Below are 72089 nucleotides of genomic sequence, written 5' to 3'. Positions count from 1 at the left end.
GCTCGTGTCTTCTTCCTCCTGCGCCTCTGTTCCCTCGTGGAACAGAGCGGAGGCAGGGGAGGGAAGCGGCGATGGGACCGACCGGCTCCGGTGGCCTCCGGCCAAACCGAGCGCACCGGCGGGCTCGCGAGGATGCAGCGCTTCCGTTCAGGGGCGAAGGACCGCGCGGGGAGCAGTGGAGGACGCGGGGACGGAGGAGAACCGAGAGGCAGGGGCGGGCGGTGGTGGTGATGGGCAGGTGTCTCCGGCGGTAGGGAGGCGAGGTGGAGGGCTTGGGGAGGCTCGCCGGAGAGTGGTGGACCTCGTGGGGGTGTCAGGAGGGGGAGAGGAGGCTCGGGATGGCCGGATGGAGCGGCGGCCGAGAGGTGAGGCGGCGGCCAAGCTCCGGGAGGCACGGCCACGCGGCTCTCCGGGGATGAACGAGTGGTTGGGGCGGCTGAGTGGAACGAGGGGGGCTCGGTGCCCGTGGTGGGAGGAGGAGAGCAGGCTTGGCATGGCCGGAATCATGCCGAGGCCTGATGAGGACATCAATACCATTGTTACACCCACAGCCCCTGCTGCTATACATACTGGACCAATTACTAGAGCTCGCGCACGCCAATTGAATTATCAGGTACTTTCGTTTCTTGGTAACGATTCTAATGTTCATGAGAATATGATGCTGCCTAAATTGGATACATTTGTCTTGCTTACAAATGAAGGGCCTAGCTTGGACAAGAAAGATGAACCTTGGAACAAGTTCAAGCGTGGAGATGATGGCATGCGCAAGGGGATCCAGAACGAAGTTACAAGTGATGATTTCAGAACTTTGAAGCTGCCATAAGGAGTGCATGAAGCCTTGGACGAAATATACAAGATGCCACTTCATAAATTTCCTCCAGAGGCTATTTTAGGTGCTGCGTCACCTTATTATTGGGCCAGGCCCATGTATTTTCGAAATACTTAAGTATAGGCTGTTTTTAGAGTCCGTATGTGTGGGGAAACAAGAGTTAGGGTTGGTTTCGGACCCCTCCTCCAAGAGCCATTAAATTCCCCTCCTCTTCCTCCATATATACAGCCCTTAGCGCGTCGTTTAGACTTTGGGTTTTGTTTAGATTGAAAGTTCGCCATAGCTGCAACTTCGCGTACTTCATTTGTGTCTAACGACCAGACCAAGACGTCACAGAACCCCACCTTGATCAATAAAGCTTTCATCTTATATTCGCAATATCCAGATTGCAATCTCAGTTTCTTGCTTGTTCTTCGTTTGCTTGCAGGAAACAGACCCTCGTGGTCAGGTTGATCGTGCTCCGGCGTGGCCAATAACCCTTGAAAGTTGGTTTAGCGATTGCTAAGGCGCGACGTCTCGCACGTTCGTAGTCGGATCGTCAAGGTCGACTCCCACAGAAAACGATAGCCACCATCTCATCGAAACATCGGGACACCTTCGCTTCTATCAAGTGGTATCAGATTTCTAGGTTCTGATCAAATTGGACATCGCCAATGCCTTTGACACCGTTCGCTAGGATTACATGTTGGATCTTTTGCAACGCCTCGGCTTTCCTCAAAGATGGCGGGCCCTCCTGACGAGTCTCTTCACCATGGCCTCCTCTAGGGTCTTCCTCAACGGAATCCCTGGGAGGGACATCCTGCATGGACGCGGTTTTCATCAGGGTGATCCCATCTCTCCCCTCCTGTTCGACATCGCCATCGACCCACTTCAGAGACTTCTGGAAAAGGCTACAGAATCCGGCCTGCTGTCTGCTATGCCTGGAGGTATTCAGGGCCCCAGGGTCTCCCTATATGCGGACGACACTGCCATTTTTCTATCCCCCACGACACATGATGTGGAAGGCCTTGCTAGCATTCTACAGAGTTTTAGGGTAGTCTCTGGCCTCGTGACAAATGTGACCAAGAGCTCCATCGCCCCCATCCAATGCGCCAACATTAACTTGGAGGAGATTCTGGCGAACTTCCCGGCGACTACGACCCCCTTCCCCATTAAGTATCTGGGGTTGCCCCTCTCCCTCGGAAGACTTAGGCGTGTGGACCTTCAACCCTACATCGACAAAGCAGTGGCTCGTCTTAGCCCATGGAAAGGAAAGTTCCTGAATCGTGCCGGGTGCACTGCTCTGGTTAAGTCCGTGCTCTCCTCCATGCCAATCTTCTTGCTGACGGCTTTAAAGGCTGACAAAGGCATCCTCAAGGCCTTTGCGAAGATCAGTCGCGGCATGCTCTGGGCCTGTAAGGAGGCGGTTAGTGGAGGGAAATGCAAAGTCAACTGGCAAAAGGTCTGCCACCCCAAGGAGCTCGGTGGTTTGGGGGTTTTGGACCTGGAGAGGTTCTCCCGAGCCCTGAGGCTTCGCTGGTTATGGTATGAGTGGAAGGCTCCTGAGAAGCCATGGGTGGGCTCTGAAACCCCCAACGACGCCTCCGACCTTGACCTCTTCAATGCGGCTACTCGTGTCACCATCGGAAACGGCGCCAAGGCCTCCTTCTGGTCGTCTTCATGGCTCCATGGCGCCCCGCCAAAAGACCTGGCTCCCCTAATTTTCAAGGCTTCCAAGAGGAAGAATCGGACGGTCCAGGACACTCTCGCTGATAACAACTGGATCTCGGACATTGCGGTGGATGCGTTCACTGCCGATCACATGGAACAATACATCCACCTCTGGGAGCTCTTGTCGGATATCCAGCTTCATCCTGACACTGAGGACTCCATTACCTGGTCCTTGACCCCTAATGGGTGCTACTCGGCCAGCTCCGCCTACAAGGTCTAGTTCCTTGCCTCTTTGCCCTGCCAGTTCGGGAACATCGTGTGGAAGACCTGGGCCCCTCCAAAGTGTCGTTTCTTCGCCTGGCTCACTGTCCAGAACCGCTTATGGACCGCTGATCGCTTGGCGAAACGCGGATGGCCGCACCAACCTACTTGCCAGCTCTGTCGTACCTCCCCTGAGACAGCACGGCACATTCTTTTCGAGTGCCGCTTCTCCAGACGTATCTGGATGGCCGCGGCCTCTTGGTTGTCTTGTCCAGACCTCATCAGCAGCATCGGGGAGGGTAGGCCTAAAGTCGTGGACTATTGGCTAGCCATTTTGAAGTCCACCACCTCCTCCCCAATAGGCTTGCGCTCAGCTATCACGCTCATCACTTGGGAGATCTGGAAAGAGAGGAACGATAGAGTTTTCAACAATAAGTCCTCCCTGCCTTCGTTGTCATGCATAAGATTAGGGAAGAGGGGAAGGACTGGATCCTCGCCGGTGCTAAAAATCTGGCGGAACTTGTAGGCTGATCCTCTTCCCCCTGTGTCGGGGGTGGTGTTCGCCCCCTTCCTCTTTTTTTGGCTCTTTCCATACCCCAGTTTGCTTCTCCTATATCGATATAAGGCAAAAGCTTTTTTGCCCGTTTCAAAAAAAAGATTTCCAGGTTGCTCGGTGAGATTTTAAAGTTTTTTGTAGTTTAGATCGGGTCCGTTCTTCATACCTATAGTCCACGAAAAAGCCAAAAAAATTTAGGGTTAGTTCATCCTATCCGAACCAATCTGAGCCCTTGCATAACCTTTTCTGTATTTGCTTTGTTGAATTTGCGATTGCATCGTCGTGTCAAGTTGCTGGTCTTAGCGTCTAGTCCTTTAGAGTTTCGAGTTCTGTTCACAGGTTATCACGTCGCCGCTGCCATATACCACAACCACACCAACTTCATCGTCGCTGCCATATTCACCACCAATCCGAGTCCATATACACCACCACATATCCGCCGCCATCACGCTCCGAGTTCACCTGCAACATATATCCACCACTAGTCCGATTTCCACCAGATTCATCGCCGCCACCAGTCCGAGATTCCACCAGATTCATCTCCGCTACATGTCCTAGTCTGAGTCCAGTAATTGCTGCTTTATTTTCGATTTCCAAATCACGCGATACTCCGGGTCGTGACAGAGTAGGACTCCCCAACTTTCGAGCCATCCGCAGAAGAAAAATAGTTCCAAACTCAAAAAAAAAACTAAGTCTGGAAAATTCTGGCTAGGCAGTTTTTAGGACATTTGTAGACTTTTTCGAAAAAATTGTTGCGGAGCAAAAAAAAGTGCAAAAAAAGTGAAAAAAAAGAAAAAAAATTCAGAGTGTGCTCCTCCCTTGTTTACGTGCAGCGCCGTGATTTTGTTAGTGTTCTAGGCTCGCGTCTCTAGTATGGTCTAGCCTAGGACCAGCACAGTACAGTCGTTGAGCGTTTATTCAACTTTGCATATCTGAATTGATTATTGCTGACCCCTTTTGCTACCATATTATAAGCCTTCCCAGCTCCACATACATCTATGTCGTGCGTTTGACTCTCCCTGGTAATCGCTCTATCCAAGCTTTGAGAGTTTTGACTACAACGGTTGTTGATCACCGCCTGCTGCTTGGTAAGAACTGGTAAGAATTTGAGATTCGCTTGACGGATTTGTGACTGTCCACCCCTTACTAGTAGTCTGTAGGATCATATTCTTGTGTGTTTCTATTGCTGCTAACCATGGCAGGATCATAAGCCAACGAGACTGACTGGGAGAACATGACGAACAAAGAGTTACATGACAAGTTTCAGCAAATGATGAGTGGACAGGTGGAAGATGTGCTAAACAGATTTGAAGAGGCCATGGAGAAGATAGATGGCATTGAGAAGGCGTTCGAAACAAAGCTCGATAACAAGTTTAATGAATTGCTCGCGCGTCTTCCACCGCCCGCTGCACCTGTTGCACCTCTACAACCACAACAACATCGTCTTCCAAATCAAGTGGGACGAGCACAACGCGTTCCCATTGAGCCTGGTCAAACTTCTGGTGCTGCTATACCTACTGTTGGTGCTTCTGTCGCTCCTGCTGCTACTGCAGAGGTGGAGGACCAGTACGAGGATGAGGTTGATCAAAATCAGAACTACGTGCAACCACCAGCACCACCACCACCAGGTCGTCCTCATGCATATCATCGCAATGGTAGGGCTGCACCACCACCTGAGGTACATGACCATCTTCCTAAACTAAAATTGAATATTCCACCACTTGAGGGTAGATATGTTCCTGATATATATCCTACTTGGGAGTTAGAAACTGAACAACGATTTACATGTTTACAATATCCTGAGGAGAGACGTGTTCCTGCTGCTGTTTGTGCTTTCACTAGTTTTGCATGTGTTTGGTGGTCTGAACATTGTAGATTATATCCTATTCCAGCTACTTGGGCTGCTTTGAAAACTGTTATGCGTACTCGTTGGGTTCCACCATATTATCAACGTGAATTACTTCAAAAATTGCAGCACTTAAGACAAGGGAAAAAATTTGTAGAAGAATATTATCAGGAATTACAAACTGGCATGATTAGATGTGGTATTGTTGAGGAGAATGAAGCTATGCTTGCACGTTTTATGGGTGGATTAAATAGAGAGATTCATACCATTCTAGAGTATAAGGAGTATACTAATATCACTCATTTATTCCATCTTGCTTGTAAAGCTGAACGTGAATTGCAGGATCGACAGGCATTGGCGCGCACTAACTTTTCTACAGGTCGATCTTCATCATGGACACCACGTGCATCCTCTACTTCCACTCCACCGGCACCTCCATCAGGTGCCACCTCCAGCTGTGATACAAGAAAGTAGGCACAACAACCACTATCTGCCAAGAGCACACCTTCCGGATCTGCGAAGAGCTCTTCTTCTTCCATGGCATCAACAGGGCACACAAGTGATATTATTTGTCGTCATTGTAAGGGAAGAGGACATTTTGCGAGAGAATGCCAATCTCAGCGTGTGATGATTGTTACTGAGGATGGTGGGTATGAGTCCGCTAGTGACTATGATGAGGAGACTTTGGCTCTTATTACACATGAAGAACACGGAGGAGAGGATTCTGATCATGAGACGCAATGCATGGCTGCTGAAGATGCTGACAGGTATGAATGTTTAGTTGCTCAACGTGTTTTGAGTGTGCAGGTTACACAAGCTGAGCAAAATCAGAGGCATAATTTTTTCCATACAAAGGGAGTTGTGAAGGAACGTTCTGTTCGCGTCATCATAGATGGAGGGAGCTGCAATAACTTGGCTAGCATGGAGATGGTGTAGAAGCTATCTCTCACCACAAGACCACATCCACATCCTTACTACATCCAATGGTTCAACAACAGTGGCAAGGTTAAGGTAACACGTACTGCTCGTGTGCATTTTAGTATCTCTACATATGCTGATTATGTTGATTGTGATGTGATACCTATGCAAGCATGTTCCTTATTACTTGGTAGACCATGGCAATTTGATAAAAAAAATTGTACACCACGGTAGAAACAATCAGTATACTCTTGTTCATAAGGATAAAAATCTTACTTTGCTTCCTATGACTCCTGAATCCATTTTGAAAGATGATATTAATAGAGCTAATAAAGCAAAACAGGAGAAAAAAAAGAGTGAAAATCAGATTGTGGCAAAAGAATTTGAGCAACAAATGAAACCTAATAATAAACCATCTAGTGTTGCTTCTGAAATTAAATTGAAAAGTGCATGTTTACTTGCCACCAAATCTGATATTGATGGTCTAGATTTTAGCAAATCTGTTTGCTATGCTTTTGTGTGCAAAGAGGCATTATTTTCATTCGAGGACGTGCCTTCCTCTTTGCCTCCTGCTGTCACTAACATTTTGCAGGAGTTCACCGACGTCTTTCCAGAAGATGTGCCACCGGGATTACCACCTATTCAAGGGATTGAGCATCAAATTGACTTAATTCCCGGTGCATCATTACCCAACCGTGCACCATACCGTACCAATCCAGAGGAGACGAAGGAGATTATGCGTCAAGTACAAGAACTGCTCGACAAAGGTTATATACGCGAATCCCTTAGTCCTTGTGCTGTTCCTATCATTTTAGTGCCGAAAAAGGATGGTATGTCGCGTATGTGCGTTGATTTTAGAGGCATTAATAATATTACTATTCGTTATCGTCATCCTATTCCTAGGCTAGATGATATGCTTGATGAATTGAGTGGCTCTACAGTATTCTCCAAAGTTGATTTGCATAGTGGATACCATCAAATTCGTATGAAATTGGGAGATGAATGGAAAACAACATTTAAAACTAAGTTTGGATTATATGAGTGGTTAGTCATGCCTTTTGGGTTAACTAATGCACCTAGTACTTTCATGAGGTTAATGAACGTAGTTTTACGTGCTTTCATTGGACGATTTGTGGTAGTTTACTTTGATGACATATTGATTTATAGCAAATCTTTGGAGGAACATTTGGAACATTTACGTGCTGTTTTTATTGCTCTACGTGATGCACGTTTGTTTGGAAACCTTGGAAAGTGCACCTTTTGCACCGACCGAGTATCTTTTCTTGGCTATGTTGTTACTCCACAGGGAATTGAAGTTGATAAAGCCAAGATTGAAGCTATTGAGAGTTGGCCGCAGCCCAAAACGGTCACACAAGTGAGGAGTTTCCTTGGCCTCGCTGGTTTCTATAGGCGTTTTGTGAGAGATTTCAGCACCATTGCTGCACCTCTCAGCGAGCTTACAAAGAAGGATGTGCCTTTTGTTTGGGGTACCGCACAGGAAGAAGCCTTCACGGTATTGAAAGATAAGTTGACACATGCTCCTTTACTCCAACTTCCTGATTTTAATAAGACTTTTGAGCTTGAATGTGATGCTAGTGGAATTGGATTAGGAGGTGTGTTATTACAAGATGGCAAACCTATTGCATACTTTTCTGAAAAATTGAGTGGGCCTAGTCTGAACTATTCTACTTATGATAAAGAATTATATGCTCTTGTTCGGACCTTAGAAACATGGCAACATTATTTATGGCCCAAGGAATTTGTTATACATTCTGATCATGAATCATTGAAACACATTAAAAGTCAAGCAAAACTGAACCGTAGACATGCTAAATGGGTTGAATTCATTGAGACTTTCCCTTATGTCATTAAACACAAGAAGGGTAAAGAAAATGTTATTGCTGATGCATTGTCTCATCGTTATACTATGCTTTCACAACTTGACTTTAAAATATTTGGTTTGAGACCATCAAAGATCAATATATGCATGATGCTGAATTTAAAGATGTATTGCAGAATTGTAAGGAAGGGAGAACTTGGAACAAGTTCGTTCTTAACGATGGATTTGTGTTTCGTGCTAACAAGCTATGCATTCCAGCTAGCTCCGTTCGTCTTTTGTTGTTGCAGGAGGCGCGTGGAGGAGGATTAATGGGACACTTTGGCGTCAAGAAGACAGAGGATATACTTGCTACACATTTCTTTTGGCCAAATATGAGACGGGATGTTGAGCGTTTTGTTGCTCGCTGCACTACATGTCAAAAAGCTAAGTCACGACTCAATCCTCATGGTTTATATATGCCTTTGCCTGTACCTAGTGTTCCTTGGGAGGATATATCTATGGACTTTGTTTTAGGTTTACCTCGAACAAAGAAGGGGAGGGATAGCATATTTGTTGTCGTGGATAGGTTCTCGAAAATGGCACACTTTATACCATGTCATAAAAGCGATGATGTTGTTAATGTTGCTGATTTGTTCTTTCATGAAATTATTCGCTTGCATGGTGTGCCAAATACTATTGTTTCAGATCGTGATATTAAATTTCTTAGCCACTTTTGGAGATGTTTATGCGCTAAGTTGGGGACTAAGCTGCTTTTTAGTACTACTTGTCACCCCCAAACTGATGGACAAACTAAAGTAGTCAATAGAACATTGTCTACTATGCTTAGGGCTGTTTTGGAGAATAACAAGAAAATGTGGGAAGAATGCTTGCCTCATATTGAATTTGCTTATAATCGTTCATTGCATTCTACTACTAAGATGTGCCCTTTTGAAATTGTGTATGGTTTCCTACCTCGTGCACCTATTGATTTGTTGCCTCTTCCATCTTCGGAGAAGGTTAATTTTGATGCTAAAGAACGTGCTGAATTGATTTTAAAAATGCATGAGTCATTGAGCGTATGAATGCTAAATATAAACTTGCTGGAGATAAGGGTAGAAAACATGTTGTGTTTGCACCTGGTGATCTTGTTTGGTTACATTTGCGTAAGGATAGATTTCCTAATTCGTGCAAATCAAAGCTAATGCCACGTGCTGATGGTCCTTTTAAGGTGTTAGAGAAAATAAATGATAATGCATATAAACTTGAGCTGCCTGCAGATTTTGGGGTTAGTCCCACTTTTAACATTGCAGATTTGAAGCCTTATTTGGGTGAGGACGATGAACTTTCATCGAGGACGACTTCATTTCAAGAAGGGGAGGATGATGAGGACATCAATACCATTGTTACACCCACAGCCCCTGCTGCTATACATATTTGACCAATTACTAGAGCTCGTGCACGCCAATCGAATTATCAGGTACTTTCGTTTCTTGGTAACGATTCTAATGTTCATGAGAATATGATGCTGCCTAAATTGGATACATTTGTCTTGCTTACAAATGAAGGGCCTAGCTTGGAGAAGAAAGATGAACCTTGGAACAAGTTCAAGCGTGGAGATGATGGCATGCGCAAGGGGATCCAGAACAGAGTTACAAGTGATGATTTCAGGACTTTGAAGCCACCATAAGGAGTGCATGAAGCCTTGGATGAAATATACAAGATGCCACTTCATAAATTTCGTCCAGAGGCTATTTTAGGTGCTGCGTCACCTTATTATTGGGCCAGGCCCATGTATTTTTGAAATACTTAAGTATAGGCTGTTTTTAGAGTCCGTATGTGTGGGGAAACAAGAGTTAGGGTTGGTTTCGGACCCCTCCTCCAAGGGCCACGAAATCCCCCCCCCCCTCTTCCTCCATATATACAGCCCTTAGGGCGTCGTTTAGACTTTGGGTTTTGTTTAGATTAAAAGTTTTCCATAGCTGCAACTTCGCGTAATTCGTTTGTGTCCAACGACCAGACCAAGACGTCACAAAACCCCACCTTGATCAATAAAGCTTTCATTTTATATTCGCAATATCCAGATTGTAATCTCAGTTTCTTGCTTGTTCTTCATTTGCTCGCAGGAAACAGACCCTCGTGGTCAGGTTGATCGTGCTCCGGCATAGTCAATAACCCTCGGAAGCTGGTTTAGCGATTGCTAAGGCGCGACGTCTCGCACGTTCGTAGTCGGATCGTCAAGATCGACTCCCACAAAAAACGATAGCCACCATCACATCGAAACATCGGGACACCTTCGCCTCTATCAAGGCCGAGGCGGCCATGGTGGACGGTGACGAACTCCAGCGAGATGAGGCGATCCTGGTGACCAAATGAGGCGAGGGAGGGATGGGTGAGCTGCGGGAGGGCTCGGGCATGCCTTATATAGCCGAGGGAGGGATCTGGAGCATCACTAGTGAGCTTGAGCAGTGCTCTAATGGAGGTCAAGGGCAGGGCATGGCACGGGCACTGTTCTAGCGGCGCATTGATGGCAAACCACGACGATGCATCGATGCAGGGCGATGCAGTCGAGCACGGGCGAGCTCCTGGACAAGGTTTGAGGTCGAGACGAGGAGGAAGGAGACGAGCATAGTGGCCTGAACAAGCCAGAGCATGCGTGCAGCCATGATGCAAGCGTGATCACCACGCACTGGCGCAAGCGGCGCTCTTTGGCGTGGCCAACCATGTCCAATAGATTGACCTTGATGCCCTTAGTCAAAATGAGGAAATAAGTCGGTCCAGGGGCAAAGAAGAGATTTGCACTTAGCTCCAAAAGTAAATCAGTAAGAAGGTGTTTGTAACTTGCTGTGGTTAGACCAGCTAGGTAACGTCGTAACTAGTTTGTATGCTGATGATCACACACTAAGGTGATACTGATCACCAAAAATCAGACTAAAAGGAGGCGTTTAGATGAGGGTTGCAGTAGAAAGTGCAATACTGGCCAGAATTGGGGATTTGGATGATCCACTCACATACTTGATCTCTGTGATCTGAAATTTCGCAGAGAGGGGTTATATGATGATATGAAGCTTCTATAAAAGTTTCATGCCATTTAGAAATACCAAAGTTCACTTGCTTCACAAAGCTTCATTCTGGACAGAAACTTGGAAAAATTACCCAGGGCAATTGGATTAACCAATGGAGGTAAAACTTGGTGGAAGGAGTTTATATAGGTAGAAACATGTCCTGGTAAATTTTCAACTCAATTGAAGTAATATAAAATATAGTTGCTTCACAAACTGAAAATCTGACCAGAAGCTAAGATTTGGGGCTGGGCTCACATAGATGAGTTACATGAGCTCATATTTGGTGGAGAGTCATGATAAGATCATAGGAAGGACCTTGCAAAATTGCAACTCATTTGGATATGCCTAGCTTGTACTTCCTTCACAATCACTTCACTCATACATGAACTTTGAAAAATTGCTCAGGAATATTTACTAGGCCAATTGAGTCGAATTTTGGCACAGGTCAATTATTTGGACAGGAAAAGATGTCCAAGAAGTTTGGGTTGAATTGGGCAAAGATAAATAGCACTTGCTTCACAATGTGCCATTTAGGATAGAATAGAAAATGAATTTATTGAGCATGATGGGAAACATGGCCAATGATATATTTTGCCATATTTGAGGAATATATTACCCAAACAATTTATGAGAATTATTTGGGAATTTTAGGAGTAACATAAATATAGGTTGCTTCACAACCTAGGGTTTTAAGGGTTATTCCTTTATCAGAAAAGGAATATTCCCAATAAAAGAATTTTGTGTTAGGTCAAAGGTGGAAATGACATGATCTTGGGATGATGAAGAGGGTGACAAGCCACTATAAAACCTAGGAAGACATGATCTTCCCAAGTTTCAGAACCACGTAGCCACGGAAAAGCAAATCAAAACAGGAAATCCAAGAAAATCAAAGGAAAAAGGAAAGGGCAAAAATCCAGGTTGTTACAAACCTTCCCCCCCTTAAAGAAATCTCGTCCTCGAGATTTGGTTGCTCAGGGTTAAATAATCTTTCTAACTTGAAGAAACCGTTTCCAACTCGGGTTTCTTTTATTTATTCTCTTATAATATTTCCACTGAATTGGTTCTGACTGACTGTCTTGACCTGGGGTGGTTTGCTTCACCGCATCTGACATTCTGACAGGACGTACCTCATATGTTTCTGTTTATACCGACTCAAATTTTCTTTCATATCTATTGGCTGAGCTAGCATCCGAAATATTATTTTTACAGACATACTGGTCCTTCTTGATATTGGTCCTTGCTGGAAATGTTATTCTAGTATCGAGTATCGAGAATATTCCACGGGGTTGGGGAACATATCTTCCCGTGGAACAAAGAATCTCTTCTATCTAGGCATCGGATTCCTCGAATATAGACATGCCTTCTGGTTCCAAAATAGTGATGTGGATCATATCTGTTTTTGCTAACGGATGCTGACATCTTGCATGAGTTTCTGACTTATCTTGACTGGCTTCACAGTATTGAGTATCCAAGTTGTACCAAAGGTTTGACTGTCGCTTTTCATGACTGATAGAAAAATGCACCATCTCCTGATGATAAGATTTGCAGACTTGACTGGCGATGATCTTGGCAAAGAATCCCATCCACACAGACTATTCTTTTAATTGCTTCCCTTATGCAAGAGATAACAATCCTCAAAGTATGTGTTTTCACACTAATTCTTCATTTTTTTCCAGTATCTCCTTGGGAATAACAGTCTGTGCAATGCTCCATCGCGGGTGTTGAGGTCAATATATTGAGATGTTCATGAGTCTGACTAGACAGACTCGGGTATTCAATGCTGACAGTTCTGAGCATACTGTGGACTGAGCTGGTTGCCTCGCTATGAGGTCCTTACCACAATGGAGTATACTTCTTGGGTTTGCCGTGGAATAAGACGGTCTTGGGTATCCACATATTTCACATAATAACCGGCATACCTGTATTGTTGGTCTTGCTCTTTCATTATTACTTTCTTCATCTGGATCCTCAGCTGAAAGAGCGGGGACTTACATATATCCTTGATTATTTTCACGGCCCTGAATATTGTTACGTACAATATCTGGAACTCATACCTTGGTCTGGTGCATGTTTTGAGCCTCGGTATATTTATCCGGCTCACATGTGGTTATAGAGACCTCAATACTGTTGTGGATTATGCCGGATAGTGATAGGGTTAATGACATCATATTGTTGGATGTGCGGGACTGATCTTGATAATCACTGCCAAGATTATTGTCTCAATGTTGTCTTTCCTTCAAGACTTGTTGATTATGGCCTCACCCACTGGTTTTTGTTTCTTGAATAACCGGTGAGGTTGTCGGATGCGTATCGTGAATTCTTCCTTGTGCGAGAGAATGGCATGGACTTGGCAGCATACTGGATGACCTAATATCTGATTTTCAAGGCATACCTTTGTTCTGACTGATTTTTGTTTCAGACCAAATTTTCGCAGATCTGCCATTTGGAAAACACTGTCATATGCTGACAATTCATAATTTAATGTCTTGTATTAGTGATGTATAAAAGAATACTGGGCAGCTTGCGTTGGAAGCCATCGGTATACCGTGCTGAGGAAGACTGGGTGGCTTATGCTCGAAGCCTCCGGTGGATGTCTTATTGAGGAAAAACGGGGTATCGTACCTCATAAGCTTCCCCCTTAAAGACTTTACTAGGGAAGACTCGGTACCTTATGCCAGAAGCTTTTGCAGTATTTTATTGAGAAGGCTGAATATCTTGCATGGGAATCCATTCATACCCTATCAATGCAGACTGGGAACCTTATCTTTATACACTTCGTCAATAAATTGTGGAGAAGGACGGGACTGATTTTCTTGGTGGAAGGACATATATATATTTTTGTCAATCCAGCAGCTGATTATTCATATGGCAAGAATTGTCTAACTGTCCTTACTGAATTCACCGTGCAATTGGACTGACTTCTAGGTGTCATAAGGTTTTAATTTTGACTTATGGCACATTCAGTCATTGTGCATAGCCCATACCTTTGACTTGAAATGCACGATTGATCCAATTTTGTCCTCTTTCTGATTTAATCTTTGTTGCAATAAAGTGTATCTCTGACAGGTACTTGTTGCTGAAAGTCTGATCAAAATACAATTTGTATCCGAACGGATGTCTGCAATACAATGCTGTCGGCTGAAATTCTCATTGCTTTTAACTGAATGCCTTGGTGTATATCTGTACTGCTTACGGCTTCTTCTGATCCGGTGTTGGTCGAGGAATAATTTCCATAAGGGGGTAACACCGAGGATTCAAGGCAAAGAAGCACGAGAAAACGATCTATTGCAACGAAGCACACAGCAAACAAGCTACAAAGCTGCCCCACACAAGCACACATAAGCATGATACCACAGCAGATGCACAAGCACTACACGAAGGATTACATCCTACGCTTGAGCAAATGCTCGCGAACTAACGAGGAAGCTAAGGGAGTAGCGAGTGGAACCACTGACTCTGAAACTCCGGATGGACAAGGCGGAGGAGTTGGAGAAGCTGGCAGAGACTGAGGTATAGCGACACCAAGCAATCTCCTGGCTCGAATGGCGTCTCGGACTAACTCAGAAATAAGACTATATGTAGCAAACAAATGCAACAACCAAATGCAGCAAGCAAGGGTAACAACCAGACACTATACTATCGTTTTCTAACGTTCCAGCGGACTAGGACGCTCTACAGCCAGACCTGCTCTGATACCAAGTCTGTGGCACCCCGGCTCAGAGAAAACCGGAACGCCCCATATTCCAGCCCAGAGTTCAAGGTGAAGTCTTCTGGAATACGGCACTGCTTAGTATAGAACAAACCATCTCTCTAGTACAACACGAATATGAATACATGTGTTCTGATATTACAATGAATAACATCGGCACGGCGACATTACGCCAACCACGGTTGCTCTATACAAGTAGCATAACAACTCGAAGCAGCGGAACAACTACTGACAGTGGAACAACGAACGGTGATGATGGACTCTAATCCGCAGGGACTCTGGCTGGAACGTTTATCCTAGCTCGCGCACATAGGAACAACACCAAACAAGCAAGCAATCCAGGCACGGCCTACAAGCTGGCATGACACGCCAGGTCAGTAAATTGAATGTACTTGCAAGCTCACAATAACCAGAAGCATTCAAGACAAACAACAACATGGCACTTACAGGTTAAGCAGGGATTATCATGAGATCATCAAAATAACATGGCCTGAACAATATGAACATAATACTGCTAGAAAAATAGGAGCATGACATGAACATAATACTTCTAGAACAATATGATCATGGCATGAACATATAAATCTAATGATACTAGCATGCAACATGATGACACTATATGCATCGTGTATTTTGCTCGGGTTACCTCATAACCATCACATGCATCACTTACCAACCTCGGACATTACACGATCATCTCAGGACCAAATCAATCTTGGTATAAACAATACCGCAGTAATCATCAAATGACCACAAGGAGCTTGATCTTTACCCATGATTCTCGCACAACATCACGAATATCCAATAACTCGGTATCCTCGATACCACGGTGATCATTCCGGTGATCACAACCATGAACAACACTTGCTCTCAAACGGTGATCTTTCTGGCGATCACAACCAACTTATCTCATCATCGAATCGGGGTTGTTATTAAGCACATTATTATTATTACTGTTGACTCACAGTGTGACAAACTACGAACTGGGCCCTTATCCGTGGGCGCGGCTATCTATAGATTTAATATACACTCTGTAGAGGTTACTACATTGTACCCACACTACGGAACCCATGGCCTCGCACTCCCATTCGGGTGGACCAACGGTGTTCCGACAAAACCGATCTATTGCCATGACACTCTCCCGGCCACTCCGACCCACTCCCAACTGGGCTAGTCCTGGGTGGCCCCGTGTCTACCAAAGACACAACGACCACCGTCGTGGCCAAACGTCCCTCACGGGGACCGTCCCTCACAGGGACCGGATCCATAATAACAACAACGGGCACACAAGGTTATGTCTGCTTACCGGGCCAGGGTACCGCACGCCCATAACCTTCCCTAGTTGGAGGCGCCGGCGAGAGGCACGACAATAGACCCAGTTAGGACCTTCCCCTAAAGGTAAGCGTGGTTGCACTGGTCAGTTCGATATGGTGGCACCATGACTTAGCCAACAGGTGTTTAAGTTCAATTTAATCCGGTTAAACTTGAATGCAAATATGCTGAGCCATGATAAAATAACATGATACAATTACAATGCACGAGCATGATATCAACATAAGCACAGGTGCAACATAACTAGCCACCATATCAACAATGAATCATCTCCAACTGAGCATGGCATAATGAAGAGCATGAATATTACCAGTACAACAGTACTCATAGCATAACATGATCACTAGCATCAACAATAAACATCATGCAAGAACATATCAACAATGCCATCATGCAAGCATTTAACCAACTGGATGCAATGGAATATGCATAACAACGGTACTCGGGACAGACGACAGTCATGCACCGAAGACCATTACCAACATCAACATATACTACTATCAAGCATAAGCATATGAAAAGAATACTAGCAACTAGCAGGGCATGACAACTAGGTGCATAACAACATAGCAAGAAAGTAAGCATGAATCCATAAGCATTATCGAAACAACTATAACCATATTTTAAGCAAGCAAACATTTAATAAATATTCAAGTTGAAAACCATGGCTACTGCATGACTATCATGCAGGTGGGTATTGTGGCTTGCCTGGGGTGACGGAGACTCCAGGAAGAAGTGCGGTGAAGCCGCGGAACGAAACGTCGGACGGTACGTTCTCGGAGGGGGCTGATTAGAGGAAAGGGCAAAATGGTCATTTTCACTGTGAGAACACCTAGTGAAAATGCTACCAAAAGATAGAGCTCGACGATACGAAGAAGTGTGCGTTGGTTTCACCTTAATCGGAGTTACGGTTGAAAAGTTGTGAAGGTTGGAAGAACAGGGACTAATCTGTGAAAAAATTATCACCAACGGGTCCCTCAGTGGATAAGGCAGAAACACATTTGAGAAAATACGCCTTCTGACTTAGAAAACATACTTCAGGCCAAAGTAGAAACAGAATACGCTTTTAGAAAAGAGGAGACGTACTCTGGGAAATGCGTTTCCACTTGCCACGTGGGATGGTGGGGGTGAGACAATGGCGCGTGGAGCCCATGGAGCAGGGGGGAGGGGCCAGCGCTCGTGTCTTCTTCCTCCTCGCGCCTCTGTTCCCTCGTGGAACAGAGCGAAGGCAGGGGAGGGAAGCGGCGATGGGGCCGACTGGCTCCGGTGGCCTCCGGCCAAACCGAGCGCACCGGCGGGCTCGCGAGGATGCAGCGCTTCCGTTCAGGGGCGAAGGACCGCGCGGGGAGCAGTGGAGGACGCGGGGACGGAGGAGAACCGAGAGGCAGGGCGGGCGGTGGTGGTGATGGGCAGGTGTCTCTGACGGTGGGGATGCGAGGTTGAGGGCTTGGGGAGGCTCGCCGGAGAGTGGTGGACCTCGTGGGGGTGTCAGGAGGGGGAGAGGAGGCTCGGGATGGCCGGATGGAGCGGCTCCCGAGAGGTGAGGCGGCGGCCAAGCTCTGGGAGGCGCGTCCACAGGGCTCTCCGGGGATGAACGAGTGGTTGGGGCGGCTGAGTGGAACGAGGGGGGCTCGATGGACGTGGTGGGAGGAGGAGAGGAGGCTTGGCTTGGCCGGAATCATGCCGAGGCCCAGGGCTGGGCCAGCAAAACTCGAGGCCCTGTGCCAAACCCTAAAATTGGCCCTACCTCACTAAAAAATACATAAATGGAGTATAACTATAATAATATGAAAATCATAATATCTTACATAATAGTGGGAAATACCAAGAATCATACCTATTCTTGGTTTTATAGTCTTCACTTAAACAACAACATTCTTTTAGTGTTCTTCAATACTTCACTCTCGAAAGCAATTGAGACGGTGAGACCGTGTTAAAACATTGACTTTTTTTGTTTCTTTAAACACATTTTGTGACCAGATTCATGTTTTCTAAATGAACACATGGCTTGGATCTAGCGATATTAAACACCTGATAGATGAAAACAATAAAATTAGTTGCAATATTTTAGCAAAACTATATAGGAGGAAAAAATCGAAACTCACAGTTAAAAGGGCTCACGGGATCACTGGTTATCAATGCTACGATGCTTAAAAATTAGAGATGTTGCGACCTTTCCCTGCCTTCCTGCCGGTTGCCGTCTCGCTGGCCGATGGCCTGGCCGCCGCACGAATAAAGGAAGGGATGCTTCGCTCGCTCCTCTCGATCGCTGGACCCTGATGCTAGGAGGCGTCACAAACTTGAGATTTGGGCCTGCTTCAGGCGCGGGCGCGAGGACAGCAGCCCAGAGCCAGATAGAAGGGGCCCATTTATAAATAATAAAAGCCTAGCTCGAAAATCTGAGGCCCCCTGAAAGCTAGGGGCCCTGTGCGGGGGCACAGGTTGCACCCCCTTAGGCTCGAGCCTGCCGAGGCCGAGGCGGCCATGGTGGAAGACGACGAACTCCGGCGAGATGAGGCGATCCTGGTGACCAAATGAGGCGAGGGAGGGATGGGTGAGCTGCAGGAGGGCTCGGGCATGCCTTATATAGCCAAGGGGGGCTCTGGAGCATCGCTAGTGAGCTTGAGCAGTGCTCTAATGGAGACCAGGGGCAGGGCATGGCACGGGCACTGTTCTAGTGGCGCCTTGATGGCGAACCAGGACGATGCACCGATGCAGGGTGATGCAGTCGAGCACGGGAGAGCTCCTGGACAAGGTTTGAGGTCGAGACGAGGAGGGAGGAGATGAGCATAGTGGTCGGAACAAGCCAGAGCACGCCTGCAGCCATGACGCAAGCGTGATCACCACGCGCACTGGCGCAAGCGGTGCTCTTTGGCATGGCCAACCATGTCTAGTAGATTGACCTTGGTGCCCTCAGTCAAAATGAGGAAATAAATCGGTCCAGGGGCAAAGAAGAGATTTGCACTTAGCTCCAAAAGTAAATCAGTAAGAAGGTGTTTGTAACTTGCTGTGGTTAGACCAGCTAGGTAACATCGTACCTTGTTTGTATGCTAATGATCACACACTAAGGTGATACTGATCACCAAAAATCAGACTAAAAGGAGGCGTTTAGATGAGAGTTCCAGTAGAAAGTGCAATACTGGCCAGAATTGGGATTTGGATGATGCACTCACATACTTGATCTCTGTAAGCTGAAATTTGGCAGAGAGGGGTTATATGATGATATGAAGCTTCTATAAAAGTTTTATGCCATTTAGAAATACCAAAGTGGCACTTGCTTCACAAAGCTTCATTCTGGACAGAAACTTGGAAAAATTACCCAGGGCAATTGGATTAACCAATTGAGGTAAAACTTGGTGGAGGGATTTTATATAGGTAGAAACCTGTCCTGGTAAATTTTCAGCTCAATTGAAGTAATATAAAATATAGTTGCTTCACAAACTGAAAATCTGACCAGAAACTAAGATTTGTGGCTGGGCTCACATAAATGAGTTACATGAGCTCATATTTGGTGGAGAGTCATGATAAGATCATAGGAAGGACCTTGCAAAATTGCAACTCATTTGGATATGCCTAGCTTGTACTTCCTTCACAATCACTTCACCGAGACAGGAACTTTGAAAAATTGCTCAGGAATATTTACTAGGCCAATTGAGTCTAATTTTGGCACAGGTCAATTATTTGGATAGGAAAAGATGTCCAAGAAGTTTGGGTTGAATTGGGCAAATATAAATAGCACTTGCTTCACAATGTGCCATTTAGGACAGAATAGAAAATGAATTTATTGAGCATGATGGGAAACATGGCCAATGATATATTTTGCCATATTTGAGGACGATATTACCCAAACAATTTATGAGAATGATTTAGGAATTTTAGGAGTGACAAAAATATAGGTTGCTTCACAACCTAGGGTTTTAAGGGTTATTCCTTTATCAGAAAAGGAATATTCCCAATAAAAGAATTTTGGGTTTGGTCAAAGATGGAAATGACATGATCTTGGGATGATGAAGAGGGTGACAAGCCACTATAAAACCTAGGAAGACATGATCTTCCCAAGTTTCAGAACCATGTAGCCACGGAAAAGCAAATCAAAACAGGAAATCCAAGAAAATCAAAGGAAAAAAGAAAAGGGCAAAAATCCAGGATGTTACAATAAACTCAAAGTTCATCAGATCCCAACAAACACACCGCAAAAAGAGTTGCATCATATGGATCTCCAAGAGCCATTGTATTGAGAATCAAGAGAGAGAGATGAAGCCATCTAGCTACTAACTATGGACCCGAAGGTCTACAAAGAACTACTCACGCATCATCGAAGAGGCACCAATGGAGGTGGTTTACCCCATCCAAGATGGTGTCTAGATTGGATCTGGTGGTTCTGGACTCTGCGGCGGCTGGATGAATATTTCATCGACTCCCCTAGGGTTTTGGGAATATTTGGGTATTTATAGAGCAAAGAGGCGGTCCAGGGGGCACCCGAGGTGGGCACAACCCACCAGGGCGCGCCTGGGCCTCCTGGGGCGCCCTGGTGGGTTGTCACCTCCTCGGGACTTCCCCCAGGTGCTACAAGGGCTCAACTTGTCCCTTGTGGTCCATAATAAATCTCCGTAAAGTTTCTGGCATTTGGACTCCGTCTGATATTGGTTTTCTGCGATGTAAAAAACACGGAAAAAACAGGAACTGGCACTTGGCACTATGTCAATAGGTTAGTACCAAACAACGATATAAAATGACTATAAACTGATTATAGAACATCCAAGATTGATAATATAACAGCATGAAACAATCAAAAATTATAGATACATTGGAGACGTATCAGCATCACCAAGCTTAACTCCTACTCGTCCTCGAGTAGGTAAGTGATAAAAATAGAATTTTTGATGTGGAGTGATGTTTAACATGTCATATCACATTCTTTTCTTTATAGCATGGACAACTGGACTTTTTATGTGGTTCAAAGCAATAGTCTAGTGTTGACATAATAATTTAGATATTCAAGCATATCAACAAGCAACCATGTCTTTCAAAATATCAATGCTAAAATAAGTTATCCCTACAAAATCATATAGTCTTGTCATGCTCTGTCTTCCTAACACAAAGTATTTATCATGCACAACCCCGATGACAAGCCGAGCAATTGGTTCATACTTTTTAACGCGCTTCAGCTTTTTCAACTCTTACGCAATACATGAGCGCAAGCCATGGATATAGCACTACGGGTGGAATAGAGTATGATGATAGGGGTAAATATAGAGAAGACAAAAAAAGTAAGAAAGTCTCACATTGATGCGGCTAATGAACGGGCTATGGAGATGCCCATCAATCGATATCAACGTGAGGTGTAGGGATTGCCATGCAATGAATGCACTAAGAGCTATAAGTGTATGAAAGCTCAATATGGAAACTAAGTGGGTGTGCATCTAATCCTATAATGAAAAATTCCCACTAGTATATGAAAGTGACAACATAGGAGACTCTCCATATGAAAAACATGGTGCTACTTTGAAGCACAAGTGTGGTAAAGGATACTAGCAATGCCCCTTCTCTCTTTGTTTATTTTTTCCTTTTTCCTTTTTTCCTTTTTTCTTTTTTTCCTTTTTTTCTTTTTCTCTCATTGTCCGGAGTCTCATCCCGACTTGTGGGGGAATCATAGTCTCCATCATCCTTTCCTCACTGGGGCACTACTCTAAAAATGAATAATGATGATCATCACACTTCTTTTTTACTTATAACTCAAAAGAAACAAAAATTACAACTCGATACCTATGACAAGTATGACTCTATATGAATGCCTCTGGCAATGATCTAGCGTAACATGTATGAAAAATGATGAACGGTGGCTAAGCCACAAACACTATGTCAGCTATATGATCATGCAAAGCAATATGACAATGAATGCTCAAGTCATCAAACGAAAACGGTGCAAGTTGTGTGGCAATATATCTCAGAATGGCCATGGAAAAGCCATAATAGGTAGGTATGGTGGCTGTTTTGAGGAGGATATAATGAGGCTTATGTGTGATAGAGCGTATCATATCACGGGGTTTGGATGCACCTGCGAAGTTTGCACCATGTCTCAATGTGAGAAAGGGCAATGCACAGTACTGTAGAGGCTAGCAAATTGCGAAAAGGTAAGAGTGCGTATAATCCATGGACTCACATTAGTCATAAAGAACTCATATACTTATTACAAAAGTTTATTAGCCCTCAAAGCAAAGTACTACTACCCATGCCCTAGGGGGTAGATTGGTAAGGAAAAGACCATCGCTCGTCCCCGACCGCCACCCATAAGGAAGACAATCAAAAATAAATCATGCTCCAACATCATAGCATAACGAGAGACTATACGTGCATGCTTCAGAATCACAAACCTTAACACCAATATTCCTACTAGAGCATAATTACTCATCAACATAACTCACATATCACACCATCATATCTCAAAACTATTACTAAGGATCAATTTTATTTTGTCCAATGATCTTCATGGCATTTTTCTTTTCATTATCCTTTCTTGGATATCTATCACTTTGGGACTAATTTTCATGTGTTGCTTTTCATAAGCTCAAACAAATATAAGTGAAGATCATGAGCATAGTATTTCATTCTCTCAAAATAATTTAAGTGAAGCAAGAGAGATTTTCTTCAAAATTTTACTAACTCTCAAATAAATCTAAGTGAAGCAAGAGAGCATTTCTTCAAAATTACTAAGCACACCGTGCTCAAAAAGATATAAGTGAAGCACTAGAGCAAGTCCTAGCTCATAAAAGATTAAAGTGAAGCATAGAGAGCAATTCTAACAAATAATGACATAATTTTGGCTCTCTCAAATAGGTGTGTCCAGCAAGGATTGATGAATTAAAACACAAAATAAAACAAGCAAAGACTCATATCATACAAGACGCTCCAAGCAATATACATATCATGTGACGAATAAAAATATAGTCTCGAGTAAAATACCGATAGTTGTTGGAAGAAAGAGGGGATGCCACTCGGGGGCATCCCTAAGCTTAGTTGGTTGCTCATTTTTGGATAATAGCTTGGGATGCCGGGGCATACCTAAGCTTAGGCTCTTCCATCCTTCCTTCATCCATCGTAAGATAACCCAAAACTTGAAAACTTCAATCACACAAAACTCAACAAAACCTTCGTGAGATCCGTTAGTATAAGAATAATAAACCACTACTATAAGTGTTGTGTCAAACCAATTCATATTTTGTTTTTGTATTATATCTACTATATTCCAAATTTTCTATGGCAAAAACTCATCAAAGAAAACCATAGAGCCATCAAAATAAGCACACAACACAAAGAAAATAGAATTTGTCAAAACAGAACAGTCTGTAGCAATCCGACTATTTCGAATACTTCTATAACTCCAAGAACTCTGAAAAAATAGGACAACCCGAGAAATTTGTATATTGATCTAACTCAAGTGGAATGGGTATTTTATCGATCTCTGGTAAAAAATGAAAATTAATTTTGTGAGTGTAAAAGTTTCTGTTATTTCAGCAAGATCAAACAACTATCACCCAAGAAGATCCTAAAGGCTTTACTTGGCACAAACACTAATTAAAACATAAAAACACAATCATAAAAGTAGCATAATTGTGCTAACACACAAGAATAGAAAGCAAAAGGCAAAAATAAATTTTATTCATTGGGTTGCCTCCCAACAAGCGCCATAGTTTTACGCCCTTAGCTAGGCATAAAGCAATGATCTAAGTTTTGTCTTCTTTGTCCAACTCTTCAATCAAACACTTAGAATCCTTCAAGGATTTAGAATAAAGATTTTCAATAACCATACTCCTAGGAATAAATTCAAAGATTTCATTCTTGCAAAAAGGATCTCTCATCACTTCAACAAAATCTGGGTGAACACTAATCATCTTAAGATCTCCATTATTACTATTACTAGAAGTGGCACCCTTGTTCCTGGATCTCCTACTCTTTACGAGAGTTTCCTCGGAAATTTTAGTGGTAGCAAAATCCGTGCTTGGGTTACTAAAGATTTATTCCAATTTATCGATCCGAGACGGACTTTCTTCTATTCTTTCATGGACTAAGGTACCCCTCTCTTTTAACAACTTAAAGATATCTCCCGCTTTTGACCCAATATGAGTAGCAAAATTATGCATCTTTTTATATATTATTTCCATATGATCTTCGGTGAGCATTTTCTTTTCGATAACATCTAATCTTTCCATAACGTGCTCAAGAGTCAAAATTGTTTCATTAACCATAAGAGGTGGTGAACCCACTAAATTTCCCATAGCATTAAGGGCATCAAAAGGAGGACCCATTAAGAAATTGCCACCGGTAATCGTATCAAGGACGAACCTATACCAAGTGGTGATGCCAACATAAAAACAACGCAGAAGCACAACAGTAGATTTCTTACGGATAGATCTATTATGAGCATTGCAAATTCTATACCAAGCATCTTTTAAATTTTCTCCTCCCCTTTGTTTAAAGTTGAGGACTTTTTCCTCGGGAGTGCAAGCAATAGAAGGAGAACCATCCATAACGATGAAATGCATGCAAAAACAGATCCGGTAAGAAAATGGCGAACGGAAAAGAGAGGCGAATAAAACGACAAATTTTTGTGAAGTGGGGGAGAGGAAAACGAGAGGCAAATGGCAAATAATGTAAATTGCAAGGAGATGAGATTTGTGATTACGAACCTGGTTATGAAGAAGATCCTCCCCGACAACGGCGCCAGAAATTCCTTTTGATTGCTCTCTGGTTATAGAAAAGCTCATGTCTGCTAGGACTACGTTGGTATTTCCCCAAAGAGGAAGGGATGATGTAGCACAGCGATGGTAGGTATTTCCCTCAGTGAAGAAACCAGGGTTATCGAACCAGTAGGAGAACCAAGCAACACAACATAAACAACACCTGCACACAAATAACAACACCTCGCAACCTGATGTGTTAAAGGGGTTGTCAATCCCTTTCGGGTAACGATGCGAGAAAATTGTAGTAGATTGAAATAATAGATCGCAAATAAAATAAATTGCAACAAAGTATTTTTGTATTTTTTGTTTAATAGATCTGAATAAAAATTCAAAGGAAAAGTAGATCGCAAGCAAATATATGAGGAAGAAGACCCAGGGGCCGTAGGTTTCACTAGTGGCTTCTCTCGAGAAAAATAGCAAACAGTGGGTAAACAAATTATTGTTGGTCAATTGATAGAACCTCAAATAATTATGACGATATTCAGGCAATGATCATTACATAGGCATCACGTCCAAGATTAGTAGACCGACTCCTGCCTGCATCTACTACTATTACTCCACACATCGACCGCTATCCAGCATGTATCTAGTGTATTAAGTTCATGGAAAAACGGAGTAATGCAATAAGAACGATGACATGATGTAGACAAGATCCGTTTATCTATTGCATAGATATATATCCCATCTTTTTATCCTTAGTAGCAACGATACATACGTGTCGGTCCCTTTTCTGTCATTGGGATCAAGCATCGCAAGATCGAACCCACTACCGGGCACCTCTTCCCATTGCAAGATAAAAAGATCAAGTTGGCCAAACAAAACCCAAAAATCGGAGAAGAAATACGAGGCTATAAGAGATCATGCATATAAGAGATCACAGAAACTCAAATAACTTTCATGGATATAAAAAGATATGACTGATCATAAACTCAAAGTTCATCAGATCCCAACAAACACACCGCAAAAAGAGTTACATCATATGGATCTCCAAGAGCCATTGTGTTGAGAATCAAGAGAGAGAGATGAAGCCATCTAGCTACTAACTATGGAACCGAAGTTCTACAAAGAACTACTCACGCATCATCGAAGAGGCACCAATGGAGGTGGTGTACCCCATCTGAGATGGTGTCTAGATTGGATCTGGTGGTTCTGGACTCTGCGGCGGCTGGATGAATATTTCATCGGGGTTTTGGGAATATTTGGGTATTTATAGAGCAAAGAGGCGATCCGGGGGCACCCGAGGTGGGCACAGCCCACCAAGGCATGCCTGGGCCTCCTGGCGCGCCCTGGTGGGTTGTCCCCTCCTCGGGACTTCCCCCAGGTGCTACCAGGGCCCAACTTGTTCCTTGTGGTCCATAATAAATCTCCATAAAGTTTCATGGCATTTGGACTCCGTCTGATATTGATTTTCTGCGATGTAAAAAACATGGAAAAACAGGAACTGACACTTGGCACTATGTCAATAGGTTAGTACCAAAAAATGATATAAAATGACTATAAATGATTATAGAACATCCAAGATTGATAATATAACAACATGAAACAATCAAAGATTATAGAAGCGTTGGAGACGTATCAAAGCCCTGCGCGGATCACATCACCATCACTGCCACCACGCCGTCGTGCTGATGAAACTCTCCCTCCACACTTTGCTGGATCAAGAGGTCAAGGGACATCATCGAGCTGAATGTGTGCTGAACTCGGAGGTGTCGTACGTTCGGTACTTGATCGGTTGAATCGAGAAGACGTTCGACTACATAAACCGCGTTAAACTAACGCTTCCGCTTTTAGTCTATGAGGGTACGTGGACACACTCTCCCCCTCTCGTTGCTATGCATCTCCTAGATAGATCTTGCGTGATCGTAGGAATTTTTTTGAAATAGCATGCTACGTTCCTCAACACCTGTATATAAAGGGGGGACCTGACGGCGGGTTAACTCAAGAAACAATCGATCGAGAACTAGGTCAAGCATATTCGCTCCGTGGTAATCAAAACCCAAGCAACACAACCTAAAGCACGAGTAGGATTTTACCTCCTTGACAGGGGCCGAACCTGGTTAAATTCTTTGTGTCCTTTGTCTCGTTCAACCCCTTCAAGCGAACCTAGTTGCGATAGCTCCACACCTAAGTCCTTTTGCTAAGGCATCTGCCGTGTTAAGTCCATGACAAATTGTGAGGCGGCACAACTGTTCGGTTTGTTAAAAAGTTGATTATGCATTTTGGATACCCTCGTAGTATCATCACTGATAATGGCACTAATCTTTCAAAGGGTGCTATGAAGGAGTTTTGTCAAAGAGAGCATATTCGTCTTGACGTTTCCTCTATGGCTCATCCACAGTCCAATGGTCAGGTAGAGCGAGCTAATCAAGAAATTTCGAGAGGTATCAAGCCCCGGCTTATGGTTCCTTTACAGCGAATGCCGGGTTGTTGGGTTAGGCGCTACCTTCACTGCTTTGGAGTATCAATACTACCCGCAACAGGTCAACAGGCTATACGCCTTTCTTCATGGTCTATGGTGCAAAGATGGTCCTCCCAAGTGATATCCGTCATGACTAGCCTAGAGTGGTGGCTTATGTCGAAGCTGATAATGAGACGACACATCAGAACACACTAGATGTTTTGGATGAAGAATGTGACCTTGTGGCGGCTCATTCGGCAATATATCAACAAGATCCGCATCGCTATCATAGCCGTAGAGTTCGAAGCCAGACCTTTCAAGAGGGCGACTTAGTGCTCCGTTTGATTCAAGACCAGACAGGGATGCATAAGCTTTCCCCTCCTTGGGAAGGGCCCTTTGTGGTCAGCAAAAATCTCATCAACGGGACTTATTACCTCATTGATGTGCGAGAGCACAAGGATTCTGTAGCGACCTGACCCGAATGGATCAAGTCTCTGTGCTTAAGTGTCATCCCTGGATCGGTATGCTGACACACACAGTACTCGAGGATTTATAACAGAGGTAAACCACATGTAAAAGTAACGTAAAATACTATTACCTCAATCCAAAATAGCGGAAGTAACACGGTTGTGGATTCCCATCAACACCAACGGCAAAGTTGAGTGTAGAAATCATAACCCTAACGTATCACTTACTCGTCGTAAGAAATCCTGCAACATGAGACGTTGCAGCCACAGAGGGTCAGTACATTGAATGTACTGGCAAATTCACACCATAGAGAAATGATGAATAAAGGCTATCACTACATGCATATTTGGCTGGTGGAAAAGCTCTATGGTTATAGTTTTTGCGTAAAGCTGATTTTTCCCTACTTCAAAGGAATAAATTTTATTTAACTATCAAGGTGGTTGTTGAACATTGAGAATGGTTGATAGCATTCTCAATCCTAATTAAATAACATCATTAAACCCAACAAACTTAATTTAAAGTAACGTGATGAGATCAACAGGATAATCCAAGTACCAGAGACTCAAGATGTCCATAACCGGGGACACGGCTAATCATGATTAGTTTGTACACTCTGCAGAGGTTTGCGCACTTTTCCCCACAAGACTCGATCTACTCCGTTGGATTTCTCGCACTACATGGTGTTTGAGAAACGGATGACCGAGACATAGTCTTTCAGAAGCGTTTGCACCTTACGATGGGTAGATCGTACCACCTACAACCCCTACATCTGCTAGTCTACCACTGTAAGAGTTTACACGACTTAATCAACTATGCTAGAGCCCATAATAGCTTGTGGTTGCACACGGAAGTTTCTAGCATGAATAATCTTATGATCCCTTTGAGCCTGGGTGGCGAACCATAGGATGATCACACGGTATATCCCCGGATCTCCTAGGACAACACTGGTATATCCCCAGGTGTCCGGGCAAGTCCACTGGTATATCCCCAGGGTGCCCCTAGCAATCCACCCAGATGTGTATTAAAGTTTCCGCCTTAAGTTGAACCATTAATTAACAATCTCACATCTGCCATGAAATACTCTCAAACCCAATCCACGTCTACGAGCATAGCATGGCAATGTAAGCATAACGTAATAGTAACTCCCAAGGTTTGAATGCAGGGCAATAGGTTCCTACCTCATCAACTACTTCCCAATACCCACATGTTATCAATCCTACTCATGCAATGTTTGAGGGTTGAAACTAATGCATAAACACTGGGTACGAAAGGGATATGATCAAAGTGTGAACTTGCCTGCAATGTTGATGAAGATGATTCACACTCAAAAACTCTGGATAGATCTACTCGTCTCACTCCGGTCAATCTATCGTAAGCAAACAATAGTAACCACACATAAGCAATCACCCAAAAGATCAAAAAGAACGAAGAAGACGATTCGGAAACATCAAAACCAAACAAATAACTCTTGCAACATAAAACAATTTCTAACAGTACCAAAATTATGTGAATTTGGCCTTATTAGAATGTTTAGGTCAAGAGCTTCGATTTGCAAAAAGAATCAACTCAAACGGAGCTACGGAATTCAAGTTATGATCAAACGAAGTTTGAATTCAAATCTGATCTAATTCAATTTTTAAACTTTTCAAAAACATGTTTGATTTGGATTACTGGATAGAGGGGATCATAACGAAGACGTGGGCGTTGGTTTCGTCTAATTCCGACTAACGAGCAAAAAGTTACGGTGTTTCAAAGATCAGGGGCTATTCTGCAAATAAGTAATTCACAAACGGGTCCCTGGCCGAAATTAAAAAGAAAAGAAAAAACCTATCTAATGAACGTTCGCTACAGAGGCATATTCGAGGAAAACCGTTCACTAAAGAGGCCTAACTGTTGAACCCTCGCAAAATAAACTAAACTAAATATATAAAACCGTTCTAAAAGAAAAACCGATCTATATATATATACAAACCGAAGAAAACCGGTGTAGGTTAACTCGGTTTATACCGGTTCAAGGAAAAAGTCCGGCGGCGGCGGCGGTTAACTCCGGCGGGCGGCGCGGCAAGACGGCGGCTCCGGCGAAGTGCGGTAGCGACTTGCGGCGCGTCGGGCGGCGCGGGGCAAGGCGACGGCGCAAGCGGCGGCAGCAGCAGCAGCTGCAGCGGTGGCGAGTGGTGGCGAGGGCGTTGGGCGGCGGCGGCGGTTGACCACGGCGGCGGCGACTACGGGAGGAGGCGGCGGCGCGAGGGGAGAGGGGCGGCGCGGCTTTATAAGAGGGGAGGGGAGGTGGTGGCGTGGAGGAGAGGCGACGGGCGCCGTGGAGGGGCCGGACTCCGGCGAGTCCCTGTCGGGCACGGCGGGAGCTAGGCGGTGGCGGCGCGGGCTGGCTAGGCCGTGGCCTGTTGGGCCGGCCCAGTTCGGCGGCGGAGGATTTTTTTAACATTTTAATAGACAAAGAAAAATAACAAAACAGAATAAATAAAAAATTTATACAGGCAAATAATATATCAAAATTTTCAGAAAACGATTTCCAATAACATGGACATTTTTCTTGCATTAAGTAAAATGCACATAAATTCTAATAATTCAAACAGTGCTACTAGTCTATTAAAATCCAACAAAAATCATTTTAAAAAAACCAAAATGATTTCAAATTTATTTCTCTCCAATTTTCTGTTGTAGGGAATCATGTTACCCTAATTTCCATATATTTTATTTTTGGAGAAAAATAATTTGAATAAAACTCAAATAACTCCAAATTGAAAATAAATTCAAAAGAACTTTGAATTTAATTCTTTGAAACTCCCAACTCATATTTCATATAATTTAAAGAAGTCATTTTATCTTCTCTTATGAAAATCATTGAGCTGCATGAAGTTTCTGAATTGGAAATATTTTCCAAATGAAATTCAAATATTTTCAACACCCCTTGTCATTTATTAAATGGAAGAAGTCATGTCATCTTCTCTCCAGGGTTTCGTGATGAAAAAGTATTTGAATTCACGGAGAGCATAAAGGCAAAAATGAAAGTTTGGAAAAGTCCTTTTATTCCCTCTCATTTAACTTTCAAAAAGTTTCGAATTTCACTCACTTTCAATCAATCAATCAAACAGTCAATCAAATCTATCTATTTATTATAACATTCCAAAATTTAGAATTTTGGGATGTTACAAACCTACCACCCTTAAAATGAATCTCGTCCTTGAGATTCGGAGAGGCTAGCAAGAAAAGGTTAGGGTTTGGGGGTCTCCTCAAAATCCATTGATCATCACAGGGGTCTGAGGATCCTCGAGATTCTCCTTAGAAGCATGGTTACTGTTCCATCAAAACTCATATACTCCATCCTTATTCTTGACAGTGTCGGTCTTCTCAGATCTTCAGTATAATTCCATCTCTGGGCTCTTCCGGTAGTGGCATAACCTTTTTCCTCAATTCTTCTCTCATTTCCTCTTGGTAAGGTTATTCCGAGATTGGGTCTTCTTAGCTGACGGGTCTGGCGCCAAAACTAAACAATTATCGATATCTCATGGTGGTCAACAATTTATGGTTTCTCCTGCAGGAAATGGGTCTGGGTTGATCCTCACCGTATAACCTACGGTTGGCAAAGCTGCCTTGTACAAGGAAAAAAATACCTATACCATTCTAAGGCTTCAAACAAGGTTTAATACCGTCGTCTCTCTACTATAGGTAAGTCACTCAGATTTACCATCCCATATAGAAAGGCGAATAATAAGAGTAAGTCGGTATGGTGATCAATCCATCCCGCACCCAAATCATTACCATGTATACAGTTTAGCGAATCTCGCATACTAACACTTGGTCATCCTCACAAGCATTGCAGAATTTCTCTTGTCGATGAACGAAGTTCGGATATATCCATAGATTCTGCAAGCCAGACAAGCATCTATCGTTCCTTCACAACTCTCAGGTTTTGCGTTACTCCTATAAAATCGTCTATCGATAAAATCGTAACTTCTTCCAGGGTTTTTCCTTCAACAAGAATGTGCTTGCTTCTTGGCAGGTCCTGGGGCCTGTGGGTTATGGCCCATCTCATCACTTGTAGTCCTCGAACTTATCATCGGGCAACTGATCATTATTCCAACTTCCAACTTCCTAGTATTCTTAAATCCATCCAATTGTATTGACTTCCTTCCTTCTATTTGCACCAAAATCGGACATGAGTACTCAGACTCATCATGGAATTTCCCTTGATCCATATTTCCAACATCATACCTCCTTTATATCCAATAGTAATTCATCTCTTCATCCGCATGGGTTATCCCATATACCGAGATATAAACTTATACTTATGGAGTCCATATTCCACTTCGTGGAACATCATTATCCTTTCCAAGGTCAAGCGTCCTTACAGGGGAATATTGGCCATCTCTGCATGGCACTTCTTCAACTGGGAAACGTGAAACACATCAGGAACTCCTGACAGTCCTTCGGGTAACTCCAACTTGTTGGCCACTTCTCCCATACGCTCCAAAACTCGGTATGGTCTCACCAATTTCGGGGCTAACTTTACCTTAACTCCCATTCGTTTAACTCCTCCCAGAGGGTCACACGAAGACATGCTCTATCTCCAATTTCATAGACTACCTCCTTGAGTTTTTGAGTCTGCATATCTCCTCTGCCTGGACTAAGCTACCTTCAGTCTATCTCGAATCAACTTAACATTCTCTTCTGACTCCTTTGATCACATTTGGTCCAAACAACTGATGGTCTCCAACTTCATCCCACATACTCTTGGGGTATCACACATATCGAGACAAAACTCGTATTCATTTTGTCCGAAATCCACTCAGTGGAGTATCCTTATCTTTTCTAGGGGTCAAGGGTTCTTATAGGGTACTACCACCCTTAAAATGCACAAATCTTCCATAGACCATATTTCTCATATCCTCGGGATGGCCAAAATTCTTCTTCATAGAGTAACAACTCATAAATTCCATATCAGTACCAACGATGCTAACTTTATTTATTCTCTAATGATTACAATCTCTCGCTCTTCCATTACATGTCTCAACTCAATCACCTTGATACAAAAGAGTTGTTCTCCCTTCTACTACTATACTTCTCACAGACTCAACTATTTATCACAAGTCTCCTTCTCCTTGGGGCATTCTCTGGCAAAGTGCCCTGCTCCATTACAACTAAAACATATTACTTATGACAAGTCTCGAGGTTTCCTTTTTGGGCAACTGTTGAGGTAGTGCCCTGACTGCTTGCACCTGTAACAGGTGATATGACTCAGGTCCTTCCTGGAATCCAATCTGCTTCTCTTCCTGGACCTTTCCATGCCAACCATGGCTTCTATTTCTTGTGGGTCATATTCTACTTCCTCTGTCGGGAATTCTACTAGATCCCCGTTCAAACAATTCTGGGAGATGTGTCCTTCTTCTCCACATGAATAGCAAGACTTAGTGCAGGGTCTACTCGGGTCCTCTTTATGTGTGTCCTCCACATCTTCCTTCATCACAGCTTCTTCTAAAATTTCCATGAGGGCTCCTTTCATTACTTCTTTCTTCTTCTGGATGGTTCTTTGTACCATGGGGTAAATGTGACACTGAGCGGGGTAGTGGGTAGTCCCTTCACACAAGAAACAAGTAATCTGCCTAGTTGGGCATTCTTCAACTGGGTGATTCCTTCACAATTTGGGCATTCATCCTTGTGTTCTTTATGGGTGTGTCCTACTTCTCCATGAATCTTGCATGCACCAGGTTTCTGCATATCCTTTCCATAAGGCTTCAACTTCTGGGACACAAACCGAGACTTTGGCAAAGTCAACTTAAATTCTTTCCAAGTGGTTACTCCTTGCCATCCATTGATGGTTTGGTACATTCTCCACCAAGTAGCAGCACCTCTTTCAAAGCACTGAAGAGCATGCTGGGTCATATCATGTCCAACTATAGGGTTATTCTCCATGTGATCCTCCATGTTCTAAATCCATCGGTCCGTCTCCAATTGACTCATCGATCCAGAAAATATAAGCTCATCTTCATTAATCCTCTATAGGGTCCAAGGGTTTGGGGTAAGATAGGAGAGAGGGAGAGGGATACACACAATGCAAACAAAAGTTTGGAAAGACAGATTTTATTGTGGCTGTCGAAAAACATCAAACAAATGACAGCTCACAATCATCGCATCTAACGTAGGTATATAACAGGGGTTTGGTCTTCTAAGGTCAATAAATCTTCAACGTCTCCAAACTCTTCAAGTCTTATTCATGCCTCCAATGGCTTGCTTCGATCATGCTTGTCTTTCTCAAGTTCTTTTGCCAGATCATCTCTGTTGACGCGAAGTCTCTCGTGGCGTCCATTAATATTCTAGAGTTGCGTTCCAAACTTCTGGTTTTAACATCCTTCACATGAACCATGGTCCTACTGTCCTTCAGTTCCTGACAAATCTCCGGTTTCTCGAGGTTTTGCTCCTCCAGCTTGGCTACTCTCATCTTCAGGGTCCTGAGTTCCTCATGAAATACTTCCTTGTCAAAATACGGCTTCATGGAGCTGCACCTTAAACTTCTTGATGTACTACTCCAGATCCTGGTGATACACCGGCTAAGGTTAAAACTTCATCTTACTAATAGGTGCTCCATCAGCCTTCTTCCATCAAATCCATTCTGAAGAAATGTATCCTTAACTCAGCACAGTGACAATAGCATCAGCGGGCGATGACATTGTCATTCCCATGAGCTATCATTCCATAGTTGATATCTCCTGCCTCAGAACTTCGAGTTCTCATGCTCCTTCTTTTAGTCTTTCTCCGATACACCTTGATCTCGGGTATTGACAACTTCCATAGTCTGCCAAGTTCCATAAGGGTAGCCTTCCTAGGTCATACAAATCTGGGAATTCTTCAGAGCCTTCAAATCCTACTTGTCTTCGGTCTTCAACCGTTGTAGTTTCCATTATTCAGATGCACGGAAAATACTCTTCATTCCGAAGTGGTCTTAGTTGTCCGATATCTTGTACTTCTTGGAGTGGTCTCATTGGTCGAATCTTCGTGTGGTCAAAAGGGGAAAGGGGTATAGCCTCACTAAAAGGAAATTTTTGAATAAGCTCGGAAGAGAAGAGATATAAAAGATCTGTTGAAAGGGAAAGTTGTAGAGAAAAATCTTTGCTATGGGCTTGCCAGTTTCTAGGGTCACGTCCTACAGTCAACATGTGCTCTGATACCATCTTGTAGCGACCCGACCCGAATGGATCAAGGCTCTGTGCTTAAGTGTCATCCCTGGATCGGTATGCTGACACACACAGTACTCGAGGATTTATAACAAAGGTAAACCACATGTAAAAGTAACGCAAAATACTATTACCTCAATCCAAAATAGCGGAAGTAACACGGTTGTGGATTCCCATCAACACCAACGGCAAAGTTGAGTGTAGAAATCATAACCCTAACGTATCACTTACTTGTCGTAAGAAATCCTGCAACATGAGACGTTGCATCCACAGAGGGTCAGTACATTGAATGTACTGGCAAATTCACACCATAGAGAAATGATGAATAAAGGCTATCACTACATGCATATTTGGCTGGTGGAAAAGCTCTATGGTTATAGTTTTTGCGTAAAGCTGATTTTTCCCTACTGCAAAGGAATAAATTTTATTTAACTATCAAGGTGGTTGTTAAACATTGAGAATGGTTGACAGCATTCTCAATCCCAATTAAATAACATCATTAAACCCAACAAACTTAATTTAAAGTAACGTGATGAGATCAACAGGATAATCCAAGTACCAGAGACTCAAGATGTCCATAACCGGGGACACGGCTAATCATGATTAGTTTGTACACTCTGCAGAGGTTTGCGCACTTTTCCCCACAAGACTCGATCTCCTGCGTTGGATTTCTCGCACTACATGGTGTTTGAGAAACGGATGACCGAGACATAGTCTTTCAGAAGCGTTTGCACCTTACGATGGGTAGACCGTACCACCTACAACCCCTACATCTGCTAGTCTACCACTGTAAGAGTTCACACGACTTAATCAACTATGCTAGAGCCCATAATAGCTTGTGGCTGCACACAGAAGTTTCTAGCATGAATAATCTTATGATCCCTTTGAGCCTGGGTGGCGAACCATAGGATGATCACACGGTATATCCCCGGGATCTCCTAGGACAACACTGGTATATCCCCAGGTGTCCGGGCAAGTCCACTGGTATATCCCCAGGGTGCCCCTAGAAATCCACCCAGATTTGTATTAAAGTTGCCACCTTAAGTTGAACCATTAATTAACAATCTCACATCTGTCATGAAATACTATCAAACCCAATCCACGTCTACGAGCATAGCATGGCAATGTAAGCATAACGTCATAGTAACTCCCAAGGTTTGAATGCAGGGCAATAGGTTCCTACCTCATCAACTACTTCCCAATACCCACATGTTATCAATCCTACTCATGCAATGTTTGAGGGTTGAAACTAATGCATAAAAACTGGGTACGAAAGGGATATGATCAAAGTGTGAACTTGCCTGCAATGTTGATGAAGATGATTCACACTCAAAAACTCTGGATAGATCTACTCGTCTCACTCCGGTCAATCTATCGTAAGCAAACAATAGTAACCACACATAAGCAATCACCCAAAAGATCAGAAAGAACGAAGAAGACGATTCGGAAACATCAAAACCAAACAAATAACTCTTGCAACATAAAACAATTTCTAACAGTACCAAAATTATGTGAATTTGGCCTTATTAGAATGTTTAGGTCAAGAGCTTCGATTTGCAAAAAGAATCAACTCAAACGGAGCTACGGAATTCAAGTTATGATCAAACAAAGTTTGAATTCAAATCTGATCTAATTCAAATTTTAAAATTTTCAAAAACATGTTTGAGTTGGATTACTGGATAGAGGGGATCATAACGAAGACGTGGGCGTTGGTTTCGTCTAATTCCGACTAACGAGCAAAAAGTTACGGTGTTTCGAAGATCAGGGGCTATTCTGCAAATAAGTTATTCACAAATGGGTCCCTGGCCGAAATTAAAAAGAAAAGAAAAAACTTATCTAATGAACGTTCCCTACAGAGGCATATTCGAGGAAAACCGTTCACTAAAGAGGCCTAAGTGGTGAACGCTCGCAAAATAAACTAAACTAAATATATAAAACCGTTCTAAAAGAAAAACCGATCTATATATATAACCGAAGAAAAACCGGGGTGGGTTAACTCGGTTTATACCGGTTCAAGGAAAAAGTCCGGCGGCGGCGGCGGCTAACTCCGGGGGCGGCGCGGCAAGATGGCGGCTTCGGCGAAGTGCGGCAGCGACTTGCGGCGCGTCGGGCGGCGCGGGGCAAGGCGACGGCGCAAGCGGCGGCGGCAGCAGCAGCTGCAGCGGCGGCGAGTGGTGGCGAGGGCGTTGGGCGGCGGCGGCGCTAGATGCGAGCGGCGGCGGCGGTTGACCACGGCGGCGACGACTGCGGGAGGAGGCGGCGGCGCGAGGGGAGAGGGGCGGCGCGGCTTTATAAGAGGGGAGGGGAGGTGGTGGCGTGGAGGAGGGGCGACGGGCGCCATGGAGGGGCCGGACTCCGGCGAGTCCCTGTCAAGCACGGCGGGAGCTAGGCGGTGGCGGCGTCGGCTGGCTGGGCCGTGGCCTGTTGGGCCGACCCAGTTCGGCGGCGGAGGAATTTTTTTAACATTTTAACAGACAAAGAAAAATAACAAAACAGAATAAATAAAAATTTTATATAGGCAAATAATATATCAAAATTTTCAGAAAAAGATTTCCAACAACATGGACATTTTTCTTGCATTAAATAAAATACACATAAATTCTAATAATTCAAACAGTGCTACTGGTCTTTTAAAATCCAACAAAAATTATTTAAAAAAACAAAATGATTTCAAATTTATTTCTCTCCAATTTTCTGTTGTAGGGAATCAGGTTACCCTAATTTCCATATATTTTATTTTTGGAGAAAAATAATTTGAATAAAACTCAAATAACTCCAAATTTAAAATAAATTCAAAAGAACTTCGAATTTAATTCTTTGAAACTCCCAACTCATATTTCATATAATTTGAAGAAGTCATTTTATCTTCTCTTATGAAAATCATTGAGCTGCATGAAGTTTCTGAATTGGAAATATTTTCCAAATGAAATTCAAATATTTTCAACACCCCCTGTCATTTAATAAATGGAAGAAGTCATGTCATCTTCTCTCCAGGGTTTCGTGATGAAAAAGTATTTGAATTCACGGAGAGCATAAAGGCAAAAATGAAAGTTTGGGAAAGTCCTTTTATTCCCTCTCATTTAACTTTCAAAAAGTTTCGAATTTCACTCATTTTCAGTCAATCAATCAAACAGTCAATCAAATCTATCTATTTATTATAACATTCCAAAATTTAGAATTTTGGGATGTTACAGATTCCCACAAATCGGAAGAAGAGACCTGCCGGCCGTGGAACATTGCTCATCTTAGGCCTTACTATACTTTGATAGAGGGAAAGGTGTCCCGATGTTTCGATGAGATAGATATCGTTTTCTGTGGGAGTCGACTTTGATGATCCGACTACGAACGTGCGAAGACGTCGCGCCTTAGCAATCGCTAAACCAACTTCCGAGGGTTATTGACCACGTCGGAGCACGATCAACCTGACCACGAGGGTCTATTTCCTGTGAGCAAACGAAGAACAAGCACGAAACTGAGATTGCAATTTGGATATTGCGAATAAAAGAGGAAAGCTTTATTAATGAAGGTGGGGTTCTGTGACGTCTTGGTCTGGTCGTTGGACACAAACGAAGGATGCGAAGTTGCAGCTATGGCGAACTTTTAGTCTAAACAAAACCCAAAGTCTAAACGATGCCCTAAGGGCTGTATATATGGAGGAGAGAGGGGGAATTTCGTGGCCCTTGGAGGAGGGGTCCGAAACAAACCCTAACTCCTGTTTCCCCACACATACGGACTCTAAAAACAGCCTATACTTAAGTATTTCGAAAATACATGGGCCTGGCCCAATAATAAGGTGACGCAGCACCTAGAATAGCCTCTGGACGAAATTTATGAAGTGACATCTTGTATATTTCGTCCAAGGCTTCAGGCACTCCTTATGGTGGCTTCAAAGTCCTGAAATCATCACTTGTAACTCCATTCTTTATCCCCTTGCGCATGCCATCATCTCCATGCTTGAACTTGCTCCAAGGTTCATCTTTCTTGTCCAAGCTAGGCCCTTCATTTGTAAGCAAAACAAATGTATCCAAATTAGGCAGCATCATATTCTCATGAGCATTAGAATCGTTACCAAGAAACGAAAGTACCTGATAATTCAATTGGCGTGTGCGAGCTCTAGTAATTGGTCCAGTATGTATAGCAGCAGGGGTTGTGGGTGTAACAATGGTATTGATGTCCTCATCATCCTCCCCTTCTTGAAATGAAGCCATCCTCAACGAAAGCTCATCTTCCTCACCCAAATAAGGCTTTAAATCTGCAATGTTAAAAGTGGGACTAACCCCAAAATCTGCAGGTAGCTCAAGTTTATATGCATTATCATTTATTTTCTCTAACACCTTAAAAGGACCATCAACACGTGGCATTAGCTTTGATTTGCGCAAATTAGGAAATCTATCCTTGCGCAAATGTAACCAAACAAGATCTCCAGGTGCAAACACAACATGTTTTCTACCCTTATCTCCAGCAAGTTTATATTTAGCATTCATACGCTCAATGTTTTCCTTAGTTAACTCATGCATTTTTAAAATCAATTCAACACGTTCTTTAGCATCAAAATTAACCTTCTCCGAAGATGGAAGAGGCAACAAATCAATAGGTGCACGAGGTAGGAAACCATACACAATTTCAAAAGGGCACATCTTAGTAGTAGAATGCAATGGACGATTATAAGCAAATTCAATATGAGGCAAGCATTTTTCCCACATTTTCTTATTATTCTTCAAAACAGCCCTAAGCATAGTAGACAATGTTCTATTGACTACTTCAGTTTGTCCATCAGTTTGGGGGTGACAAGTAGTACTAAAAAGTAGTTTAGTCCCCAACTTAGCCCATAAACATCTCCAAAAGTGGCTAAGAAATTTAGTACCATGATATGAAACAATAGTATTTGGCACACCATGCAAGCGTTCATGAAAGAACAAATCAGCAACATTAACAGCATCATCGCTTTTATGACATGGTATAAAGTGTGCCATTTTCGAGAACCTATCCACGACAACAAATATGCTATCCCTCCCCTTCTTTGTTCGAGGTAAACCTAAAACAAAGTCCATAGATATATCCTCCCAATGAACACTAGGTACACGCAAAGGCATATATAAACCATGAGGATTGAGTCGTGACTTAGCTTTTTGACATGTAGTGCAGCGAGCAAAAAAACGCTCGACATCCTGTCTCATCTTTGGCCAAAAGAAATGTGTAACAAATTCCTTGGGCCATAAATAATGTTGCCATGTTTCTAAGGTCCGAACAAGAGCATATAATTCTTTATCATAAGTAGAATAGTTCAGACTAGGCCCACTCAATTTTTCAGAAAAGTATGCAACAGGTTTGCCATCTTGTAATAACACACCTCCTAATCCAATTCCACTAGCATCACATTCAATCTCAAAAGTTTTATTAAAATCAAGAAGTTGGAGTAAAGGAGCATGTGTCAACTTATCTTTCAATACCATGAAGGCTTCTTCCTGTGCGGTACCCCAAACAAAAGGCACATCCTTCTTTGTAAGCTCGTTGAGGCAGCAATGGTGCTGAAATCTCTCACAAAACGCCTATAGAAACCAGCGAGACCAAGGAAACTCCTCACTTGTGTGACCGTTTTGGGCTGCGGCCAACTCTCAATAGCTTCAATCTTGGCTTTATCAACTTCAATTCCCTGTGGAGTAACAACATAGCCAAGAAAAGATACTCGGCCAGTGCAAAAGGTGCACTTTCCAAGGTTACCAAACAAACGTGCATCACGTAGAGCAATAAAAACAGCACGTAAATGTTCCAAATGTTCCTCCAAAGATTTACTATAAATCAGTATATCATCAAAATAGACTACCACAAATCGTCCAATGAAAGCACGTAAAACTTCGTTCATTAACCTCATGAAAGTACTAGGTGCATTAGTTAACCCAAAAGGCATGACTAACCACTCATATAATCCAAACTTAGTTTTAAATGTTGTTTTCCATTCATCTCCCAATTTCATACGAATTTGATGGTATCCACTACCCAAATCAACTTTGGAGAATATTGTAGAGCCACTCAATTCATCAAGCATGTCGTGTAGCCTAGGAATAGGATGACGATAACGAATAGTAATATTATTAATGCCTCGACAATCAACACACATACGTGACGTACCATCCTTTTTCGGCACTAAAATGATAGGAATAGCACAAGGACTAAGGGATTCACGTATATAACCTTTGCCGAGCAGCTCCTGTACTATACGCATAATCTCCTTCGTCTCCTCTGGATTGGTATGGTATGGCGCACGGTTGGGTAATGATGCACCGGGAATTAAGTCAATTTGATGCTCAATCCCTCGAATAGGTGGTAATCCTGATGGCACGTCTTGTGGAAAGACGTCAGCGAACTCCTGTAAAATGTTAGTGACAGCAGGAGGCAAAGAGGAAGGCACGTCCTCGAATGAAAATAATGCCTCTTTGCACACAAAAGCATAGCAAACAGATTTGCTAAAATCTAGATTATCAACATCAGATTTGGTGGCAAGTAAACATGCACTTTAATTTTAATTTCAGAAGCAACACTAGATGGTTTATTATTAGGCTTCATTTGTTCCTCAAATTCCTTTGCCACAATCTGATTTTCAGACTTATGTTTCTCCTGTTTTGCTTTATTAGCTCTATTAATATCATCTTTCAAAATGGAATCAGGAGTCATAGGAAGCAAAGTAATATTTTTATCCTTATGAACAAGAGTATACTGATTGTTTCTACCATGGTGTACAGAATTTTTATCAAATTGCCATGGTCTACCAAGTAATAAGGAACATGCTTGCATAGGTACCACATCACAATCAACATAATCAACATATGTAGAGATACTAAAATGCACACGAACAGTACGTGTTACCTTAACCTTGCCGCTGTTGTTGAACCATTGGATGTAGTAAGGATGTGGATGTGGTCTTGTGGTGAGAGATAGCTTCTCCACCATCTCCATGCTAGCCAAGTTGTTGCAGCTCCCTCCATCTATGATGACGCGAACAGAACATTCCTTCACAACTCCCTTTGTATGGAACAAATTATGCCTCTAATTTTGCTCAGCTTGTGTGACCTGCACACTCAAAACACGTTGAGCAACTAAACATTCATACCTGTCAGCATCTTCAGGAGCCATGTATTGTGTCTCATGATCAGAATCATCTCCACCGTGTTCTTCACATGTAATAAGAGCCAAAGTCTCCTCATCATAGTCACTAGCGGACTCATACCCACCATCCTCAGTAGCAATCATCACACGCTGAGATTGGCATTCTCTCGCAAAATGTCCTCTTCCCTTACAACGACGACAAATAATATCACTTGTGTGCCATGTTGATGCCATGGAAGAAGAGCTCTGTGCAGGTCCCGCAGGTGTGCTCTTGGCAGATAGTGGTGGTTGTGCCTGCTTTCGTGTATCACGGCTGGAGGTGGCACCTGATGGAGGTGCTGGTGGAGTGGAAGTAGAGGATGCACATGGTGTCCATGATGAAGATCGACCTGCAGAAAAGTTAGTTCGTGCCAATGCATGTCGATCCTGCACTTCACGTTCAGCTTTACAAGTAAGATGGAATAAACGAGTGATATTAGTATACTCCTTATACTCTAGAATGGTCTGAATCTCTCTATTTAATCCACCCATAAAACATGCAAGCATAGCTTCATTCTCCTCAACAATACCACATTTAATCATGCCAGTTTGTAATTCCTGATAATATTTTTCCTTGTCTTAAGCGCTGCAATTTTTGAAGTAATTCACGTTAATAATATGGTGGAACCCAACGAGTACGCATAGCAGTTTTCAAAGCAGCCCAAGTAGCTGGAATAGGATATAATCTACAATGTTCAGACCACCAAACACATGCAAAGCTAGTGAAAGCACAAATAGCAGCAGGAACACGTCTCTCCTCAGGATATTGTAAACATGTAAATCGTTGTTCAGTTTCTAACTCACAAGTAAGATATAGATCAGGAACATATCTACCCTCAAATGGTGGAATATTCAATTTTATTTTAGGAAGATGGTCATGTACCTCAGGTGGTGGTGCAGCCCTACTGTTGCGATGATATGCATGAGGACGACCTGGTGGTGGTGCTGGTGGTTGCACGTAGTTCTGATTTTGATCAACCTCATCCTCGTAATGGTCCTCCACCTCTGCAGTAGCAGCAGGAGCGACAGAAGCACCAACAGTAGGTACAACAGCACCAGAAGTTTGACCAGGCTCAATGGGAACGCGTTGTGCTCATCCCACTTGATTTGGAAGACGATGTTGTTCTTGTTGTTGTTGTAGAGGTGCGACAGGCGCAGCGGGCGGTGGAAGACGCGCGAGCAATTCATTAAACTTGTTATCGAGCTTTGTTTCGAACGCCTTCTCAATGCCATTTATCTTCTCCATGGCCTCTTCAAATTTGTTTAGCACATCTTCCACCTGTCCACTCATCATTTGCTGAAACTTATCATGTAACTCTTCGTTCGTCATGTTCTCCCAGTCAATCGCGTCGGGTTGTGATCCTGCCATGGTTAGCAGCAATAGAAACACACAAGAATATGATCCTACAAACTACTAGAAAATGGCGGTGGTGGAGTGTCACAAATCTGTCAAGCAAATCTCAAATTCTTACCAGTTCTTACCCAGCAGCAGGCGGTGATCGGCAACCGTCATAGTCAAAACTCTCAAAGCTTGGATACAACGATTACCAGGGAGAGTCAAACGCATGACGTAGATGTATGTGGAGCTAGGAAGGCTTATAATATGGTAGCAAAAAGGGTCAGCAATAATCAATTCAGAGATGCAAAGTTGAATAAACGCTCAACGACGGTACTGTGCTGGTCCTAGGCTAGACCATGCTAGAGACGCGAGCCTAGAACACTAACAAAATCACGGCGCTGCACGTAAACAAGGGAGGATCACGCTTTGAATTGTTTTTTTTCCTTTTCACTTTTTTGCACTTTTTTCCTCTTCTTTTTGCTCCGCAACAATTTTTTTTCGAAAAAGTCTACAAATGGTCTAAAACTGCCTAGCCAGAATTTTCCAGACTTAGTTTTTTTTGAGTTTGGAACTATTTTTCTTCTGCGGATGGCTCGAAAGTTGGGGAGTCCTACCCTGTCACGACTCAGAGTATCGTGTGATCTGGAACTCGAAACAAAGCAACAAATACTGGACTCGGGCTAGGACTGGTGGCGGAGATGAATCTGGTGGAAACTCAGACTGGTGGCGGATATATGTAGGACGGTGGAACTCAGACTGGTGGCGAATCGGTGATGGAGGTGGACTCGGATTATCGTGATGGTGGTGGATATGTGATATATGGCAGCGGTAATGACGATGGTGGTATATGGCAGCGGTGATGACGATGGTGGTATATGGCAGTGGTGATGACGATGGTGGTATATGGCAGCTGTGATGATGATGATGCGGCGGCAGTGTGACTACTTGTGAACAGAACTCGAAACTCTAAAGGACTAGACACTAAGACCAGCAACCAGACACGACGATGCAACCGCAAATTGAACACAGCAAATACAGAAAAGATTATGCAAAGGCTCAGATTGGTTCGGATAGGATGAACTAACCCTAATTTTTTTTGGCTTTTCGTGGATTATAGGTATGAAGAACAAAATCGATCTAAACTATGAAAAACTGTAAAATCTCACCGAGCAACCTGGAAATCTGATACCACTTGATACAGGCAAAGGTGTCCCAATGTTTGGATGAGATAGATATCGTTTTCTGTGGGAGTCGACTTTGACGATCCGACTACGAACGTGCGAAGACGTCGCGCCTTAGCAATCGCTAAACCAACTTCCGAGGGTTATTGACCACGCTGGAGCACGATCAACCTGACCACGAGGGTCTATTTCCTACGAGCAAACGAAGAACAAGCAAGAAACTGAGATTGCAATCTAGATATTGCGAATAAAAGAGGAAAGCTTTATTAATGAAGGTGGGGTTCTGTGACGTCTTGGTCTGGTCGTTGGACACAAACGAAGGACGCGAAGTTGCAGCTATGGCGAACTTTTAGTCTAAACAAAACCCAAAGTCTAAACGATGCCCTAAGGGCTGTATATATGGAGGAGAGAGGGGGACTTTCGTGGCCCTTGGAGGAGGGGTTCGAAACCAACCCTAAATCTTGTTTCCCCACACATACGGACTCTAAAAACAACCTATACTTAAGTATTTCGAAAATACATGGGCCTGGCCCAATAATAAGGTGACGCAACACCTAGAATAGCCTCTAGACGAAATTTATGAAGTGGCATCTTGTATATTTCGTCCAAGGCTTCAGGCACTCCTTATGGTGGCTTCAAAGTCCTGAAATCATCACTTATAACTCCGTTCTTTATCCCCTTGCGCATGCCATCATCTCCATGCTTGAACTTGCTCCAAGGTTCATCTTTCTTGTCCAAGCTAGGCCCTTCATTTGTAAGCAAAACAAATGTATCCAATTTAGGCAGCATCATATTCTCATGAGCATTAGAATCGTTACCAAGAAACGAAAGTACCTAATAATTCAATTGGCGTGCACGAGCTCTAGTAATTGGTCCAGTATGTATAGCAGCAGGGGCTGTGGGTGTAACAATGGTATTGATGTCCTCATCATACTTAAGCCACCGGCTCTTAGCATTGTACATACTTCCGTCGACGTATATATCTTTTTATGATCAATATAATAAAGTCGGCAACACTAAAAAAACTCAGGCCCTTTGTCGTTTCATTTTTGTGTATCTGAGTCTTTATTAATTGGTCATAAGGTCACTTGGGGGCTTCCAACCCACTGGGTTTAGCTTTCATACCCTCTTGACCAGCATGAGATGCCACATTATGGGTTACACCTGCCTGTTTGCAACTTGCTACTCCGCCAGGTGACCCTCCAAACTCTTTACAAGTCAATCTTTTTTAATACCCAGAACCTATTAAGGTTAAAACGGTTTTGTGTCACGAGAGAGCAGACTTACAGTGATCTAGGATAAACTCACCTGTCTGTTTAGTGCTACTCTGCTATATGGCCCATCGTGCTCTTAAGAGTCAATCTTTTTAAGACCCTAAACTTGTTAAAGTTAAAACGATGAATTTATGTCATGGGAGGCCGGCTTACAGGGTAAAAAAATGGCTATGCAGCCTTGAAAGCAAACATGAGGCCTATGAGCCAACCTTTTTCGTTTGAATTTTGAAATCTGGCTTACCAATGTTTGAGATTAGCATATTTTCTGTTTTGATGTTTTTATGCTCTCAAGGTTTTTTTCTTTTGTGCAAATTCTGACTATCCGGGTGATGAGGACATCAATACCATTGTTACACCCACAGCCCCTACTGTTACATATACTGGACCAATTACTAGAGCTCGCGCACGCCAATTAAATTACCAGGTACTTTCGTTTCTTGGTAATGATTCTAATGTTCATGAGATTATGATGCTGCCTAAATTGGATACATTTGTTTTGCTTACAAATGAAGGGCCTAGCTTGGAGAAGGATGAACATTGGAGCAAGAACACGCATGGAGTTGATGGCATGCGCAAGGGGATCAAGAACGGAGTTACAAGTGATGATGATTTCAGGACTTTGAAGCCGCCATAAGGAGTGCATGAAGCCTTGGACGAAATATACAAGATGCCACTTCATAATATTCGTCCATAGGCTATTCTAGGTGCTGCGTCACATTATTAATGGGCCAGGCCCATGTAATTTCGAAATACTTAAGTATAGGCTATTTTTAGAGTCCGTATGTGTGGGGAAACAAGAGTTAGGGTTGGTTTCGGACCGCACCCTCAAGGGCCACGAAATTCCCCCCTCTTCCTCCATATATACAGCCCTTAGGGCGTCGTTTAGACTTTGGGTTTTGTTTAGATTAAAAGTTCGCCATAGCTGCAACTTCGCATACTTCGTTTGTGTCCAACGACCAGACCAAGACGTCACAGAACACCACCTTGATCAATAAAGCTTTCATCTTATATTCGCAATATCCCGATTGCAATCTCAGTTTCTTGCTTGTTCTTCGTTTGCTCGCAAGGAAACAGACCCTCGTGGTCAGGTTGATCGTGCTCCGGTGTGGTCAATAACCCTCGGAAGTTGGTTTAGCGATTGCTAAGGCGCGACATCTCGCACGTTCGTAGTCGGATCGTCAAGGTCGACTCCCACAGAAAACGATAGCCACCATCTCATCGAAACATCGGGACACCTTTGCCTCTATCAAGTGGTATCAGATTTCCAGGTTGCTCGGTGAGATTTTACAGTTTTTCGTAGATTAGATCGAGTCTGTTCTTCATACCTACAGTCCACGAAAAAGCCAGAAAAAAATAGGGTTAGTTCATCATATCCGAACCAATCTGAGCCTTTGCATAATCTTTTTAGGGTTTTTGCTTTGTTGAATTTGCGGTTGCATCGTCGTGTCAAGTTGCTGGTCTTAGAGTCTAGTCTTTTAGAGTTTCGAGTTCTGGTCATAAGTTGTCACGCCGCCGCCGCACCATCATCATCGCCCATCTACCACTTTTGCTTATCCGCCACCGCTCTGAATCCATATCCATATACCACCACCAATCTGTATCCATATACCACCACCGCTACCATATACCACCACCGCTGCCATATACCACAACCATATATCCACCACCAATCCGAGTTCTTCTCATATTAGGTTTGTTCTTGAGATCAATCTAAATTCCGATTCGTGTTTCCTTGCCTGCGTAGGTCTCGAAAAAAAAAGAGTCTGGAGACCCCCGGGCAGTTTTTAGGCCAAAATTTTCACGGGCAAATTTTTTTTCCCTATCCTATTTTTAGGCTTTTCTGAGTCTTTTGAGCCACGTGCCATCATAGTGATTTTTTGTCGCACTTTTTCGTCGTCGCTGCCCTGATTTCCGAAAAAAAAGTGAAAAAAAATTCGTGCCCATCCTATCAGTTTGACGAGGGAAGAGTTTTGAGACACTCGCCATTATAGTGATTTTTCGCAAAAAAAAAGAGGAGCGCAAAAAAAAGGAGCGCAAAAAAAAGAGCGAAAAAAAAGAGTTCCAGAGTGTGCTTTTCCCTTATTTACGTGCAGCGCCGTGATTTTGTTAGTGTTCTAGGCTCGCGTCTCTAGCACGGTCTAGCCTAGGACCAGCACAGTACCGTCATTGAGCGTTTATTCAACTTTGCATCTCTGAATTGATTATTGCTGACCCTTTTTGCTACCATACTATAAGCCTTCCCAGCTCCACATACATCTACGTCGTGCGTTTGACTCTCCCTGGCAATCGCTCTATCCAAGCTTTTGAGAGTTTTTGACTACAACGGTTGCCGATCACCGCCTGCTGCTGGGTAAGAACTGGTAAGAATTTGAGATTTGCTTGACGGATTTGTGACACCCGCCACCACCACCACTTGTTAGTAGTCTGTAGGATCATATTCTTGTGTGTTTCTATTGCTGCTAACCATGCCAGGATCACAAGCCGACGAGACTGACTGGGAGAACTTGACGAACAAGGAGCTTCATGATACGTTTCAGCAAATGATGAATGGACAGGTGCAAGATGTGATAAACAGATTTGAAGAGGCCATGGAGAAGATAGATGGCATGGAGAAGACGTTTGAAACAAAGCTCGATAACAAGTTTGCTGAATTGCTTTCGCGTTTTCCACCACCACCACCGGCTGCTCCTGCCGCACCTCTGCAACAACAGCAACAACACCGACTACCTCCACGTCGGGAAACAGCCCTCCGCCGAGCGAGCCGTGTCCCTCTTCAGTCGGGCCAAACTGCTGGTGCTGCTGTTGATACTTCTGTGGCTCCTACTGCTGATGTGGAGGAGGATGCTTATGTGGGAGATTATGAGGATGAGGTTGATCAAAATCAGAACTACGTGCCACCAACAGCACAGCAACCACCAGGTCGTCCACATGCAAATAATGGCAATGGTAGGGCTCACCCTCAGGTACGAGATCATGACCATCTCCCTAAACTAAAATTGAATATTCCACCATTTGAGGGTAGATATGTTCCTGATATATATCTTACTTGAGTGAGAATGTTCAAGGACAAACTCGATCATCAAAGATTCACTGATTTACATAACCTGTATTTTTTTTATCAATATGTAATTCCTCGCGCAGAGTGATAGACGTGTCCGTATGAGCCTGCTTCCCAAAAACTCTATGCTGTGTAATTTGTTGACTTGTTAACATATGTTATTTTGCATAGTGTGTTTTAACTACTCCGGGTATGTCGTGCAGGTTACGAGATGATGTGATCGAAATGATCATTATTCCAATGTCACGCACTATACTATGCTGTGAATCTCAGCTCTTTGAAATGCTTCTGAACGTGTCACTGCATTCAATATCGTAATTAATGGCTGATTTCTCTAACCCTTACGTATTTTTTCCAGTTCAGCGTCTGAATTGCCAGAACATAAAAAATATAGCAATCAAATTAACACGAGCGCTGAACTGATGAAGCACAGAGAACTATAGAGCACATAACTACTCTAGCTACGTATAGAAAAATCATAATCAAGGTATATATATCCCATAATACAGGAACTCATCGAAAATTAAGTAAAATAAATGTGTTCTTGTTGAGACTAAACAAACATGTTATGAAGAATGAAGCTAGTGCTAGTCTTATGAAGAAGGTCGCTATATATATGTCGGTCTGCCCTTCTCATAAAAATCAAGCGAGACGACGTATATCTCTCTCTCACTTATGTCAGAGACTATAGACCGGTCACGAGTATATGGACGCTCACATGCTTAAAAAAAGAAACAGGACGCATCTCACAACCAACTGTTGGTCCTATCCGGTATAAATTACCTATCCACCCATCTTGCTTGTAAGCTGAACGGATGAAGTGCATAGGCTCGACGAGCATTGACGTCTCTCCTTGAGGCCATCAGATTCAATCTACATGCGGGCTCACCAGGGCCCATGCACTAGCTTTCTTCTCCGCCACACGATCAGATAACGCTTGTCTCATAGCTCCCTTTTCTTATCTTGTGCACATCGACACAAAACACGAGATCAATTTTCTGCTCAACGAAACTGGTGGCAAGCCGTTGCATAGTTGCACATTGCTCTACGTGCCAGATAGGCGTGTTGCACCAACATGCGGGAACGGGCTGGCCATCCAGGTAGTCTTCAACTGTGGTCGGGTTCACTGTGAGAGTTCGACAGTGTCGGGCATGTGCTTGAAAGTGGGCTGGCTCGCCAGCACAGCATGGGGGTGATACAATCAAAAGCAGGCCACAGACATCCAACATCCCACGCATCATGACAAGGAGCCATCAATCTGTGCCTCGCGATTCCACTCGCTACGGAAGAGGGCTCTGTCTACTCATCCACGGCATCAAACGCACGGTGCCAGCAGACGGCAGTGCACTATTTTACTTTGCTAACTCGCATGGGAGCTATTAGGAGTCCACTATTAATGCTGGTTAGGAGCGGTGTGAGGGGGGGCATTCATAGCGAGACAGATAATGCTTCGCTATGCTACTAGAGAGGCAGAGCTTGTGGCGGGTGGAACTCCTGTTTGTGGAAAAGAGAAGAGAGGAGCAAATCTCCGTGTTGGGGCTTATTTGCGAGTTTTTTGAGCTATGTTTTTGAAGAGTGTGGAATGGAGGACAACATTTAGGGCGTGCATTCAAGTTGTACATGTCACCGACATGAGGATCATCGGGGATGGGATTGAACGCCTTCATGATCTAACTCCCATTATGAGAAGACGCCATACATGGCAGTAGCCCTGAAGACGCATGGCTGAGTATGGGAGAGTATCGAAAGTATCTAGACGTCAGCTCCAATCGTAGTCGTTTTGAGATGGGGGCAGGGTTGGCAGAACATAGCAAGCGGAGCAAAATGCCAAGGGCGGCATCGAGGCCATGTCAAATTTCTCTCTTCAGATGAAATATGGGGAGTCTCTAGAAGGAACGCTTCTTGTTTCGCCCATATATTCTTCCAAGTTTGCTGGGATGATTGTCAAGGATGATATCATATCCTTGTTTAGACCACTTTCATGCGAGGGGTGGTTGGAGTTGGATCATCTAGATGGAGAGGTGTGCGAACTTGAATAACCGTGTGGGCCTAGCCTGCGATGATGCGCGCCATTTGTTAGGCATTCTCTCTGCCATGAATCTCCATAGAAGGCATGACAAAATTCCACAATTCAGACCACCAAGTACATTTGTCCTCGCTACTCATCGTCTTACTTGCACATCCATTGTGTCAATAAACAACTAACGTCGGATCAAGACGTATAAGGATAACAGACTCCGTACTGTTCTCAGATATGCCGAGTCCTCGTTTATGCTGACGGAGATGGCACTTATTTAAGGTAGAGATCTTCTACATATGGCCGGCAGGACAGATATTATGGTCGAATTTGTTGACATGAGGTATAACAAACATTTATCAGAGGGCAACGCGGGTGCTTTCTTCACTCTCCATATAACACTTCTCTGTAAGTTCCACTGACGTGTGATCGAAAGGTTGGGGCAATTTGAGTTAAATATGTGTTCGGGTTAGGAAACTACCAGGGTAGAAACAATCAGTATAGGATTTTTGAAAAACTTGGCGTTCATTGAGCAGTATAAAAAATATTACTTTTGCTTCACTAGATGGAACTTTAACTGGCGCATGTTCGATTTCACATTTTGGAAGAAATGTATACTCACAAAAGTTATGACGCTAATAAAGGGACTAAATACCAGAGATGGAATACCCCAAATAAGTAGTGAGATAATGCCAGGATTGGTGATACATAAAGAAGTATCCTTGAGCACAATGAACGCGTATAAATATGAGACAACCTCGTGTATACGCTGCGTTATCATTAGCTGAGAGAAATATATATCTTAAATTTGGAAAGGCACTGTTACACTTTGCAGCTGCGAACCAGGAAGTGCGAGCAATAGTTGACGATCGCACGGTCACACTAGGCATTTTCAGAAATCTGGTTTGCTATGCTTTTGTGGTGCAAAGAGGCATTAATTTTCATTCGATGGGGACCGTGGCCTTCCTGCTTTGCCCCGCTGTCACACTATAAACTATCTCTTGGTTTCAAGGACGTTAGCCTGCTGGACATGTGTTCTCTACACGAAGACGACTCGTGCATATAATAAATGCTCAGCGTCAATAAGTTGCTGGTTGGGCTTAGCTGCGGATCTGATCCCTGATGGAGTTGGCGGTACTGTCAAGTTTAACCGACACAGATGACAGCAATTATCTGGCCTTGAACATGCCATCCCTCTTCGGGAATAAGAGGGACAAGTGGAGCATTCAAACACTTGTGCAGTCTTAACTTGCCGGTGCTCAGATTTCGACTCCAACCGTGCACCATACCGTACCAATTCCAGAGGAGACGAAGGAGATTATGCGTCAAGTACAAGAACTGCTCGTACAAAGGTTATATAGCGCGAATCCCTTAGTCCTTGTGCTGTTCCTATCATTTTAGTGCCGAAAAAGGATGGTACGTCGCGTATGTGCGTTGATTGTAGAGGCATTAATAATATTACTATTCGTTATCGTCATCCTATTCCTAGGCTAGATGATATGCTTGATGAATTGAGTGGCTCTACAATATTCTCCAAAGTTGATTTGCGTAGTGGATACCATCAAATTCGTATGAAATTGGGAGATGAATGGAAAACAGCATTTAAAACTAAGTTTGGATTATATGAGTGGTTAGTCATGCCTTTTGGGTTAACTAATGCACCTAGTACTTTCATGAGGTTAATGAACGAAGTTTTACGTGCTTTCATTGGACGATTTGTGGTAGTTTACTTTGATGACATATTGATTTATAGCAAATCTTTGGAGGAACATTTGGAACATTTACGTGCTGTTTTTATTGCTCTACGTGATGCACGTTTGTTTGGTAACCTTGGAAAGTGCACCTTTTGCACCGACCGAGTATCTTTTCTTGGCTATGTTGTTACTCCACAGGGAATTGAAGTTGATAAAGCCAAGATTGAAGCTATTGAGAGTTGGCCGCAGCCCAAAACGGTCACACAAGTGAGGAGTTTCCTTGGCCTCGCTGGTTTCTATAGGCGTTTTGTGAGAGATTTCAGCACCATTGCTGCACCTCTCAACGAGCTTACAAAGAAGGATGTGCCTTTTGTTTGGGGTACCGCACAGGAAGAAGCCTTCACGGTATTGAAAGATAAGTTGACACATGCTCCTTTACTCCAACTTCCTAATTTCAATAAGACTTTTGAGCTTGAATGTGATGCTAGTGGAATTGGATTAGGAGGTGTGTTATTACAAGATGAGAAAACCTGTTGCATACTTTTCTAAAAAATTGAGTGGGCCTAGTCTGAACTATTCTACTTATGATAAAGAATTATATGCTCTTGTTCGGACCTTAGAAACATGGCAACATTATTTATGGCCCAAGGAATTTGTTATACATTCTGATCATGAATCTTTGAAACACATTAAAAGTCAAGCAAAACTGAACCGTAGACATGCTAAATGGGTTGAATTCATTGAGACTTTCCCTTATGTCATTAAACACAAGAAGGGTAAAGAAAATGTTATTGCTGATGCCTTGTCTTGTCGTTATACTATGCTTTCACAACTTGACTTTAAAATATTTGGTTTGGAGACCATCAAAGATCAATATGTTCATGATGCTGAATTTAAAGATGTTTTGCAGAATTGTAAGGAAGGGAGAACTTGGAACAAGTTCGTTCTTAACGATGGATTTGTGTTTCGTGCTAACAAGCTATGCATTCCAGCTAGCTCCGTTCATCTTTTGTTGTTGCAGGAGGCGGATGGAGGAGGATTAATGGGACACTTTGGCGTCAAGAAGATGGAGGATATACTTGCTACACATTTCTTTTGGCCAAAGATGAGACGGGATGTTGAGCGTTTTCTTGCTCGCTGCACTACATGTCAAAGAGCTAAGTCACGACTCAATCCTCATGGTTTATATATGCCTTTGCCAGTACCTAGTGTTCCTGTGACGCCCCCATGATTATCGTACACTAATCATACACGCAAACGATGTACGATCAAGATCAGAGGACTCCACGGGAAGATATCAAACAACTCTAAATAAAATAAGTTCAATACAAGCATCATATTATAAGCCAGGGGCCTCGAGGGGCTCGAATACAAGAGCTCGATCATAGACGAGTCAGCGAGCAACAATATCCTGAGTACAGACATAAGTTAAACAAGTTTGCCTTAAGAAGGCTTAGCACAAACTGGGATACAGATCGAAAAGAGGCGCAGGCCTCCTGCCTGGGATCCTCCTAACTACTCCTGGTTCGTCGTCAGGGCACACGTAGTAAGTAGGCACCTCCGTGTAAGTAGGGTCGTCATCGACGGTGGCGTCTGGCTCTGGGCTCCAACATCTGGTTGCGAACAACTAGGTAGAAGGGATAGAGGGAAAAGAGGAGAAAGCACCGTGAGTACTTCCAATCCCCAAAGTACTCGCAAGCAAGAAAGCTACCTAACATATGTATGCATTGGTATCAAACTGAATAAGGCTATCATATGTGGACTGAACTGCAGAAAGCGGAATAAGAGGGGGATAGCTAGTCTTTCGAGACTACCGCTTCTGGCAGCCTCCGTCTTGCAACATGTAGAAGAGAGTAGACTGAAGTCCTCCAAGTAGCATCCGCATAGCATAATCCTAACCGATGATCTCCCCTCGTCGCCCTGTGAGAGAGCGATCACCGGTTGTATCTGGCACTTGGAAGGGTGTGGTTTTATTAAGTATTCTGGTTCTAGTTGTCATAGGTCAAGGTACAACTCCAAGTCGTCCTGTTACCGAAGATCCACGGCTATTCGAATAGATTAACTTCCCTGCAGGGGTGCACCACATTCCCCAACCGCTCGATCCCATTTGGCGGACACACTTTCCTGGGTTCATGCCCGCCTCGGAAGAATCAAAACACGTCGCAGCCCCACCTAGACCAACAGAGAGGTCAGCACGCCGGTCTAAACCTAAGCGCCAGGGTCTGGGCCCATCGCCCTTAGCACACCTGCACGTTGCGAACGCGGCCGAAAGCAGACCTAGCCTAGTGGCCTTCCAGTCCAATCCGGCGCGCGCCACTCAGTCGCTGACGTCACGAAGGCTTCGGCTGATACCACGACGCCGGGATACCCATAACTACTCCCGCGTAGATGGTTAGTGCGTATAGACCAAATGGCCAGACTCAGATCAAATACCAAGATCTCGTTAAACGTGTTAAGTATCTGCGAACGCCGACCAGGGCCAGGCCCACCTCTCTCCTAGGTGGTCTCAACCTGCCCTGTCGCTCCGCCTCAAAGTAACAGTCGGGGGCCGTCGGGAACCCAGGCCCACCTCTACCGGGATGGAGCCACCTGCCCCTTCAGCCCCCATCTCCGAACAGTATCTACAGGTAATGTAACTGTGTAAAGTATATAGTATATGCCCGTGATCACCTCCCGAAGTGATCACGGCCCAGTAGTATAGCATGGCAGACGGACAAGAGTGTAGGGCCACTGATGGAACACTAGCATCCTATACTAAGCAGTAGGATAGCAGGTAAGGTAACAACAGTAGTAGCAAGGACAGGCTATGCATCAGGATAGGAATAACGGAAAGCAGTAACATGCTACACTACTCTAATGCAAGCAGTATAGAGAAGAGTAGGCGATATCTGGTGATCAAAGGGGGGGGCTTGCCTGGTTGCTCTGGCAAGAGAGAGTGGTCGTCAACACCGTAGTCGTACTGGGTAGCAGCGGCGTCGGTCTCGGTGTCTAGCGAGAGAAGAGGGGGAAGAAACAATAAATATAATGCAAACAAATGCATGACGATGCATGACATGACAAAGCGTGATGCTAGGTGTGCCCTAACGCGGATACGAGGTGGTACCGGTGAAGGGGGGAAACATCCGGGAATTATCCCCGGTGTTTCGCGTTTTCGGACAGATGAACCGGAGGGGGAAAGTTGCGTGTTTGCTATGCTAGGGATGTGTGGTGGACGAACGGGCTGCGTATCCGGATTCGTCTCGATCGTTCTGAGCAACTTTCATGTACAAAGTATTTTCATCCGAGCTACGGATTATTTTATATTAATTTTAAGGATTTTAAATCATTTTCTAGAAATTAGCATAATTAAATTAATTTAGAAATTGCAATTATGATGTCAGCGTGACATCAGCATGATGTCAGCAGGACCAAAGGTTGACTAGGTCAACCCTGCAGGTGGGTCCCGTATGTCATAGTTACAATAACCTAATTAATCTATTAATCAGTTTAATTAGTTAATTAGGTATCTAATGTTTAATTAGTTTAATTCAACAGGATTAATTAAGTTAATTAAGTCAATTAATTAATTAACATTTTTATTTACTTATTTAGTTAATTATTTATTTTTAAGTTCTTTTTTTAATCGTTCTGGTGCGGGGCCCCCTTGTCATAGCACAGGGGGTGGTTAACGGGCGCTGAGTTAGCGGTGGCGGGCGCCACCCGCTCGGGGCCGAGCCCAACCAAGGGCGACGGGGCGAGGCCACCGGAGCACGACGGCATAGCGAGGCGGGGCCGGCAGAGGTGTAGGCCACGGCGAGCAAAGGGGGTTCCAGGGCGGCAGCGGTGAGGGGCTGGGCGTGGCAAGGGGCGGCCCAGGCGAGCGCTGCCAGGCGCAGCGGACAGGAGCCGGTGAGCGGAAAGGCATGCGCGGGGACAGCGGGGAGCGACGGCACGGCGAGCCGGGCCTGGGCTGCCGCGCGCGCAGGGCGCGAGGCGTGCGCGGGGAGGAGGGGGCTTGGCCTGGCGCGCAGTCGGGCGGCCAGGGACGCGGGCGACGGCGTGGCCGACGCGGTGGTGCTCGTGCACGGCTGCGGGACGACGCGAGGAGCCGGGAGGAAGAGAGGCCGGGGGCCTCACCGTGGATCCGTAGGGTCAAGGGCAACAGGGGGGCGAGGAGGCGGGCGGAGACGACGCGGCGCAGGGGATGCAGTCCGGCGGGGTAGGGCTCCGGCGATGGCGGAGCGGTCCGGCGAGTCGAGGAGGCCCTCGAGCGGCAGCGGATGGGGCGCGGTCGTCGGGGCTCGGGGTGGCGCGGGGTCCAGCCCCCGATCCAGCTCGTGTCGAGGGGGGCGCTGTGCGGGAGGAGTCGGAGAGCGGGCGACGGGGCGGGAGGCAGGAGGCGCACGGGGCTGGGCGCTGCCCGATCCCGATCTGGATCGGGGGAGGGGCAGAGGGAGGACACGAGGGAGAGGGGGATCGTGTGGGGGGGGTGTGCGCTAGGGTTTGACCCCGGGGGGAGCTTATGGGTGCCCGATCCCGATCTGGATCGGGGGAGGGGCAGAGGGAGGAGACGAGGGAGAGGGGGGGATCGTGTGGGGGGGGGGGGGTGCGCTAGGGTTTGACCCCGGGGGGAGCTTATGGGTGGGCGGCTGGGCCGGTGGGCCGGTCGACGCAGTGGACAGCTGGGCCTGGCCCATTGGGGGGGGGCCCTTTCTTTTGTTTTGTTTTCTGTTTTGCCTTTACCTTTTATTCATATTTCCTGTAATGTTTTCTTTTAGTTTCAATTTATTCTTGTGTTAGCGGAATACCAAAATGGCACTATATTTGACATTACCAAATATTCCACTGCCACATTAATTTGGACAGCTAAATAAAATAGTTTAATATTTTACAAAATACAAAAGGCATTTAATTAATTTATTTTGCTGTTGTTTTATTCATTTTTTGAGTATTCACGCATTTTATACAAGTGTGGTTTCTCCACCATTATTACCTAGGATTTAGTTGTCCCATTTTTAACATTTTATTTTTAACGTTTGAAAACTTTTATTGTTTCCCTGATTTTGAATTTTGAATTCGAACCGGTTTCGATCTAACGCGAGATTAACAACAGTAACAGTGGTGACAAGGCATCATTACTAGAGGGTTACTGTAGCTTGATTATCCGGGCGTCACAATTCTCCTCCACTACAAGAAATCTCGTCCCGAGATTTAAGAGGTGTGTAAGGGGGAAGAATAGGTTACGAAATCCTAGTGATTCTTCTTGATCGTTGTTGCTCTTCTCGAAGAGGTCGATCCATAACATTGATGTCTTCATCCCTAGGCTTCAGTCATCATGATGAAGTCGGCTTCCTTTCTTCGAGAACTCAATCGTACTTACGAAAGAATAAAGGGTGGGTATATCCCAGGAGAACGGACCTCTGCAAGGTTGACTATCTGGTAGTTAACATCGGGGAAGGTGGCGGAAAGTAACTCTCGAACTAAAACTTAAGAAAATATCGAGAGTAAAGTAGGGGGTACCATGAGAAGTTTCAAGCGGGTAGGCAATCGTTCGTTGCTTGAAACAGAGTGTGAAAGGGGTTCAAAGCAACGGAAACAAGTATTGTGTTTAATACCAGGATTGAGGATCACACGGAAGGTGGCTCGTGAATTACATATGAGGCCAGGTGCGAGGAACAACCTTAAAAACAGGGGGTGTATAGGAGAGTCAGGTTTCGATCCTGTGGAACTGTGGGTTACGGTCCCACCATGTGGTTAAAGTAGGAAGGGCGTCGACATCTGGCACGGCCATGATAGCAAGACATGTCAGAGAGTAGCCTATCAGTTATGTCGGCAACAAAGTCGGTACCAAGGGCGAGGGACGAGGAGAACCATTTTCCTGCTCGTTGAAACAAGGCAGACCAATAGGCAAAGTTCTCGTCCATCGGTGGTTACCGGGATGTCACCAACAATAGTAACAGGGTGTTACTAACAGCATTGTACAACGAGGTGTTTACATAAGCAGGAGAATGTTACTGATTAGATCATATAGATCACAAGAAACGTTAAACCAACCAATGAAAAGGAAAATATGATTATCAGATTTAAACAGAAAAATGGAAAGGAAAATGTGTTTAAACACATATTTCAAGGGTATATCCTTCCCAAGGACAAGCAGAGTATGATATCCATGACAGGATATAATGTAGAAAACTCTTTAGGTAGGGGAGAGAAATTTCATGACATTACCCATACATCGGTGTTTGGATAATTGAGCAGGAAACATTTAGCATTGGGCTTCAAATGGTCTTGTTGAAAATCGGAGTACCATAGATGTGCTTCGAGATAGCATTGACATGGTCATCAGGTGAAGATCAGACTTTGGAAACACAAAGGATCCATCAGGAGTAACTTGTAGAATAAGTCTTACAATTTCCTCATGGAAGAATGGATAGCATTGCTAAAAGGAAAATTATAACAATAGGTCCTCCGGTCATGTGTGTTAGGCATGACATCACCTTACCGGGTCATATAAAGACCAACGTTATAACTCTTGGAAATATGTTCCAAACATCATATCCAACTGAGATTCAGATTTGAGTGGTGTCAGGATACCTCAGACTCAGGATGCCTGAGAAGAAAAGGTGCTACACAATTTGACGAGATGACATTTGTGAGATTCTCAAAAATGATCTATGGAAGTGAGCTCTGAAACAAGAGTTCATCAGTAAACCAAGGAGAGGATGAGGAGGTGGCTGATAGGCTCAGCAACAAATCATCGAGATTTCCAAAGGATGGATTTCCACAATTATGTGAACAAGGAAATATCATTCGTCGGATCAAATGATATGATGATGTATGCTCGAGGGAAACATACACAACTGAACAATGATAGAAGGGTACACCCAGGAATATGGACTAGGTAGCACGATCAATGTTTGTATGATGATTCAATAAGCAATAGCCTTAGAATGAAACTATAGACCAATAACTTCAAAGCAATAGGGTTGCTAGAAGTTTTGAATTTACACATCACAGCTCAATTGTCGGTATTTCGGTCAAAAACAATACGAGGACCAAGGAATGTACGGAGATGGCGAGAAGTATTATCATACCAAGAATTTTTAAGAGGTGGTGAAATTCTCACCACATTCTTGACAAAAGAGATGGTAATACTTCCAAGGTGAAGAAGAACAACTGCGGGGTAGCAAGGATCTCAACGTGTAACACAAAACACGAACAAGTTTATGTTGAACGGAAGGCAATAAAGTGGTCGATGATAATATAAATCACCGAGGGAAAAGATGGTAATTCTCATCATGAATTCAGTTGATACCCTTGAAGAGCTTAGAATGTTGATGATTAAAATTAGCACGATAATGATGTATCCATTCAGGCTAGGACAGACATGGAGTATTAAACTTGTAAGCGATGAAGATCTCTAATCCTCGTTGAATCGCAGTGCAGACTCGATTCCGTTATCGGTGTCCTTGAGTGTTTCATAACTCGAAGCCCGTGAAAAATTGGAGTCCGTGAGAATGTAATACCTGATGAAGATCTCATAAGAGGTTATGCAGTTCCATGATAATCTCGAGATACCAGGGGGTAATACTCGACGACAGATCAAAGTAAAGGTTGGACTGGTGTATTGATCTACAGAAAACAAGTGCTTAAACTTGCCCGAGAAATGGGATCAGAGAAGAACATGGTCGGAACCACGATTGCAAAAGGCCAGATCCCGGATATAAGATGAACCTATACCAAAGGTATAATTTAATTTAAGAGAAGCTTTAATGATAAGATCTACATCGTGTCCATGGGCATGAACACAAAGTTCAAGGTTGACTCCCACTTCTCCCATGCGTAACCTTTCATTCACCTCTCACTTTCAGAGAGGGTGTAGTGTTTGAAACTTTATCTGGAAAATTACCAGAAGTGTATGACTCGTGAAAACTTTCGAGTTCACATAGTTTAGAGAAGGCATATGTTCAACCCATAGGGGCTTCTTAGAAACATATACCACAAGTTTCAAGAGTAAAATATCACGAGCTCGAAAGTAGAGCAAGGTTGAGAAAGTAGAGGATACAATTTACCAAAGGCATTATGTATCCGAGGGAAGGCTCACAAGGTTATTGAATATGAAGTATGCTGTCGGATAAAATCCATTAAAGGATCTGCCGGTCCATAACAGAGCTGACATGAGCATCGACACACAACCAGAGGAAGTAACAATGCAACGGCATTGGATTATGGAAACAACTGACTAATCCAGAGCTCAAATGCAAAGGAATTATGATTTTCAAATCAAGGGATCAGAAGCAGTGTTCTGATTAGGGATGGATAAGTTGAATAGCCTTAGGGGTACAATCGACGACAATTGGATTTGTTGAGAACCAGCTCATGTTTAAAATGACGTCTGAGCCGGAAAGATAATTTAAAAGGATCAACTATTGATTGCGTGCATTCGCACTCATGTTGAATCAAAGGGATCAAAATGACGATGGCAAAGAATGCCAATAAGATTACTATACTTATGGGATTAACCATAACGCAAGCAAGCAAAGAATTTCAAGAGCAATAAGCTGCTGAGGATTCTCGGAAGATCGAATAGTATTTCGAAGACCATTGTGAAACACATGAACAACTGGGGGGTGAGCGGATACTTGATAAGTGCGAGAATTATCCATAGGGGTATTCAGGTGACAAGGAACAGCAAGGCAGTAAGCTCAAAGGATTATCGAAACAACGACAAGTATTACGGGGTATCTTGTAATAACAAGACCAACTGGGGATGAATGTAAGAATAACAACTGCAAGTAGTTATCCATAAGGGTTAACGGTGGAAGGGGAATTGCAAACGCGATGAACACAAGTTCTCGGGTTAACAACGGCGAGTATCTTCAGGGTCTTCACGTACAGCAGACGATCATCGGCAATAAGGGGCTCTCCGGGTGAAAGTGATAACGAGACCCTAATGTTAGATTTTAGTAAAATCGTTTAACCCGAATAGAAGAGATGTCAGAGTGTCCCAGAGTAAGGATCGAGGAGTAAAAGATCCTAACACCACCCAATGGCGACGTGGGCCCGTAAGGGGCACAGCCATGTTAGTAAAAGTTTTTGTAATGTCTAGACTCAACTTCAGCCAAGGAGTGTGGAAGGGGAATTCCTACAGGCAGTCGGCTCTGATACCAACTGTGACGCCCCCGATTTAATCGTACACTAATCATACACGCAAACGTGTACGATCAAGATCAGGGACTCACGGGAAGATATCACAACACAACTCTACAAATAAAATAAGTCATACAAGCATCATATTACAAGCCAGGGGCCTCGAGGGCTCGAATACAAGAGCTCGATCATAGACGAGTCAGCGGAAGCAACAATATCTGAGTACAGACATAAGTTAAACAAGTTTGCCTTAAGAAGGCTAGCACAAACTGGGATACAGATCGAAAGAGGCGCAGGCCTCCTGCCTGGGATCCTCCTAACTACTCCTGGTCGTCGTCAGCGGGCATCACGTAGTAGTAGGCACCTCCGGTGTAGTAGGGGTCGTCGTCGACGGTGGCGTCTGGCTCCTGGGCTCCAACATCTGGTTGCGACAACTAGGTAGAAGGGATAGAGGGAAAGAAGGAGAAAGCAACCGTGAGTACTCATCCAAAGTACTCGCAAGCAAGAAGCTACACTACATATGTATGCATTGGTATCAAATGGAATAAGGCTATCATATGTGGACTGAACTGCAGAAAGCCGGAATAAGAGGGGGATAGCTAGTCCTTTCGAAGACTACGCTTCTGGCAGCCTCCGTCTTGCAACATGTAGAAGAGAGTAGACTGAAGTCCTCCAAGTAGCATCGCATAGCATAATCCTAACCGATGATCCTCCCCTCGTCGCCCTGTGAGAGAGCGATCACCGGTTGTATCTGGCACTTGGAAGGGTGTGTTTTATTAAGTATCTGGTTCTAGTTGTCATAAGGTCAAGGTACAACTCCAAGTCGTCCTGTTACCGAAGATCACGGCTATTCGAATAGATTAACTTCCCTGCAGGGGTGCACCACATTCCCCAACACGCTCGATCCCATTTGGCCGGACACACTTTCCTGGGTCATGCCCGGCCTCGGAAGATCAACACGTCGCAGCCCCACCTAGACCAACAGAGAGGTCAGCACGCCGGTCTAAACCTAAGCGCCCAGGGGTCTGGGCCCATCGCCCTTAGCACACCTGCACGTTGCGAACGCGGCCGAAAGCAGACCTAGCCTAGTGGCCTTCCAGTCCAATCCGGCGCGCGCCACTCAGTCGCTGACGTCACGAAGGCTTCGGCTGATACCACGACGCCGGGATACCCATAACTACTCCCGCGTAGATGGTTAGTGCGTATAGACCAAATGGCCAAACTCAGATCAAATACCAAGATCTCGTTAAACGTGTTAAGTATCTGCGAACGCCGACCAGGGCCAGGCCCACCCCTCTCCTAGGTGGTCTCAACCTGCCCTGTCGCTCCGCCTCAAAGTAACAGTCGGGGGCCGTCGGGAACCCAGGCCCACCTCTACCGGGATGGCGCCACCTGCCCCTTCAGCCCCCATCTCCGAACAGTATCATAAGTAATGTAACTGTGTAAAGTATATAGTATATGCCCGTGATCACCTCCCGAAGTGATCACGGCCCAGTAGTATAGCATGGCGGACGGACAAGAGTGTAGGGCCACTGATGGAACACTAGCATCCTATACTAAGCAGTAGGATAGCAGGTAAAGGTAACAACAGTAGTAGCAAGGACAGGCTATGCATCAGGATAGGAATAACGGAAAGCAGTAACATACTACACTACTCTAATGCAAGCAGTATAGAGAAGATTAGGCAATATCTGGTGATCAAAGGGGGGGCTTGCCTGGTTGCTCTGGCAAGAGAGAGTGGTCGTCAACACCGTAGTCGTACTGGGTAGCAACGGCGTCGGTCTCGGTGTCTAGCGAGAGAAGAGGGGGAAGAAACAATAATTATAATGCAAACAAATGCATGACGATGCATGACATGACAAAGCGTGATGCTAGGTGTGCCCTAACGCGGTATAAGGTGGTACCGGTGAAGGGGGGGAAACATCCGGGAAATTATCCCCGGTGTTTCGCGTTTTCGGACAGACGAACCGAAGGGGGAAAGTTGCGTGTTTGCTATGCTAGGGATGTGTGGTGGACGAACAGGCTGCGTATCCGGAATCGTCTCGTTGTTCTGAGCAACTCTCATGTACAAAGTATTTTCATCCGAGCTACGGATTATTTTATATTAATTTTTAAGGATTTTAAATCATTTTCTAGAAATTAGCATAATTAAATTAATTTAGAAATTGCAATTATGATGTCAGCATGACATCAGCATGATGTCAGCGTGACATCAGCATGATGTCAGCAGGACCAAAGGTTGACTAGGTCAACCCTGCAGGTGGGTCCCGTATGTCATAGTTACAATAACCTAATTAATCTATTAATCAGTTTAATTAGTTAATTAGGTATCTAATGTTTAATTAGTTTAATTCAACAGGATTAATTAAGTTAATTAAGTCAATTAATTAATTAACATTTTTATTTACTTATTTAGTTAATTATTTATTTTTAAGTTCTTTTTTTTAATCGTTCTGGTGCGGGGCCCCCTTGTCATAGGCACAGGGGGTGGTTAACGGGCGCTGAGTTAGCGGTGGCGGGCGCCACCCGCTCGGGGCCGAGCCCAACCAAGGGCGACGGGGCGAGGCCACCGGAGCACGACGGCATAGCGAGGCGGGGCCGGCAGAGGTGTAGGCCACGGCGAGCAAAGGGGGTTCCAGGGCGGCAGCGGTGAGGGGCTGGGCGTGGCAAGGCGCGGCCCAGGCGAGCGCTGCCAGGCGCAGCGGACAGGAGCCGGTGAGCGGAAAGGCATGCGCGGGGACAGCGCGGAGCGACGGCACGGCGAGCCGGGCCTGGGCTGCCGCGCGCAGGGCGCGAGGCGTGCGCGGGGAGGAGGGGCTTGGCCTGGCGCGCAGTCGGGCGGCCAGGGACGCGGGCGACGGCGTGGCCGACGCGGTGGTGCTCGTGCACGGCTGCGGGACGACGCGAGGAGCCGGGAGGAAGAGAGGCCGGGGGCCTCACCGTGGATCCGTAGGGTCAGGGGCAACAGGGGGGCGAGGAGGCGGGCGGAGACGACGCGGCGCAGGGGATGCAGTCCGGCGGGGTAGGGCTCCGGCGATGGCGGAGCGGTCCGGCGGGTCGAGGAGGCCTTCGAGCGGCAGCGGACGGGGCGCGGTCGTCGGGGCTCGGGGTGGCGCGGGGTCCAGCCCTCGATCCAGCTCGTGTCGAGGGGGGGGCGCTGTGCGGGAGGAGTCGGAGAGCGGGCGACGGGGCGGGAGGCAGGAGGCGCACGGGGCTGGGCGCTGCCCGATCCCGATCTGGATCGGGGGAGGGGCAGAGGGAGGAGACGAGGGAGAGGGGGGGATCGTGGGGGGGGGTGTGCGCTAGGGTTTGACCCCGGGGGGAGCTTATGGGTGGGCGGCTGGGCCGGTGGGCCGGTCGACGCAGTGGACAGCTGGGCCTGGCCCATTGGGGGGGCCTTTCTTTTGTTTTGTTTTCTGTTTTGCCTTTACCTTTTATTCATATTTCCTGTAATGTTTTCTTTTAGTTTCAATTTATTCTTGTGTTAGCGGAATACCAAAATGGCACTGTATTTGACATTACCAAATATGCCACTGCCACATTAATTTATTTTGCTGTTGTTTTATTCATTTTTTGAGTATTCACGCATTTTATACAAGTGTGGTTTCTCCACCATTATTACCTAGGATTTAGTTGTCCCATTTTTAACATTTTAGTTTTAACGTTTGAAAACTTTTATTGTTTCCCTGATTTTGAATTTTGAATTCGAACCGGTTTCGATCTAACGCGAGATTAACAACAGTAACAGTGGTGACAAGGCATCATTACTAGAGGGTTACTGTAGCTTGATTATCCGGGCGTCACAGTTCCTTGGGAGGATATATCTATGGACTTTGTTTTAGGTTTACCTCGAACAAAGAAGGGGAGGGATAGCATATTTGTTGTCGTGGATAGGTTCTCGAAAATGGCACACTTTATACCATGTCATAAAAGCGATGATGCTGTTAATGTTGCTGATTTGTTCTTTCGTGAAATTATTTGCTTACATGGTGTGCCAAATACTATTGTTTCAGATCGTGATACTAAATTTCTTAGCCACTTTTGGAGATGTTTATGGGCTAATTTGGGGACTAAGCTGCTTTTTAGTACTACTTGTCACCCCCAAACTGATGGACAAACTGAAGTAGTCAATAGAACATTGTCTACTATGCTTAGGGCTGTTTTGAAGAATAACAAGAAAATGTGGGAAGAATGCTTGCCTCATATTGAATTTGCTTATAATCGTTCATTGCATTCTACTACTAAGATGTGCCCTTTTGAAATTGTGTATGGTTTCCTACCTCGTGCACCTATTGATTTGTTGCCTCTTCCATCTTCAGAGAAGGTTAATTTTGATGCTAAAGAACGTTCTGAATTGATTTTAAAAATGCATGAGTTAACTAAGGAAAACATTGAGCGTATGAATACTAAATATAAACTTGCTGGAGATAAGGGTAGAAAACATGTTGTGTTTGCGCCTGGAGATCTTGTTTGGTTACATTTGCGTAAAGATAGATTTCCTAATCTGCGCAAATCAAAGCTAATGCCACGTGCCGATGGTCCTTTTAAGGTGTTAGAGAAAATAAATGATAATGCATATAAACTTGAGCTACCTGTAGATTTTGGGGTTAGTCCCACTTTAAACATTGCAGATTTGAAGCCTTATTTGGGTGAGGAAGATGCTCTTCTGTCGAGGACGACTTCATTTCAAGAAGGGGAGGATGATGAGGACATCAATACCATTGTTACACCCACAGCCCCTACTGTTACATATACTGGACCAATTACTAGAGCTCGCGCACGCCAATTAAATTACCAGGTACTTTCGTTTCTTGGTAATGATTCTAATGTTCATGAGATTATGATGCTGCCTAAATTGGATACATTTGTTTTGCTTACAAATGAAGGGCCTAGCTTGGAGAAAGGATGAACATTGGAGCAAGAACACGCATGGAGTTGATGGCATGCGCAAGGGGATCAAGAACGGAGTTACAAGTGATGATTTCAGGACTTTGAAGCCGCCATAAGGAGTGCATGAAGCCTTGGACGAAATATACAAGATGCCACTTCATAATATTCGTCCATAGGCTATTCTAGGTGCTGCGTCACCTTATTAATGGGCCAGGCCCATGTAATTTCGAAATACTTTAAGTATAGGCTATTTTTAGAGTCCGTATGTGTGGGGAAACAAGAGTTAGGGTTGGTTTCGGACCCCACCCTCAAGGGCCACGAAATTCCCCCCTCTTCCTCCATATATACAGCCCTTAGGGCGTCGTTTAGACTTTGGGTTTTGTTTAGATTAAAAGTTTGCCATAGCTGCAACTTCGCGTACTTCGTTTGTGTCCAACGACCAGACCAAGACGTCACAGAACCCCACCTTGATCAATAAAGCTTTCATCTTATATTCGCAATATCCCGATTGCAATCTCAGTTTCTTGCTTGTTCTTCGTTTGCTCGCAGGAAACAGACCCTCGTGGTCAGGTTGATCGTGCTCCGGCGTGGTCAATAACCCTCGGAAGTTGGTTTAGCGATTGCTAAGGCGCGACGTCTCGCACGTTCGTAGTCGGATCGTCAAGGTCGACTCCCACAGAAAACGATAGCCACCATCTCATCGAAACATCGGGACACCTTTGCCTCTATCACCGGGTCGTGAAGCTCCGGATTATGTTGCTCATGTTTAGGTATTTCGGGTTGTCACCCGCCCTAGCCTTTGACTTTAAGTCACTAGTATGTTTCGGCTTGAACAACCATGTTTATGATTATTTTTTCAGTAGTCGTATAAGCCTACAAGTCTTTGGGTTGTCACCCGCCCTGTTTCTTTGGACTTTTTAAGTCGCCATCGTATATGTTGATCGGTCTTTTGCAAAATATATAAGACTTCAGGTGAAACAAGAGTCGTGGCACGGCTCATATGTCTGATTCAATTAACCATGCAACAAAGTTCTGCTAGATCAAAGGTTCAGGTAAACATGCACAAAGGCATCACAGGGTGGACCACTCTTTTAAGGTACCCTATTACAAGGCTTCAAATTGAACCCAAAAGATTTGGATCAAGTGTTTTTTGGAGCTGCACTCCTGTAACCCGGCCTTAGAACCGTCCGTCTTATAATCACCATAGTCAGTTCTCTTCTTGACGCCTTGAAGGTTCCGGATCATCCTGTGACAGCTCTTCGTTGTCGGCCATCTGAAGGTCAACCGATGTCCACTCGATGTCGGTTAAAGCCTTGAATGTGGCTTCATCATTAAGAATAACGGAAGGGTCAAGGTCAGGGGCGAAGATATGCTTACGCCTTGGTGGAATGAGATCTACGACATCATGAGATGGCGGCTTAATCTTATTGTTGTTGTCGTCGTAAGTCGGTGTGTACTTGTTCAAATTCAGCTCTTCTATCAATTTGCAGGCCATAGGTCGCATCTCCCTGACGCATTGGTCGAAGTTTTTCTCTTCAAAGATTGATTAGTCATCCTTGAATTCTGGGCATCTAGTTGCAATTTCTGTCGGTTCAAGTTTTGATTGCCACGCCTTGGCCCGGTCTAGAGCAACAATGGCTCTGGCTCGAGCGGTTGATAGCTTAACTTCCTCAATTTGAGCCGGCACTATGGAAAGATGAGCCAGCACAGTCTTGATTTGTGTTGAAGGTTTTCTGCCACCTGACAAAGCTACAAGGTTGCGTAGTGTTCCAGCATACAACTGTTCTGTCAATGAATAAGCTGCCTTCAACTTGAGTAGTATGTTTTGACCAAGGCTGGCGCTTCTGGGGCCTGTTTAAAATTTTCAAAGGAGAGTCACTAGGCGGGTTAAGAATTATATGTTATGAATTGTGCGGGTTACGGTAATATCAAGACAGAGGATGACTTGCATATTAAGCTTACCAAAGATGGCGGTTGACATTTTACAGATGTGTTGCTTCAAGCTGACTAACTCTTTGGTTACCGGCTTAAGCTTTGCCTCAGCTTCTTTTGCTCTTCTTAGCAGTGCAACCTTGTCAGTTTCCTAGGCGGATCTTTTAGCATCAAACCCCGCCTTGATTTTCTCAATTTCTTCCAGTGAAGTTTTCAGCTTTGACTCGGCCTTGGAAGTTTCAGCTTGTTGCAGCTCAATATTCCTTTTTAAGTCGCTCAGTTGCAACTCTTTTATGTTCAACTCCTCCTGAAATACAATATTTAAGCAATGGTTACCACACAAGGAGCAAGTTTTTGTGATACAGTTAGATTAAGTCCCAAGCACATTGCAAGCAATATACTTGGCACTTGGGGGCTAATGTAGGTCATTTCAATTTCTTTAAGACCCGACTCATCTTGTCAAAATTAAACCGACCCTTGGGGGCTACATATTTGATTCTGTCAAGGTCATCAAGACCCGGCTCATCTTATCAGTTTAAGCCGGCCCTTGGGGGCTACATATTTGGTTCTTTCAAATGACTATATGTCCCGGCTCATCTTCTTAAGTTAAGCCAGCCCTTGGGGGCTACAGAATTGATTCTTAGCAATGCTTGTAAGACCCGGCTCATCTTTTCAAGACAAGCCGGCCATTGGAGGCTACTCTTTGGAAGATTTAAATGAAGTCTCAAGCATACTCAATATCTTTTCCTATACTTCAAACTTGGGGGCTAATATGGATATATGTATATATGTGCAAGGCTAAAGAGGAGTTGGATGGTTTCATACCTCATATTTCTGCTTCATAAGCTGAACTAACCTGGCTTCCATATCCCGGCTCGTGTGAAGGCGGCTCCAGTAGCCCGCATACACATCGCCTGTGCTAAAGGAGGAATAGCTCTCCAGATCCAGTTTGGCCTTGCCTTTTTCCAAGGAAGGCGAATCCACTTTGGCACTATGTTTGGCTAGCACGGTTGAGGCTCCTAGTGCTGTATAAGCCGTCCCAGTGATAGTAATGTCATCAAATCTTTCTCAGGAGGGATTTCTTCAATTGGCTTCGGAGGAGTCGGTGACTTGGGACTTGGGAGGTCTTGATGGGCACCAGGTTGATCTCGGTATTCATTGGCTCAAGAACCGCAACATCAATTTGCGATGGCGGGTCATTGGAAAAGTCTTTAGGTTTTTGAATTGAACCCTCAGGGGCCTCTGGCGCCTGCCTCTTCGGCTCAACAGCTTTGGGGTCTTTTGATAAGCTGCCCACCTTTTATTTCTTGTGTGCCTTTGCTACACCTCTGTGACAAGAATACAAGAGTCCATAAGTATATTACTACATGTCATGTATGAACAAATGAAAGTACTTACCCATGACCTATCTTGAAAACAGGCATTTGAGTTCCGGTTGAGCCGCCAGAAGAAGGTAGTGACCCCTGGTAGTCAGAGTCAGAGGGATTAAGAGGATGTCTTATAAGACCAGCTTTGGGTAAAAGCAAGTTCGGATGGCGCGGTGATACGTCCATTTTGCATCATGTTTTCCTAATGTTATTTATGATGTTTTTATGCATAATAATGCTTTTCGGAGTAATTCTAATGCCTTTTCTCTCATAATATGCAAGGTACACACAAAGAGGGAGAATTCCGGCAGCTGGAAATCTAGACCTGGAAAATCTACGTCAGGCCACCTATTCTGCACAACTCCAAACAAACTGAAACTTTACGGAGATTTTTTATGGATTATATGAGGAATATTGGAGCCAATAAGTACCAGAGGGGCCCACTAGGTGGGCACAACCCACCTGGGCACGCTAGGGAGCCCAGGCGCGCCCTGGTGGTTTGTGCTCCCCTCGGCCAACCTCCGGTGCCCATCTTCTGGTATATAAGTCATTTTGACCTAGAAAAATCAGGACAGGACTTTCAGGACGGAGCGTTGTCGTCTCGAGGCGGAACTTGGGCAGGAGCACTTTTGCCCTCCGGCGGAGCGATTCCGCCGGGGGAACTTCCCTCCCAGAGGGGGAAATCATCGTCATCATCATCACCAACAACTCTCCCATCTTGGGGAGGGCAATCTCCATCAACATCTTCAACAGCACCATCTCTTCTCAAACCCTAGTTCATATATTGTGTTCTTTGTACTGGAACTATAGATTGGTGCTTGTGGGTGACTAGTAGTGTTGATTACATCTTGTAGTTGATTACTATATGGTTTATTTGGTGGAAGATTATATGTTCAGATCCATTATGATATTTAATACCCCTCTGATCTTGAGCATGTTTATCACTTGCGAGTAGTTACTTTTGTTCTTGAGGTCACGGGAGAAATCATGTTGCAAGTAATCATGTGAAGTTGATATGTGTTTGATATTTTGATAGTATGTATGTTGTGATTCCCTTAGTGGTGTCATGTGAACATCGACTACATGACACTTCACTATATTTGGGCCTAAGGGAATGCATTGTGGAGTAGTTATTAGATGATGGGTTGCGAGAGTGACAGAAGCTTAAACCCTAGTTTATGCGCTATTCCGTAAGGGACCGATTGGATCCAAAAGTTTAATGCTATGGTTATAATTTATTCTTAATATTTTTCTCGTAGTTGCGGATGCTTGCGAGGGGATTAATCATAAGTAGAAGGTTTGTTCAAGTAAGAACAGCACCTAAGCACCGGTCTGCCCACATATCAAATTATCAAAGTAGCGAACATGAATCGAATCAACATGATGAAAGTGACTAGATGAAATTCCCATGTACCCTCAAGAACGCTTTGCTTATTATAAGAGACCATTTTGGCCTGTCCTTTGCCTCAAAAGGATTGGGCTACCTTGCTGCACTTTTGTTACTATTATCATTACTTGCTCGTTACAAAATATCTTGCTATCAAACTACTCTGTTACTTACAATTTCAGCACTTGAAGACATTACCTTGCTGAAAACCACTTTTCATTTCCTTCTGCTCCTCGTTGGGTTCGATACTCTTACTTATTGAAAAGGCTACAATTGATCCACTATACTTGTGGGTCATCAAGGCTATTTTCTAGCGTCGTTGTGGGGGAGTGAATCCCCTTTGGTAAGTGGAATTTGGTGAGGAAACATTTATATAGTGTGCTAAATTTAATGTCACTTGTTACTATGGAAAACAATCCTTTGAGGGGTTTATTTGGGGTATATTCACCTCGATCGGCAGCACAATTAGCTACCCCTCAACCTATTGCACCTACTGAAAATATTGAATATGAAATTCCTTTGGGTATGATAGAACAACTGCTAGCTAATCCTTATGCAGGAGATGGAACCAAACATTGATGAGGACATCAATACCATTGTTACACCCACAGCCCCTACTGTTACATATACTGGACCAATTACTAGAGCTCGCGCACGCCAATTAAATTACCAGGTACTTTCGTTTCTTGGTAATGATTCTAATGTTCATGAGATTATGATGCTGCCTAAATTGGATACATTTGTTTTGCTTACAAATGAAGGGCCTAGCTTGGAGAAGGATGAACATTGGAGCAAGAACACGCATGGAGTTGATGGCATGCGCAAGGGGATCAAGAACGGAGTTACAAGTGATGATTTCAGGACTTTGAAGCCGCCATAAGGAGTGCATGAAGCCTTGG

This window comes from Triticum urartu, chromosome 6 (assembly GCF_003073215.2).
Source record: "Triticum urartu cultivar G1812 chromosome 6, Tu2.1, whole genome shotgun sequence".
Lineage (NCBI taxonomy): Eukaryota > Viridiplantae > Streptophyta > Magnoliopsida > Poales > Poaceae > Triticum > Triticum urartu.
Note: the sequence above shows the minus strand (reverse complement) of the source record.